Source organism: Zingiber officinale, chromosome 9A (genome assembly GCF_018446385.1).
Source record: "Zingiber officinale cultivar Zhangliang chromosome 9A, Zo_v1.1, whole genome shotgun sequence".
Lineage (NCBI taxonomy): Eukaryota > Viridiplantae > Streptophyta > Magnoliopsida > Zingiberales > Zingiberaceae > Zingiber > Zingiber officinale.
The window spans coordinates 4,050,176-4,120,511 of record NC_056002.1 but is presented as its reverse complement, the minus strand read 5'-3'; the positions used below and the strand labels follow the sequence as shown (position 1 = coordinate 4,120,511).

The 70,336-nt window shown below is 42.0% G+C and overlaps 4 protein-coding genes, 1 long non-coding RNA gene and 1 pseudogene across 9 annotated transcripts; 2 read left to right on the top strand and 4 right to left on the bottom strand.

Moving 5' to 3' along the window:
- The first annotated feature begins 19,821 nt into the window (after positions 1 to 19,821).
- Positions 19,822 to 21,964, top strand: LOC122021628 (beta-1,2-xylosyltransferase XYXT1-like). The gene is made up of 4 exons (XM_042579767.1): positions 19,822 to 20,125; positions 20,206 to 20,259; positions 20,361 to 20,618; positions 20,696 to 21,964. The coding sequence occupies exons 1-4, from the start codon at positions 19,984 to 19,986 to the stop codon at positions 21,865 to 21,867; spliced, it is 1,626 nt and encodes a 541-aa protein (XP_042435701.1). The 5' UTR covers positions 19,822 to 19,983; the 3' UTR covers positions 21,868 to 21,964.
- Positions 21,965 to 44,149: 22,185 nt separating this feature from the next.
- LOC122018838 (alpha-1,3-arabinosyltransferase XAT3-like) lies at positions 44,150 to 46,648 on the top strand. Of its 3 annotated transcripts, none has more exons than XM_042576269.1 (7): positions 44,150 to 44,300; positions 44,389 to 44,613; positions 44,719 to 44,748; positions 44,836 to 44,898; positions 45,021 to 45,071; positions 45,134 to 45,202; positions 45,304 to 46,648. In XM_042576269.1, the coding sequence occupies exons 2-7, from the start codon at positions 44,481 to 44,483 to the stop codon at positions 46,470 to 46,472; spliced, it is 1,515 nt and encodes a 504-aa protein (XP_042432203.1). In that variant the 5' UTR covers positions 44,150 to 44,300; positions 44,389 to 44,480; the 3' UTR covers positions 46,473 to 46,648. The 3 variants fall into 3 exon arrangements, with proteins under 3 accessions (XP_042432203.1, XP_042432204.1, XP_042432205.1); XM_042576270.1 differs by having other exon boundaries at positions 44,161 to 44,292; XM_042576271.1 differs by having other exon boundaries at positions 44,161 to 44,300; positions 45,307 to 46,648.
- A 1,143-nt stretch (positions 46,649 to 47,791) lies between these two features.
- Positions 47,792 to 49,849, bottom strand: LOC122018839 (alpha-1,3-arabinosyltransferase XAT3-like). The gene is made up of 3 exons (XM_042576272.1): positions 49,498 to 49,849; positions 49,331 to 49,408; positions 47,792 to 49,235 (listed from the first exon to the last, which is right to left on the bottom strand). The coding sequence occupies exons 1-3, from the start codon at positions 49,625 to 49,627 to the stop codon at positions 47,992 to 47,994; spliced, it is 1,452 nt and encodes a 483-aa protein (XP_042432206.1). The 5' UTR covers positions 49,628 to 49,849; the 3' UTR covers positions 47,792 to 47,991.
- A 1,180-nt stretch (positions 49,850 to 51,029) lies between these two features.
- On the bottom strand, positions 51,030 to 56,844 carry LOC122018840 (CDP-diacylglycerol--serine O-phosphatidyltransferase 1-like). Of its 3 annotated transcripts, none has more exons than XM_042576274.1 (12): positions 56,130 to 56,844; positions 55,544 to 55,609; positions 55,406 to 55,465; positions 55,114 to 55,204; positions 54,672 to 54,726; positions 54,498 to 54,577; positions 54,266 to 54,382; positions 54,070 to 54,154; positions 53,075 to 53,166; positions 51,632 to 51,885; positions 51,427 to 51,515; positions 51,030 to 51,322 (listed from the first exon to the last, which is right to left on the bottom strand). In XM_042576274.1, the coding sequence occupies exons 1-12, from the start codon at positions 56,291 to 56,293 to the stop codon at positions 51,195 to 51,197; spliced, it is 1,281 nt and encodes a 426-aa protein (XP_042432208.1). In that variant the 5' UTR covers positions 56,294 to 56,844; the 3' UTR covers positions 51,030 to 51,194. The 3 variants fall into 3 exon arrangements, 2 of the variants coding, with proteins under 2 accessions (XP_042432208.1, XP_042432209.1); XM_042576275.1 differs by having other exon boundaries at positions 54,266 to 54,392; positions 54,514 to 54,577; positions 56,130 to 56,835; XR_006121923.1 differs by lacking the exon at positions 51,030 to 51,322 and having other exon boundaries at positions 51,475 to 51,515; positions 53,080 to 53,166; positions 56,130 to 56,836.
- A 3,107-nt stretch (positions 56,845 to 59,951) lies between these two features.
- LOC122021635 lies at positions 59,952 to 60,623 on the bottom strand. The gene is made up of 3 exons (XR_006122592.1): positions 60,541 to 60,623; positions 60,310 to 60,432; positions 59,952 to 60,196 (listed from the first exon to the last, which is right to left on the bottom strand). It is a non-coding gene; the product is annotated as an uncharacterized LOC122021635 (long non-coding RNA).
- A 1,595-nt stretch (positions 60,624 to 62,218) lies between these two features.
- LOC122021514 lies at positions 62,219 to 62,903 on the bottom strand (annotated as a pseudogene).
- Positions 62,904 to 70,336: the final 7,433 nt, after the last annotated feature.

Genomic DNA, 70,336 nt, shown 5'->3' with positions numbered 1-70,336 from the left:
TTGTCCATTATTTTTTAATAAAAAGGTTTAATGAAATCTTAATTTTTCTAATGAAAATCTAATACACTTTGTTAGAGAAACTAAACGATTTTTTTTTTAAAAAATAACTAATTATAAAAATTAATAACTCAGATAATTTTTAATAAATTGAATCATTAATTATTTTATTCTCTTCCAACTGACTCTGTCCAATAGGAAGATAAACTGACAAAGCAAATATTGGGCAAAAAGGCGATAACGCTCGCCCCCAGCGCCTCCGTGGACCTCGCCCAAGGCAATCACGAGGGAGGTTTATCACGGTAGCCGAAGGAGGTAAGGCACAGTGGGCTGAGGGGCACAGGGATAAGGGATTTATGCCCTTGCTGCCGCTGCGATTCGAACCCACGTGCTCATTGGGCAAACTTCTACGCCTTAACCCATTCGGATAACCCCGTGGGGCAACTGACAAAGCAAATATGCTACGATATTAGGGTGTAAATAAGTTGAGTCGAGTTTTGGGATATTTAAATTTATTTGATAAGATAATTAAGTTAAGGTGAGTTGAATTTATAATGAACCAAGTTTTTAAAATGAGTGTTTAAACTTGACTTGATTTATTTTTCATGAGCTTAAGCTTGTTTGAAATTTAGTTTGAGTTTGGTTCGTTTAGATGTTATCAAGCTTTCAGTTCAAGCTTGATTCGAGCTTGGTTCATTTAGATATTATCAAACTCTCAATTCAAGCTTATTTGATTTTTTTAAACTTTTAATTATTTGATTGGTTATTGAGTTTGATAATTTAAATTTATTTATTTATTTTATTTTATTATTTATTTAGCATATTAAAAAGAGTTTTTATTAATTAATATGGTTTATGAATATTATTCACAAACGTTGTTCATGAACATTGTTCACGAACGTTGTTCACGAATGTTAACGAACTGAACACATATGTGTTCAAACTTGTTTGTTTGCTTAACGAATTGTTCAAGCTTATTTGTTTAATTAATCTTATGTATATTGAACGAGTATAAACAAGCTCTTACCAAGCGAAACATCAAACTTATTCATGAACGCTTGATTCATTTACAGTCTTATACGATATTATGGGAGGAAAGCTATCAATTCTCATAGGAAATTTATTATTAATACTCGGTTTCCTACTCAATATTTTTTTAATAAAATCTTAATTTTTCTAAAATAAATCTAACAGATAACAAAACTAAATAACTTTTTTTTAAAAAAAAATCTAATTATTTTTAAAATTTATTTTTTATAAAATAATAATTTTTTAATGAAATATTAATTTGTCTAATGAAAATATAATACACTTTGATAAAGAAACTAAACAATATTTTTGCAGTTTCAATTATTTATAAAAATTAATAACTCAGACATCTTTTAATAAACTACATTACTAACTGTGTTATTTTTTCAAAACTCGACTTATTTTATCAAAGATAACTCGGATATTGAGTAAGAAACTAAGTAATTTTTTTTTAAGTTTCAATTATTTATAAAAATTAATAACTCAGATAATTTTTAATAAATTAAATTATTTGTAAATATCCCGTGGTAGTTTTGATATGGTCAACCAAGTTAAGTTAGGTCCTGTATATTTGATTCTTATATCTAAGTGTGCAGTAACTTAGGAATACAAGAAATCGAGCGAAAGACACAACTAGCGAGAAGGATGCCACGGGAAAGGAGCCGACAAGCTAGGTGCATTCGAGAGACGAGGTGCTACGGAAGAATGCACCGGTGGATGAGAAGGGCGTGCTCGACGTTCGAGAGACGAGAAGTCGGGGAGGAAGTTTGCTCGAGGAGAAGGTCGAAGTTGACTTCAGGTGATATCAACTCTGGTTAACCGGAGCATCACCCACGTGAAGAAAATTAGCTAAGGAGCTGATCTATCTTAGAGAAGGTGCCTTCAATGGCTTGAAAGACCTCTTCCATGAATAGTGTCGAACGCACCTTCCAGCCTATTGAAGGCACCTTCCATAGCCGTTAACCGAAGATAAAACTTTATCTTCGACGGATAAACTTTAGCTTATTGAAGGTGCCTTAGACTCACTTGAAGGCGCCTTCAAACTTCGGATAGAGTTTTCTAGGTACTATAAAAAGACTCATAGAGTTAGGAAACAAAACACAACTTGAACAATAATTACTATAATCTTTTCTAGTCTTTTTCTTGAGTCGTCAACATCTACTCCGCCTTCAACGAAGGAGTATTTATAGTAGAGTTTTTCAACATTTTAGATTAACAATTATCTAAGTTGTAACCTAGTAAATCCAGTATTCTTAGTTTCTTTCTTTAGTTATTCATTTTTATGCACTTTTTTTTTTGCTTAAATTAATTGTACTTGATCCTGTCGGGAAGCTGAGAAGATGAACCTGTCGGTGTGATGTATATGGAATGTTGCTGCATCTCAATGACTCGGATGGTGGGTTGTCTTATGTGTTGACCAAGTCGTCCGAGATCCTCTGGTCAACAGTACATGTATCCAGTGACCGGGTTGCCCCGGTCCCTGGTACCCCGATGCTCGAGGCAGGTCTCTGGCCCCGGGGGGCGCCTTTGGATGAGTCGGTGAGCTGATCACGGTGCTGATCGAGTCGTCGCGGTCCTGACGAGTAGATAGATGTGAGTCAACTGAGGAGCCGGATCTGAAGGCGGTGACACAAAATCCAGTGCAGCAAGGATCCAAAAAGATGACGCGTAGGTCGGATATGATACCAGCACGCAGGCCGAACATGACAGCGGCTCGCAGGCCGAATGATACAAGTAACTCACAAGCAATACAAATAGCGACACACAACGACTCAACGACCGGAACCCCATCTCGACTCAAAGGTCGGAGCAAACAAATAGTATGAAGGCGACGTAAGGTGACGGCGTCCACTGGAGGCGGCGGTTGTGGTCGCGAGAGGAGGCGACGTCGGTTGCCGACGGCGACTGTGGGCGCGGGAGGAGGCAGCGGCGGCGACTGTGGCCGCGGGAGGAGGCAATGGCGGCTGCCGGCGGCAACTGTGGCCGCGGCAGGAGGCGACAGCGGCTGCCGGCGGCTACTGTGGCCACGGGAGGAGGCAGCGACGGCTAGTCGGTGTCGACGAGGCTCTCACAGCCAGGTGGGAAGCCACCGGCGGTGGACGGGAAGTGGATGAGGCGGAGGTCGATGGAGACGCCGTCGACGGCGGGTTGGGGGAACAAGGGAGTAGTTGGCCTCGAAGAGGTCGTCGTCGGCGGAGCTCCTTGGTGGTGTGGGTGATGGACAGAGGAAACCTTGGTTTAGACCTGACCACGATTCGAAACCGACGGTTCGACGGTTCTAGGCAGGTCGACCCTTAACCTTAATCACCCAAGACGGTTACGGTTCACGGATCGGAACCGCCGATTCACGGTTCGGTTCACGGTTCGTCACGGTTTACCACGGTTCAAGATTATTATGTTAAAAAAATTAAAAATTAAAAATTAAAAATTAAAAATTAAAATTTATTGGAAAAAGGGCTTGCACTTATTTAAGTTGCTTACGTATCCCTTTAGGGGAATCAAAGCACATGTAGTTCTTTTACATTTTTATCCTTTTACATTTTCACTCACTACCATTTCCTGTTCCTATCGTATTTGTTCCTTCAGTATCAAAATCTTCAACTTCGTCATCTGAAAGTTGCATTCCTTGGATTCTTTTCTCCGCTCTGGTCCAATCGTCCAGTAATGCTTGGGCTTCCAATGAGTCGGGAGACAAAGTTGATCGTCATTCATCTAATATATTGCTGCCGACACTAAATGTCTGCTCCACAGCAACAGTTGAAACTGGACAAGCTAAATTTCTTTTGCGATCACGGAGAGAACGGGAAAGCTTTGAGCCTTCTGTGACCACTACTTTAAGATATCGAAGTTTTCACTATCTGCTTCATTAAAATCAAAAGAAGTCGTAAAATAATTCTCAAGTTCCTGTGTGAAACTTGAGGATCCTCGTGGACGTTTTGTCCGCTCTTTTAATAAGAGTTGTACTTTTATAAGTTTTAAATTACTATTAGTAGTTTGTTGTATTTCAGAAATATTAATTTGTGCTCCATATTTTGCATAATATTGATTATAAATATCATATAAATAAATTCTAACATTATATATAATATTAACTGGATCAGGGGAAGAAGAATCTTTAATTGGAATTAAAGCGTCATATTATAAAGTTAACATTTCTTGTAAAACTTCTAATTTAAATCTAGGATCTAAAACAAATGCAATTAAACAAATTTCAGGAATTAAATAAAAATATTTTTCCCATTTAGTTTTCATAGCTAAGATGCAAGGAGATAAAGATTCATTATTAATATGTTCATTTAAAACTAATACTATATTAGAAAAATTTTCTAAAACTAATTGAGCAGTGGGATAATAAACACCGGAAAGTTATTCAGTTACATCATTAAATACTTTTAAAATTTCACAAATACTACAAATATTCCATTGTTGTGAAAATAAATATATATATATATATATTAGTATTAGTGTTTTGTACAAAAAATGAACATAATAATTCTTTATATTGAAATGAATCTTGTAATAATTGGTATGTTGAATTCAACGTGTTGGTACATCACGTGGAAATTTTTTAGGTCTTATCCCATTAATTTTACAAAACCTACCTCATTGTTTTATTATAGATGGATGAGACCATAAATAAGAAATTGCAATTCTAATTAGTTTAATATAACTTTCTAAAATTTTTAAACCATCTTGAACACATAAATTTAAAACATGGCATACACAACGAATATGAAAAAATAAACCTCCAATAATAGGTTGACAAACAAATTTTAGATCATCTATACAAGCGGTATTGGAACTAGCATTATCTAATGATATTGAAAATATTTTATGAGTTAAACCATATTCTTCTAAAATTAAACATAATAATTGTGCGATATTATGAGCATTATGTGATTCATCAAAAACTCTATAAGCTAATAATCTTTTTTTGGAGGTTCCAAGAGTTATCGATCCAATGGCAAGTCACACCCATATACGAATGTGTTTGCCAATGATCACTCAAAATATCAGAACATAAAGAAACTTTATTATCTAATTTACTAAATTCATCAATTAAATTCTTTTTTCCTTATTTTACTAATTTTTTAATTGTACGAGTAAGTGTAGTCCTAGAAACACGTTTAACACATGGATTAAGAGATTCTTTACAAAAATCTTCAAATGTGCATTTAGAATCAGAACTAAAAGAAATATGTTCTACGGAAACAAATTTAGCTAATGATTCTCTTAATTTATTATCTGAATATAAAAATAAATCGGAATCGGTACTACCGCTAGTTGAAGAAAATCTTGATAATTGTGTTTGAGAACGGTCGAGTCCATATTCTGTCGGGTGCTTCGTTTCTACATGTCGTTTCAACGACCCATAGCCGCCGCCGGCTTGGAATTTATAAGAAGCATTGCAGTGCTTACATTTTGCACGCATTTCTCCCGACGGAAGAGTGACCTTCTCAAAATGTTTAGTGAAAATAGAAGACTTTAGAGGAGGAAGTTCCCAAACCTTAGAAGTAATTGCATCGGTACTTCCTTGTGTTTCGGGTGTCGGATTCGGAAGATGCTCAATCTCATCATCAGTGGATTGAATGTTGGGGTTCTCCTCCCGCGGATTCATTATTTGCTTTCCCTTCCGAGCTCGAGATGATGCACCTCCGCGGCCTCCTTCCATTGTAATTGAAAATTGGAAACGAAAGTGTGTAGAGTCTAGAGATTAGAGAATACGAAAATGAGATTAAGAGTAGAAAGATGTGTGTGAAAAATGATGAAATGAGCTCTCTATTTATAGAGTTTTGATAGTAACGAACACTAAATCATAGCCATTGATCAAAAAACGGTCAAATGATCCTAACCGTTGAAAAAAATACCCAAAAAACCCTCCCAACGGCTACGAATCGCCGGTTAACCGGCGGTTCCAACGGCTATGAACCGCCTGCGGTTCAAGCCGTTTAAGAAAAAAAAAAATTTATCAGCTGAACCAGCGGTTCAACCCGCCAGTTAACCGGCGGTTCGCCAATTTTACAACGAATGAACTGTAACCGGCTCGACCCGGTGAACCGGGTCAACGGGCAACCGACCCGTTGACCCGGTTACAGGCCCGGGCCGGGTCCGGGCCAGACCCTGGTTCTTAGTGGCGGCGCAGGAGAAAGCACGAACCGGGGGAGGCAGCTACTCAAAGCCACTGTGCTCGAAGGCGGCGGAAACCCAGAGCTCGAAGCAAAAAAACCTCCCTGGCGACGTGAACAGTGTCACCTTTTAACACAAAGCCCTACTCATGCCAAAAGATCAAACTGCCCTCCTCCCTTCTCCAATTACTCCTATGCCATTAGTTATATCTGCATCATAAGTTTCCCCCTCAAGTCTAGTCGAAGGAGGCGCGAGTCTAACTGACTAAAAAGTTTATCACAAAGCCTGACTCACTCTCGATAATCAATACTGCCACGCGAGCGATCGCTATAGTAATGGTGTCGCATGAGATGGTAACGATGCCGAGCGGTCGAGCGACACGCAGGATGACGAGCAGACCGAGCAGACGAGCGATGTCGAGCGGGTGATCGAGAAAGTGTCGGCCAGTCGACCCGTAAGATGCTGACCAGACCATCGAAAGGATGTCGATCAAGTGGATAGACGTCGGGCGGACGATGTCGAGCGCGCGACCTCGAAGATGCTAACCGAAGGATCGGGAGAATGCCGACCGAGCCACTAAAAAATACTGGTCGGATAGCCGTAAAATGTGATCGGGCAACCTGAAAAAGATGACCAGATGTCCGTAAAATGCCGACCGGGCGAATGAGCGGGCGATGTCGAGCATGTGACCTAGTTCAAGCGTGTGGCCGAACGGACGGTTGAGTGATACCGACCGGATGACTGAGAGTGCTGAACGAGCGGCCCAAAGAATGTCGACCGGGTGATCGTAAAATACTGATCGGATTACCGTAAAATGCGACCGGGAGACCTGAAAAGGTCAACCAGGTGACCGTAAAATACCAACCTGACGATCACCAGTATGTCGAGCAAAATAATTGCGTGACTAAGCGGATGATCGGCCGTGGGGTCGAGCGATTGCCAAAGTGTCGACCGAGCGATAAAAAAATAGGGTCGAGCTGCTGCCAGGCAAACTATCGGGCGAACGCCAAGTGAGCGACTGGACAAATACCGAGCGAGAGATGAAGCAAAGCTGGGCAGGAGTGGAGCCCGAAAACTGAGCGGGAGTATAGCCCGTGAAATCGAATATGCACAGAGACGAAATTCATGAGCCGAACGGGTGTATAGCCTAGGAGATATTCTGGTCCGAAACCAGTGGAGATACTCTTGTCCGCGACCATCGAAGATAGCTCGATCTTGAATAACGAGATGAATATTCTAATATGTTGGCCTATGCCTAGTGACAATCGCTCGACCCTGAACAGGGGAGGTAGGAGAACTCGCTAAGCAGGTCCGCGACCAGTGAAAATCACTCAACCCCGAACGGGGGAGATAGAACATCTGGTAAGCTGGTGCAAGACCAGTGACAACCGCTCGACCACGAACGGGGGAGATGAAATATCTGAGAAGCTGGTCCGAGACCGGTGACGACCGCTCGACCCCGAATGGGGGAGATGAGAAATATGATGCGTTGATAAGCTGGTCTGAGACCAGTGATTATCACTCGACCTCGAACGGGGGAGATAAGAAGTACGATGCGCTGATAAGCTGGACGGTAGAGACACGGGTTTAAGGTCACCGCTCGACCGCTGGTGGAGACCTAGGTTTAACGTCGCCGCTCGACGGTCTTCAAGGCGAAGTTTTTATAGTCGCCGCTTCGACTCTGGGGTTTAACGGCGCCGCTCGACGATTTTCAAGACAGGGTTTTATAGTCGCCACTTCGACTCTGGGGTTTAACATCGTCGTCGCTCGACGGTCTTCAAGGTGGGGTTTTTATAGTCCTCGCTTCGACTTTGGGGTTTAACGTCGCCGCTCGACGGTCTTCAAGACGGGGTTTTTACAGTCGTCGCTTCGACTCTGGGGTTTAACGTCGCCGCTCGACGGTCTTCAAAGTGGGGTTTTTATAGTTGCCGCTTCAACTCTGGGGTTTAACGTCGCCGCTTGACGGTCTTCAAGGCGGGATTTTTATAATCGCCCCTCGACGGTCTTCAAGGCGAGATTTTTATAGTCGCCGCTCGACGGTCTTCAAGGCCGAATTTTTATAGTCGCCGCTTCGACTCCGAGGTCTAACGTCGTCGCTCGACGGTCTTCAAGGCGGGGTTTTTATAGTCGCCACTTCGACTCTGGGGTTTAACGTCGTCGTTCGACGGTCTTCCAATATAACTCAAACCCGGCCGATCGGCACAGGAGTCTTTGACAACGAGCTCGTGGCTCTAATAAAATATAAGCCCGGTCGATCAGCACGGGGTCTTCGACAATGAGCATGTGGCTCTGATATAATATAAACCCGGCCGATCGGCACGGGGTCTTCGACAGTGAGCCTGTGGCTCTGATATAATATAAACTCGGCCGATCGGCACGGGGTCTTCGACAGTGAGCATGCGCCTCTGATATAATATAGTCCCGGTCGATTGGCTCAGGAGTTTTCGCAAATATAATCCCGGTTGATCGGCTCGGGAGTCTTTGTAAATATAATCCCGGTCGATCGGTGTGGGAGTCTTCGAGATCGAGCCTATGGCTCTAATGTAGGACAAGCCCGGCCGATCGGCACGAGAGTATTCAATCGGAGAACTATGGCAGATCCTATGATCGAAAGAGAAAATACAACGCCGATCGGCGCAGGAGTCTTCGAGATCGAGCCTATGGCTCTAATGTAGGACAAGCCCGGCCGATCGGCACGGGAGTATTCGACCGGAGAACTATGGCAGATCCTATGATCAAAAGAGAAAATACAACGGAAAAACTAACCTGCCGTCCAGCAAAGGATCTGACTCAATTACTCGACTCCCGAATACCTGTGAAGTGAGGAGAATATGATATAATTGTCGAAATCCATCCAGGTCATGAGTGTGGCAGAATTTTCCGGCGTCGTCCATCTTCACGTTCCAGATCAGGTGCATTCCCACAGACGACGCCAATTATGATCATGTAGGGAAGCTGAGAAGACGAACCTGTCGGTGTGACGTGTCTGGAATGTTGACCGCATCTCAATGACCCGAATGGTGGGTTGTTTTCTGTGTTGACCAAGTCGTCCGAGATCCTCTGGTCAATAGTACCTATATCCAACGACCGGGTTGCCCCGGTCCCTGGTATCCCGATGCTCGAGGCAGGTCCCTGGCCCCAGGGGCGCCCTCGGATGGGTCGGTGAGCTAATCACGATGTTGATCTGAAGCCGGTGTGAGCTAAGGAGTCGGATCTGAAGGCGGTGGCATGAAATCCGGTGCAGCAAGGATCCTAAAAGATGGCGCGTAGGCCGGATATGATACCGACAAGCAGGCCCGCACACGGCACGCAGGCCGGACTTGATAGCGGCTCGCAGGTCGGATGATACAAGTAACTCACAAGCAATACAAATAGTGACACACAACGACTCGACGGTCAGAACCCCATCTCGACTCAAAGGTCGGAGCAAACAAATAGTATGAAAGCGATGTAAGGTGACGGCGTCCACTGGAGACGGCGGTTGTGGCCGCAAGAGGAGGTGACGTCGGCTGCCGACGACGACTGTGGCCGCGGGAGGAGGCAGCGGCGACTGCCGGCGGTGACTGTGGCCGCGGGAGGAGGCAATGGCAGCTGTCGGCGGTGACTGTGGCCGTGGCAGGAGGCGGCAGCGGCTGCCGGAGGCGACTATGGCCGCGGGAGGAGGCAATGGCGGCTGCCGGCAGTGACTGTGGCCACAGCAGGAGGCGGCAACAGCTGTCGGCAGCGACTGTGGCCGCTGGAGGAGGCAGCAATGGCTAGTCGGTGGCGGCGAGGCTCTCACGTCTAGGTGGGAAGCCGACGGCGGTGGACGAGAAGTGGATGAGGCGGAGGTCGATGGAGACGTCGTCGACGGCGGGTTGGGGGAGCAAGGGAGGAGTTGGCCTTGAAGAGGTCGTCGCCGGCAGAGCTCCTTGGTGGTGCCGGTGATGGACGGAGGAAACCCTGGTTCCTAGTGGCGGCGCAGGAGAAAGCTCGAACCGTGGGAGGCAACAGCTCAAAGCCACTATGCTCGGTGGCGGCGGAAACCCAGAGCTCGAAGCAAAAATAACCTCCCTGGCGGCGTGAACAGTGTCACCTTTTAACACAAAGCCCTACTCATGCCAAAAGACCAAACTGCCCCTCTCCCTTCTCCTAATTACTCCTATGCCATTAGCTATATCCGCATCAGTATTATTTAACTAAGTTGAAAGATCGAAAAAGAGATTATTTTTATGTTATAGAGAATTCATCCCTTTTTATCAGCCACACGAGACCTACATTATTAACCGTGTTATTCTCTCCAACTAAAAAAAAATCCATCAAATGAAAAATAAACTTTAAATTTTGAACGAGAGTAACTATCCAACAAATAAATAAATAATTATTCAATATTTAAGGATTTGATTTTAACTAAATGCATGGTCTTAAGCGATCCATTTTGGAATTTGAACAACATCAACTTCCCACACAAGGAGGGTGTTGATGTTTTATGTTCAATGATACGGTGATGATGAGAAGGGGTCCCATTTTACGAAGGATAGCGATCATGGTGTAAGTCAAAGTCAAAGTGGTTAATGCACAAATGGCATCGGTCGATCGAGCGAACATGCCCCGACTGGGGCAGAAGGGCCCGGTCTGATCCCGCCTTCGACACGGGGAGGTCAAATGACCAAAGCTTAATGTAGTATCGGGCGCCGGACGGAGGAAGAGACGATATGCAGAAGCCGGGCCGAGCGGCTACCCCGCTCGGTCAGGCAGCAAAGCTCGACATTGAAAAAGAGGAACTTCGGCCGAGCGACTACCCCTCTCGGCCAGGCAGCAATGTTTAACTTCGGCCGAGCGGCTACCCCGCTCGGCCTGGCAGTAGGTTTCGGCAGTGACCGAGTGGAACTTCGATCGAGTGGACACATGCACAGGAGTAGCGAGGTTCTGACCGACCGGACGGGACACCGGAGTGGCGATGCCCGACCGAGAGACCAACCTGCTCGGCCTAGCAGTACACTCCCTCTGATATCCATCGACATCCTTTTGGTAGTTGGTGCAGTCGACACCGGGCATGGACAGTCAGAAGATCGTACGACGGAAGCTTTCACTGTCACTTCAGAGATATGCTCGACCCGTTGAGGTGTCGTGTCAGGGGCACTTTACTGGCAAATCTTTTCAGAGAAAATTTTGGGAAGCGTGCTCACCTTAGGGAGTGTGCACACGTGCTATAGGAACTCTATATAAAGGGGGGTCCAAGCATTGGCGAATGTACACAATATGCGATATTCACTATTTGTGCTACAGTCTTCTTGTTGCTCCGCCTTATACTTCATCGTCGGTGACTGACTTGAGCGTCGGAGGGCCAACGCCGGAGACCCCTTCCCCGGCTCGACACCAACGTAATCTGTGTTGCAGGTCCGAGCGGAATCCACAGGAGGTCAGGGGGAGCGCCACATCCCTAGCTTTTCATCTCATCGACTTTCGAACAGGATCATATTTGACGTCGTCTGTGGAAACTTAACCTACATCTAAGCTGAGAAGATGGAGGACGCTGGACGACTCACCACCGTGATGCTCACCCAGGAAGAGCTTGACATGCTCGTGCAAGCCCGGGCGGTAAAGATGATCAAGCAGCAGCAACAGGCGTCAGCCGATCGACAAGCGTCGTAGCCTGCGACATCGACGGGCGGGAGACGAGCGGGGCAGGAAGATCAAGTGGAGAAATCTGTATACGGGGGTAGAATAGAAGGTCGGCCGACACACAGGGGGAAGAGCCGCCCACGTCGATCCCTTTTCATCGCGCCTTGTTCCAAACCCCCTCAAAAATAGCCCAGGCGAATCTAGAATGGGGATCATTTGCGGATGGTGCTCCCGTTCGGGATACACGAAAAGGTAAGGCGCCCCAAAGCAACGCGTCGCCCGAACGGATCAATCGGCAGTTCTCCGAGAAGATCTTACAAGACCCTCTGCCCAAACATTATACCCCGCTGGCAATTGGGGCATACAATGGATCGTCCGATCCGGATGATCATCTAGATAGGTTCAATAATGAAGCCACGTTGCACCGGTATATAGATGGGGTAAAGTACCACTTGTTGGACCGCGTTGACTGGCTAGAAGGGGGGTTGAATAGTCCTTAAAAAAACACAAACACAAAGTATCCTTCTCGGACTTTTAAAAGAACACTTGCATATAATTAAAGAAAGAAAGCGATAAACCAAAAGAAGAGACTCACAAACTTGACTTGGTTACAACCGGAGAGGTTGTTAATCCAAGGAATGAATCGCACACTAAAAAGGTCTCCTTCAGGAGGAGAAGCCTCTTTACAGCAGTGAAAACGCAAAAAGAAAAGCTAAACTAGAAATGAAAGCTCACAAGTGTTGTATTGCTAATTCTTGTTCTGTTGAAAAGGTTCTGGACCAAGGCTGTATTTATAGCCTTGGTCGAGGTGTCTGGGTTCGAGGTGTCTGGGTTCCAGGTGCCTGAGAGGGGATAAAATTTGATCCCCTTCGCAACGGATCATGTTTGACCGCAATCCGGTCAAAATCAAGTTCCGAGCGCCCGGAATCGCTCCGGGCGCCCGGACCACTAAAGTCAACTTGGTTGACTTTTGGTCTGGACCCTCTGCTCCGGTGCTGCTCACCTCGGTCCGGGTCTTCCGCTCCAGCTCCACTCGCTTGGGTGATTTCAGCCAACCGAAAATAAGACTCACCCGAACCCAATTTCGGCCTTCTCGATCAATCTTCCGCTCCGGCTTCTCGTCCCTCGAAAATACCGCGCGCTTCCTTCTCGCTCACCCAAGTACTCTTCCGCAGCACCTCGTCCCTCAGACGCACTGAGACCGTCGGCTCTCTCCCGTGCCGCCCTTCTTGCTAGCTGCGTCTTTTGCTCGGCTCCCTGTGCTCCTAAGCTCCTGGACACTTAGACACAATGTTAAAACACCACAGGACCTAACTTAACTTGTTGATCACATCAAAACAACCTTGGGGTTCCAACACCAGGAAGTCGTACACTCGGCGATCGGAGATCCATGCCGTGGGATGCAACAGGGAGAAAGCCGAAGGGCCCGAGATCAGCTTCGACCCTAGTGATTTGGTGGGAGTGGAGATCCCTCATGACGACACGTCGATCATCCGAGCGGTAATCGCTAACTATACTATTCACTGAATTTTTGTTGATATAAGAAGTTCGGTGAACATCATCTTCAAGAAGGCATCCGATCAGTTGCAAATAGATCCAAATGAGTTGCTTCCTATGACGACCCCTCTCTACGAATTCACAAGCAACGAGGTACTGCCACTCGGATAGGCCCGACTGGCCATCTCGCTCGGGGAAGAGCCGCTGAGGAGAACCAGGACTACAAGCTTCATCGTGGTGGACGCACCGTTGGCCTACAACGTCATCTTGGGCCGACCGACCCTCAACGAATTATGGGTGATGATGTCTACATATTTCCAAAAGATCGAGTTCTCAGTGGACGATCGGGTGGGCGAAGTCAGAGGCGATCAGCTGGCTGCTCGACGATGCTATGTTGAGATGATCAAGTCTGAAGCAAGGAGCGCTCGAAAGAATTCGCGCTTGGAGGTGAACCCCGTCACCAGGAAGCTTCATGGGTCGGTCTACGAAGAAAAGGAGGTAAGTCCAAAATTCACCCAAGTCGAACGGAGGCCACCATATTGATCACGACCGATCGGGAACCTAAGAAGAAGGCAGAGCGAGCGTAGAGCGCGACTCATCTCCAATCCTGAAGGGTCATATGAGAGGTGCGCGAGTGAATTTATGTATTTTTATATGTTTCCTAAACATAGGGTAAAATATGAATAAAAGCAAAGAATACCTCTTGAGATGCATCTACATCAACGGTCGAGCGGCGACCTTAAACCCTTGTCTTCACTAACGGTTGAGCGGCGACCTTAAACCCTTGTCGTCATCAACGGTCGAGCGATGACCTTAAACTCTTATCATCATCAATGATCAAGCAGTGACCTTAAATCCTTGTCGTCATCAACGGTTGAGCGACGACCTTAAACCCTGGTTTACATCAACTATCAAGCGGCGACCTTAAACCCTGGACTTGATCAACATTCGAGCGACGACCTTAAACCATAGTCTACATCAACGGTCGAGCGACGATCTTAAACCCTGATCTACATCAATGGTCGAGAGGCGACCTTAAACCCTGGACTTCATCAACGGTCGAGCGGCGACCTTAAACTGTAGTCTACGCCAACGGTCAAGCGACAAATTTAAACCCTAGTCTACGCCAATGGTCGAGCAGCGACCTTAAGCCGTGGTCTACATTAACGGTCGAGCGATAACCTTAAACCCTTGTCGTCATCAACGGTCGAGTGGCGACCTTAAACCCTTGTCTACGCCAACAGTTGAGCGGTGACCTTAAACTCTTGTCTACATCAACGGTCGAGCGATGACCTTAAACCCTCATCTTCCCCAACGGTTAAGCAGCAACTTTAAACTCTAGACGTTATCAACAGTCGAGCGGCGGCCTTAAACCCAGGTCTACATCAACGGTCAAGCGGCGGCCTTAAACCCAGTCTTCGCCTAATCTTCTTCAACGGCCGAGCGACGACCTTAAACCCTTGTCTCAGTGAGCGAGCAAGCGTCGATGAATAGCTGACCATGAACCTGAGCTATTCAAAAGCGCAAAGTCTTCAATATACAGTGACCGTTCGGGACTATTCTTCAAAATACTCCCAGGGTCGATCGGAAGGTCGCGGAATCATAATGAACGCTGAAGACAAAAAGGATCGATCGAATGGATAGACTAATCGTGGGCGATCGGAGGAGTCACGAGGCCACGAGTTCTTGCAGTGTTCAAAAAGAGGAGTTGAAAAAATAAATACGAGGAGATAAAGCTTGATCGGACGAACAAACATTCATTAAAACTTCAAAAATTTTATAGGGAGGAACTCTCAGCCTCACTCAAGGTAATCTAAGGCGTCATCAGGCAGCGACGCGGTAAGTTTGTCCTGGCTAATGATGTTGCTGGTCAGAGCTGCCGATAGGTAGCCTCCCTCTCTGAGCTGGTTGATTACCTCATTGATCGCTAGGTCGAACAGGCCAAGTGTCCGGTCGGTAACTTTGTCGTTGAAAGCGTCCGAGCGGATGTAGTTATTCTTCATAGTCTCGAACTAACCAACCTCGACATCTTGGTAAGTCTTCAAAGCCACTCAGGAGGCTTCCAGGTCGTCCTTCGCGGTGGCCAGTGCATTATCTTTGGCGGATAGTTGACCGCGAAGGGTAGTTTCTTCGGTCGACCGGCTGTTCCGCTCGGCGACCATAAAATCCTCAGCTTCCTTGAGTTTCTTGGCGAGAGCTCGTGCCTCCTTATTCTTCAGGTCGAGGTCTTCGATGGCCCGAAGCTTCCTCGCATTGGCCGACTCGATCTTCACGTCAAAGGTGCTGACCTACTTGTTGAGCCGAGCCAGCATAGTGGCCTGCTCTGCACTCTTTCCTCGTTCGACCTTGAGCAGCGTCATGCTCTTCGCCAGGTCGACCTTCATCTTCGCCACCTCGACATTCGTCTACTCCTGAGAGGCAGAGGATTGGCCGCTTGACGCCTTCAGTTTCTTCACTTTCTCCTCCAAAAATGCAAGCCTTTGACACATGGTCAGGCTCTCCACCCAGTACTGCAAACAACAAAGAGAATATAAGCGTCGATCAGAGATAAATTATGAAAATGCAACACTTACTCCGGTAGACATCTGGGTGTGGTTGTTTGCGAGCGCCCTCGGAGGCATCATCGCTGCGCAGGCTCGGGCGTTGGCCCATATCTGCACGAGCGGCCCTTGGATTATTATCTAGTGCTAGGGAGCTCGGGATGCAGCGCCAGCCGACTCGCGCCATTCCTCGGTCGACAGATGAAGAACCACCGCTATATGGTGTTGTCCGCTCGGGGATTACTGGGCTGAGGTCGCTTGGCCAGATGGCCGAGATGAGGACGCCGGACGGATACCAGACTTTTTAGCCTTGGATGGCAGTGGCATGAAGGCCACTGGCGGTGCGCAGAGAGTGCCTTATGGCAGACCAGATAAGGAGGGCGTCTGATCGGATGACTCAAGGGCAGCAGTCTCTTGAACTGGCGCGGGGGTCGACGTTTCCACCCGTTCGACGGACAGCACCACTGAAGAGGCGGAGCGTGATGAAGGCTCCGCCCGGTGCCTCTTGCGCCTGATCAATGGCTCCCCTGAGAAGGTCAAGCTTGATACCCCCTCAACTTGAACTACCGGATGTCGTTTAGAGGGAAGAGATGATCCACCAGCAGCTCCACCACTCACCAAGATTGGAGCCGCTTCGCTCTCGTCCTGATGATCTTCTTGAGTGTCGACCGACTGCAGGTCGTGGCTCTCCAACTCCTCCACAGCGACCGCATTGATCACGGCGTCCGCCAGTTTAGCCTTGCCGGCCAGACGTGCACGTAGCATAACTTTGGCTGCAAAAGAGAAAGAAAAATCAGTTAGAATCAAAGGAATGAGTGAAAAAGTCTCATACCTAGGCTGGATGGAAGCCAGGTGCGAATCGGACTCAAGCCGAAGATGTAGAGGATACCCTACAACAATAATTTGTAGATGTCATACTTCTGACCGCCCAGCATGGAAGCGGTGCTGAGATAGTTCGACCAGCTCTTGTGCTATTTCAAGGGAGGCTGATTCGTCACTTCGAGCTGCCAGTGGATCGGGAAGTCTGACCGCTCGGGAAGGCATACAAAAAAGAAATATTCCCTCTAGTGTTTGTTGGAGGTCGACATCTTGTCAAAGAAAATCAAGCTTACTCGGGCTTGGAATAGGAAAGTCCCTGGCTAGGACAATTTTGGATAATAAAAATAGTGGAAGATCCGGGGGTGAGAGGAATGTTGTGCAGGCGGAATAAAACAACTATCCCACATAGCAGCCGAAAGGAGTTCAACACTAATTGGTGAAGGGAGATGCGAAAGTATTTACAAACGGCGAGAAAAAGTGATGAATGGGAAACCACAGACTAGCGGTAAATTGATCTCTAAAGAAGGTAAGGCAACCGAGCGGCGGAGAATGTGGCCAATCGGAAGAAGAAGGAAGAACAACTTTATAGCCACGAGAAAATTCAAAGGCGGCGGTCAAACTCTCAGCGTCGCCGACGTCAAACCTAGACTCGGTAGAGTTGTACCAAAGCCCAGGGATGCCGGCGAGAGGCTGTGAAGAGCTTGCCATCGAAACAAAAGCCTAACAGAAAACAGGGAAGAAAGGATACGCAGAAAAAAGGACTCTACGAGCAACGAACAGCTTCAATCGAAGGAAGAGGAGGGCTTACGAGGGATCACAGAGATTGCCAGAGAAAGGACGAGGGAGCAAAGTGCGGTGAAGGCGATGAGGGGGGAGGGGCTTGTAGACGAAGACGACGACGCAGAGTAAAGAAGACGCAGGCAGGCGATGTTTATAAACCACGGGGCCGGCCGACCGGAGTCGTCCGAACTAGGTTGCAGAAACCCAGGCAGAGATCGGACCGTTGAATTTAAACCACCAAAAGTCACATCGGCAGCAGATATCGCCTGTCACGTCAAGTGTGCTGCGGGAGTGGGCAGGACATGTGGCGCATCGCCACGGGCCAACATTTAATAAGGGCAATTAAAAGGCATGGGGCGCACTCAGCCTTAATGCGAAGATATTTGCACGATTTTCTAGAAATCTAGGTGACGTAAGCCCGAATTGCTCTCGCCCAAGATAGTCCAAGAAAAGATTTTACAAGTCTAAATGTTCGTTGTGCCAATCGACTTAAGTAGCAGACCTACGACCGAACAACCAGCTTCAACAGGCCGATCGGCAGAGAGCGGACACATAGCCGACCGTTGCGCAACGTTAGTTCGATCAGAAGCCAAGGAATGTCGAAGGCCGAGTGGGTGGAAAACCTCTCAAACAATTGTCCAGTCAGTCAGACTTGTGGCCTCCTTCGACTAGACTTGAGGGGGAGACATGTGATGCGGTGATGAGGAGGGGCCCCACCCCGCGGAGGATAGCAGCCACGGTAGAGGTCAAAGTCAAGGTGGTCAACACGCAGATAGCATCGGCTAGTTGGGCTAGCATGCCCCGACCGAGGCAGAAGGGCTCGGTCTGATCCCGCCTTCGACACGGGGAGGTCAAATGACCGAAGCTTAATGGAGTATCGAACTCCAGACGGAGGAAGAGACGATGTGCAGCAGCTAGGCCGAGCGGCTACCCCACTCGGCCAGGTAGCAGAGCTCGACATTGGCAGAGCAGAACTTTAGCCGAGAGGCTACCCCACTCGGCCAGGCAGCAGAGTTTAACTTCGACCGAGCGGCTACCCCGCTCGGCCTGGCAGCAGGTCTCGGCAGTGACAGAGTGGAACTTCGGTCGAGCGGACACATGCACAGGAGTAGCGAAGACAACTAGAAGATTGTATGGCGAAAACTTCCACTGTCACTTCAGAGATATGCTCGGCCCGTTGAGGTACTGTGTTAGGGATATTTTATTGGCAAGTCTTTTCAGGGAAAACTTTGGGAAGCGTGTTTGCCTTGGGGAGCGTGCACGCACTACAGAAACTCTATATAAAGGGGGTCCAAGTATTGACGGAGGTACACAATATGTGATATTCACTATTTACACTACAGTCTTCTTGTTGCTCCGCCTTATACTTCATCGCCGGTGACTGACTTGAGCGTCGGATGGCCAACGCCGGGGACCCCTTCTCTGGCTCGACACTGACGTAATCTGTGTTGTAGGTCCGAACGGAGTCCACAGGAGGTCAGCGGGAGCGCTACATTCTCAGCTTTCTATCTTATCGACTTTCGAACAGGATCATTCAACAAGAACAGGATCATTCAACAAGTAGGAACTAGAAGGAATTAAGGTACCACAAATTTAGACTAATAGATGTTGACATAGGGTTTAGATCTAAATTTTTTTTAAGTAGAATGAGCTTTTATGCAGTAAAGATGATTTCACTTAATATCAATCTTAGAGTTGAGCCTTGATAAATTTTAAACAAGAGTTATAAAATTGCTATGAAGTTGAGCTTCCATCACATGTACAAATTCGACCATAATGAAAATTAGAAGGTTTCGATATAGTTCCTAAAATTAGGAACCCTATTTTAGGGTTTTAACACTTTTGGATATTTATTGCTTTCTCAATCAATTCAATTTTTCCACAACATGCCTAACCTTGACCATGGATGGGCAAAATTTCAATACCGGAAAAGGCTTTCCTTAGTGCAAGACGAAGCATATAGACCTAACTTGCATTGACATCGACTAAATCGATCGATTTACTTAAATAATTTGATCATGCTAAAACCATTTTAAATGGAAATCAAACGGATTGAAAAATAGAGAGAGATCAATTGCCGACAACCGTCGGTGATGGATCTTCCCAGCAACTCACCTTTGACTTTACCCACCTGCGACTGACGATCGTCGATGATCTAATCATTGGTCAACTACCACTTACCAAAAGTCTTGAAATCCCAGTATTAAAGAATTGTCTAGTTTTTTTATCTTCGATCGGTGGTGAATGTAATTAACAGGAATGAACTGAACTGAACTGAACTGCGATCTTTGGCACTCGCCACATGCCGTCACAGTCTTCCATGCGGTGGCCGCTAGCGGCCATCGGTCCCCAAGTTACGGAAGGAAACAAAACAACTTGTTTTTTTTGGAGTAATTGGTCAATATACAGCGTCGCCAAACTTAGAATTTGTTTCCCTGATCTGACCTTGCGCTCCGTTTCACACCTCGGAGCCTCGCTGGTGCGGAGAAGGAAAGCTTTTTAGAGCTGCTGGTGCTGGTGCTGTTTGATCGTCTTCCAAGTGAAGTAAGCCGGCAAAGCTTTGAGCTGCCTTGGAAGAGTGCACGCAGTGATGGGGGAGAAGCTGAAGGTAGTTTCGATCTACAGAGGATTTGATCATCTTAGTTTGGGAGTAGGTCTGCTCATGGGATGCCTTCTGGTCTCTCTCACCTATGTCACCGTGTACAAGTCTGACATGCTTGCTTTTCCTATGAGTATGTGTTCTTATTTGTGTGTTTGTGTTCGTCTTTCGTTTGCTGTTAAATGATAGATAAAAGGGTTCATGGAATTGCAGTGGCTCTTCCAATGTCGAAAGAGGAAGCGTATTCTTTGATTTCTCAACAAATAGGTGAGTGGAAACAGAATCCCGAGACCGTGCATGATCTTGGTGTAGTTTTCTTTCTCTGGCTTATTATTGTGTTTTTTTCTTTCTTTGATCTTTCGATACAGATTACCAGAGCGAGCCAAGGTGCAGCCATGGCAGCGCATCGTCACATCTCTGTGAAAATACTGAAACCATTGAGACGGCTTGGGTTTCTTCCTCTGCGGGATCTGAGATTCCCTCTCAAAGAAATGAGTTCTCTGCCGGTGAAGTTACAGCCGGTAGCAAAATCCCCAACTCGTCGAGAAACGTACAGTCATCATCTTCTCTTGAAGACCATGTCGACCGCTTGCAGGTTCCTGTCGTAAACAATGCCAGGAAATCAGGTATGCCACTCTGTTCCTAAATTGATTTCCACTTGTTGACCGAGATTTGATCTAAAAATTCTATTTTTCATCTTTAGATCCGGAGGAATCAGACTCAAAGCCAATGTGCGACACTTCGAGCCACCGGTGCGACGTTTGCGACGTCCACGGCGACATCAGAATCGTCACCGGCAAAGACTCGCCTTCCATTCTCCGCGTCACCGCCTCTCCGTTCACCGACCAACAGTCATGGCAGGTGAAGCCCTACGCCCGGAAGTGGGACCACGGCTTGACAAGAATCATCGAGCCGGTCACTGTTCGCTCGACCGCGGACCGCGCCGCCGCGCCCCGCTGCGACGTCACCCACGGCGTCCCCGCCGTCGTCTTTTCGACGGGCGGCTACGCCGGCAACCACTTCCACGACTTCGCCGACTTGATCGTCCCGCTATTCCAGACCGTGCGCCAGTTCGACGGCGAGGTCCAGTTCGTCGTCGCCCACCTCAACCGACGGTGGATGACCGGCAAGTTCGGCCACTACTTCCGCCGGCTCTCTCGGTACGACGCGATCGACCTCGACAACGACGCGCGCGTGCATTGTTTCGGGCGCGCCATCGTGGGGCTCCGCGCCGACCAGGACTTGATCATCGACCCGGCGAAGTCGCCGATGGGGTACAACACTTCGAACTTCCTCCAGTTCATGAGGAGCACGTACGGGCTGAGCAGAGACTACGCGCTGAAACTAGCAGAGCAACAGGGGAAGAAGCCGCGGCTGCTGCTGATCGCGAGATCCCGGAGCAGAAAGTTCATGAACGCCGACGACATCGCCAAGCTGGCCGAGAAACTCGGATTCGAGGTGCTCGTGTCGGAGGCCGCCAAGGACCTCGCGGAATTCTCGAAGATCGTCAATTCGTGCGACGTGATGGTGGGCGTGCACGGCGCGGGGTTGACCAACCTGGTGTTCCTGCCGACGAACGCGGTGGTGGTCCAGGTGGTGCCGTTCGGCAGCCATGAATGGATCGCGACAACCTACTTCGGGAAACCAGCCAAGGCGATGGAGCTCAAGTACCTGGAATACACCATTACCGCCAACGAGAGCACGCTGACGGAGCTGTACCCGAGGGACGATCCCGTGTTCACGGATCCGCAATCGATCCACAAGCTCGGGTGGGAAAAAATGGGGGAGATTTACTTGAAGAAGCAGAACGTCAGGTTGGATTTGGATAGATTCCGGCCTGTTCTTGAGAAGGCTCTCGAGCTTCTCAGGGAGTAGAACTACTCTCTGGAAGACGAAGCAGAGCAGGTGCATATTTTGTTGGATAATTAATTTCTCGACAGTAATTAAAAGTTTACAGATAGAAATTGATACATGTCTTGGTTCAAGTGATTTAACTAAATAATTATGGTCACAAATATTGAAGAAATCATTCTTTTTTCTCCACTCACAAATATTGATCTGGTTATGCTAGTCCATTATTGATGGCCACCTGATTGACGGTGCCAAAGCTGCAGTTCATGCGTACTTCACGGAACCAATTTTGAACAAAATATCAATATTTATTGAAGTCAGACATTTATTTAAGAGTAAATTGAATAATACTTTGAAGTTTATGTACGTACAAAATTGTTTTGCGAATGTATTTATGAGGATTCCACATAATTAATCTGTTCCAAAGTTTGACCGTGTTGTTATTATTATTGTTAAATGATAAAAATGTGTTTCTCCATAAAATCCAGTTAATTAATTGTATTAATATTAATATTATTATTAATGGTCTCTAATAATAAATTCAACTCCCTCCTTAATCTCTGCGTGAAAATTAACCTTTTTATTAAGGAGTTCTGCTGCGTAAATGTTCACGTGACACAAGGGTGAAGAGCCGTCGGGAGTAGGCAAAGGCGGTAAAGAAGACAAAGTGCACTGGACCCACACGGAAAGAGGTGTGGGTTTTGCCCATCTTTTTATTAAAAAGAAATTATTATGATTTCATTTATTCTTTTGGGCATGTTCCTTGTCAGAGACGGATGGTGCTGTGCAGTTTTTCTACCTATCAACATTATTAAATTTTCTTATCATTAAATCAAAATGTTTTTCTATTTATTATTTTTTGGGTTAAAGATTCGATTTGGACTAAGTTGGTGTAACACAAAAAGAATCATGGTTTAAATTTTTAGGCCCCAATTGGATTTGGCCCGAAAATTGGATGTCATCTGGGACCCACGCTGACGCTTAATTGTTTGAGTTCACGGCCAGCTGGCCATCACGAGACTAAGTGGCTGCTGAGAGCTTACGAGCGGACTCAAACTCTCAAAGCCAAGCGATCGCTGGAAGTTCACCAGCTGCTTTCCAACAAGTAGGATCGTAAACGATTCGGGTTTATCATTTTAATAAGCTTAAAATAAATTAAGTTTTTAAAATAATTATTCAAATTTAAGTTTTGTTTTTGAGTTTAAATTTATTTGAAATTTGACTTGAGTTTTGTTTATTTAAATATTATTGAGCTATCAATTTAAGTTTAGCTTGAGTTTGATTTGAGCTTGACTTGAGTTTGGATCAAACTTAATTTGTTTAGATATTATCGAGCTTTTAATTCAAATTTATTTGATTGTTTGAAATTTTTAATTGTTTAATTGATTATTGAACTTTATAATTTAAATTTATTTATTTATTTTATTATTTATTTAACATATTGAAAAGAATTTTATAATGAATATGATTCGTAAATATTATTTACGAATATTATTCATGAACGTTAACGAGCTGAACGCATATATGTTCAAATTTATTTGTTTAATTTAATAAGTTGTTCAAGCTTCTTTATTTAATTAATCTTATATATATTGAATAAACATAAAGAAACTCTTATTCACCAACATGCTCAAGGGTAGAATGCAATAACTGAATTTGAACCGAGGATATTTTGGTAATTTAATGAACGCTTTATCATTGTATCATGCCCGGGTCATATCACTACGTCTATCTAACTTTAGCTAGATGAATTATGAATCATACTTTGGATAAATAAAATCTAGTAAACATAAAAATTATTCCAATTTTCCTACTATTTGTTCTTTCCTAGAAGCAAACAGACCAATATAAAAATATATATATATTTTTTTAAAAATTAATTTTTAAGTGGCCATAAATTATTTTAAATTTATTGAATGAATGATTAAAATATATATATATAGCTGTAAACGAGCTGAGTTGAGCTGAGCTAAATTTTAGGATGTTTAAATTTTCCGAACCAAGAAGAGTCAAATTAAAAATGAACCAAGCTTTTGAAATAATTATTCAAACTTGGCTTGATTTACTTTTTATAATCTTGAGCTTGTTTAAAGCTTGATTTGAATTTAATACTTTTAGATGTTATCGAACTCTTAATTCAAGTTTGGCATAAGCTTGGTTCATTTAGATGTTATCGAGCTCTCAAGTCAAGCTTGTTTCATTGTTTGAAACTTTTAATTATTTGATTAACTATTGAGCTTGATAATTCAAACTTATTTGTTTATTTTATTTTACTTTATTATTTATTTAATATATTGATAAAAGTTTTATTAATGAATATGGTTAGGGAACATTATTCACGAACATTGTTCACGAATATTGTTCCCGAACGTTAACAAGCTAAACACATATGTTTTCAAGCTTGTTTGTTTAGTTTAATGGGTTATTCAAGTTTGTTTGTTTAATTGATCTTGTATATATTGAACGAATATAAACAAACTCTTACTAAGTCGAATACCAAATTTGTTCATGAATGCTTAATTCATTTACAGTCATATATATATATATATATATATATATATATATATATATATATATATATATATATATATATATATATATATATATAAAATTTTATTTTGAAATATATTATATGTATTTAGAGTTTAAAATTTTAGGATTCAAGAGTTAGGTTATAACGGGTTTAAGTCAATAAGATTTTCCCTCTTCCCTCTTAGGTTAGAGTATTTCATATTAAAAATTTTGGATACACACAGGTATATTATATGCATTTAAGGTTAAGATTTTCGAATTTAGGGGTTGTGTTATAATAAATTTTGTTAGAACTCGTGCGGCTGGCAAAAGGGGGTGAATTGTCCTTCAAAAAGAAAATGAAATCTTTCTTGATCTTTTGAAATATTAAAGTACTTGTATAAAAAAAATTGATAAACTAATTAAAAGAAAGAGACTGTCGATTTTACTTGGTTACAATCGGAAAGGTTGTTAATCCAAAACTTTGAAGCACTAATTAAATTCTCCTTTTGTTGTAGACGGAGAAGCCTCTTACAAGAATTGGAAGCACAAAATCAAAGCAGTAGAACAGTAAAGAAACTCGTGTACAAGTGATTCTGAACTACTAGGATCAAGGTTGTATTTATAGTCCTAATCTGGACGCTTGGAAGGTGTTCCGGGTGCCTTGGTGTAGATAAACTTTTATCTACGGTGCAATGGATCGTGACAGCATGCCAAATGATAAGTTTTGTGGTATGAGCGCTTGGACCAAGTCTCGGCACCCGGACCGAGCTGATCCATCCTACAACCAGGCTCGCACCTGGGGCGCCTTAGCTGCCTCTGGTGATCCAAGTGCTCAGACCTGGTCCGAGCGCCTGGACCAAAGTCAATTCCCAATTGACTTTTTGTCCGGGTCTTTTGCTCCGGTTCCGCTCGCTTGGGTGATTTTGACTATCCAGAATAAGACTCACCTGAATCCATTTTCAGGTCTTCTCGAGCAGTCTTCCGCTTCAGCTTCTCATCCCTTAGAAATGTCGTGCACCTCCTTCTTGTCCACAAGCGTACTCTTTCGCAGCGCATCGTCACTCGGACGCACCGAGCCTGTCGACTCTCTCTCGTGTCGTACTTCTCACTAGCTGTATCTTTCGTTCAACTTTTTGTACTCCTAAGTTCCTGTACACTTAGACACAAGGCATCAAATAAACATAGGACCTAATTTAACTCGGTTGACCATATCAAAACTACCTCGGGGTATTAACAATCTCTCTTTTTTCAATGTGCATCAACCCGAGTTAGAGTTAGGATAAAAAAAACATAAAGGTAATACAATAACAATTAAAACTAGAATTTTGCAATTTATAAAATTAATCTTCCCTAAACTTAAGCTCTCATCTATTATTCTCCTCCTTAGAAATAAAGTTAGAGAAAACAACGTTAGAAAAAAAATTTGTAACTTTTTCTAATGGTTAAGGAAATAGAAATCAAAGAAAAAAAACTTTTACAAAATAATTTTCTAACAAATCTGAATTTTCTAAGATTTAATAATTATATTTGCAAAATTATTTTGTATAGAATCATAGTTTTTACGAGTTAAATTTTAAAATTATATTTCTATACAAATAAATTTCTAAAATATTTCTAAGTATTGAAAATAAAATGCACAACAATTAAAAAATTAAAATTTGGAAAGATAAGTTTTCAAGATTTTTTAGGTTTAAAAATAAGTTTTTCGGTAATTAATACATAGAAAATTTATTATTTATCAAAAGTTTATAAACAAATATTTTCAAATAGAATTTCAAGGAATCTATTGTTAGGACCAAAAGTAGCTAGAGGGGGGGGGGGGGGGGGGGGGGAATAGCTCGTCGCGTTCGCTCGGTGCTTGGCGTTGCTCGGTGTTGCTTGTTTCTTCAAGAATATGCAGCGGAAATACAAAGAAACAATCACACAACGCTAACACGGTTGGTTTACTTGGTATCTACCTCACAAGAGGTGACTAATCCAAGGATCCACACCAATACACACACCCTCCACTAAATAAAACTCTCCTTTATGGTAACTACCAAGGGCGGAGAAGCCCTACAAGACTCAATACAAGAAGAGAGGGAAAGGATACAAGAAATACAAGCTTACAAGCTTACAATGAGTATAAACCCTAACCCTAGCTTCTCTTCTTGGCTTTGATCCGCCTCTCGACTTGGAAAACTTCCAAGATCCTTCAAGAACTGGCGATCTGAGCTTTGTAAGTGCTGTGGAGGAGCTGGCGAGAAATCTGGAGTGAATCAGAGAAGAGATGCTGCAGCCAACGCACGGCTATAAACGACGCCAACGGTCGGATCCGATCGATTCGAATATTCCCAATCGATCGGGAGGCTTTGGATCGATCCACGGATCGATCCGGCGCCTATCGCTCGAAAAGCGCTGGATCGATCCACGGATCGATCCGGCGCTTATCGCGCGATCCTCCCAATCGATCCAGCGATCGATTTGGACATCTGGATCGATCCACGAATCGATCCGGAGGCTCTCGCTAGCAGAAGGCTGGATCGATCCACCGATCGATCCAGGCTCTGAATCGATCCGATCGATCCGGCGCATGGTTTTGCCCAAAACCAAGTCCCAAGCCTCTCAAACCAACATCCGGTCAACCTTGACCTGTTGATACATCATGCCTAGCATCTGGTCACTCCTTTGACCTGCTAGGACTTCCCACCAAGTGTCTGGTCAATCCCTTTGACCCACTTGGACTTTACTCGTCGTACCAAGTATCCGGTCACTCTCTCGTCCTACTTGGACTTCCACCAGATGTCTGATCATCCTTGATCCATCTGGATTTTCCCTTGCCTGGCTTCACTCACCAGGACTTTCACCTGGCTTCACTCACCAGGATTTCCTTCTGCCTAGCTTCACTCACTAGGACTTTCACCTGGCTTCACTCACCAGGATTTCCAATCTGCCTAGCTTCACTCACTAGGACTTTCACCTGGCTTCACTCACCAGGACTTTCACCTGCCTAGCTTCACTCACTAGGACTTTCACCTGGCTTCACTCACCAGGACTTTCACCTGCCTATCTTCACTCACTAGGGCTTCCAATCTGCCTAGGACTTTCACCTAGCTTCACTCACTAGGGTTTTCACCTGGTTTCACTCACCAGGACTTTCACCTAGCTTCACTCACTAGGGTTTTCCTTCTGCCTGGCTTCACTCACCAGGACTTCCCTGTCAAGTATCCGGTCAACCTTGACCTACTTGACTCTTCTTCAATGAATTTCTTATTGTCAAACATCTAAACTCAAACCAAGACTCAGCTTGGTCACCCAGGTCAACCTTGACCTGAGGGATGTTGCACCAACAATCTCCCCCTTTTTGATGTTTGACAATACCACAATAACACTTACAATACCACATGTAAGTTAGGCTAATCCTATAGCCTCAATCTTCATGCCACTAGGTAATGAACATATAAATTAAGCTCTTCATTCTCCCCCTACGAGGGCACACTCCCTCTAGGTAATGAAAGTCTAACTTACACCCATTCATATGTCCTTTCATTCTCCCCCTATTGGCACACATCAACCCATCTTTGGGCACACATCAACCCATGCCCCAATTTTGGGTACACATCAACAAATCCATTTGTTGACGACTCTCCCCCTGAAGAGTTACTCATCATTGTTCACAACATCACTCGTTGTGGTCAACACGATAATGAAGGTCCCATACCCTTCATTAACCTTAACCCTACATTCTCCCCCAATGTAGGCAAATGCCCATCCTTGAGCATTATCCACTTGAAGCCACTTGAACAATGAGGATATCCACTCCCCATTAAAGTTCAAACGCTCAACCTTGAGCATGTTCTTAACGGAAGGTTGACCACCTTCCAAGGTTCATGAAAAATAATTTTAATGTCTTTAAAGAGTCCCTCCCCCTAAAGACATGGTGGTAACTTCTATCATTGCACCAACAATGACTTGGAATTCCTAAACCTTTAGGAAACCCAAATTTTAGAAGTTTTGAGGTTTAAATGTTCAATATTTGAAACAACCTCAACCTAAACTTCTACTTAGTCTTCGTTAACCAATCCATCCTTGTTTTCACATGAAAACACCCTTTGTATGTATACAAATGTATTTTAGGGGTTTGGAATGGTTACCTAGACTCAAAGAGGTTCAAAGATGCTGAAATCAAGCCTTCCCAAAATCAGCAACTTGGATCGATTGGAGTTGGGTTCAATCGATTGAACCTTTCCGAATCGATCCACCGATCGATTCGGACTACTGATTGATCGGTGATCGATCCAGCGAGCTTCTGCTCGCGGGGACTTGTCGAATCGATCCACGGATCGATTCGGCACTCAATCGATCCATGGATCGATCGAGACTCGATAGTTGCTGAAATTCCATTTCAGTCTCAGAAACCCCTAGAAAATTCTACAAAATCCAAAATCATGAAATTTCGTGTAGACATTATTTAGGGAATACTTAATCATGGAAAAATAGCTTTCTATGAAAATACATCATATTTTCAAAGATTGACACAAACTTGAAAACTTACAAAAACTTTAGTGTTTTTCTTCAAGTTTGTGTCTAACTATTCAATGGTGATTACTATCAAAAGATAGCCTTCACCAAGGTTTTCCAAAAACATTTTAAAAACATTTTCAAAACCAATATCCCATCATGTTCCTTGGGCATAATGCACATGACTTGTACATTAGCTTTTCCAATGATGGGAAAACACATAACTATGTGTTTTGATGAACCTAAAACTCAAAAGAATGCACTAAATCAACATCTTGAGTTTTGTTCATCTTCCTAACATCTCACTTGTATCTAATGTACACTAAAACACGGACAAGTCACCTTATAGTCCTTGTGAGATGTGAGATTTTAATTTTTCCCTAATCTAGGGATCATGCATATCTATCTAGGCATTCTAGAGATATTAGACATCCACATAGGATGTCACTTGTCAATAATTGTTGTTAAATGACATTCGTCCTTAATTACAAGGAATTAAACTTAATGCATGATTATGTTATGACATACATCAAAAGAAAATAATTTTCAAAAGAAAATATCCTATTACTACATGATGTATGAATGTCATGACATGATATTTTTGGAGTTTTCATAATAAAATAATGAATTCAAAAATAGACATGATGTCATGGCATATGATGGGCAAGCAATCATGGCAATGTTTAGCATAAATAAAATATACCTAGATTACCTATCTAAATATCCTTAATCACTTAGCTAAACTCAAAATATACCACTTGTTTTAACTTAAAACGATACCACTTGTTTTAATTTAAAACATTAAACCTAGATTGCCCTAACTACTTCAAAGAAATGCCAAAACCTAAATTGACATTTCTTATTTCTCTTGATTTGTTTATGCCACTTAATAATTAAACATATCCTCAAATGTTGGCATATTTCATTTTTCCACAAGAGTAGCACTAAGAAAATACCAAAGTCCCAACTTGGTATTTCTTATATTTTTCTAATTTGTGCCTTTTTAAGATAAAATCAATTTTTCCACCAATAGACACATGTTACTCTTTCAAGAAGTAATCAATAGGTCCATTTCATTTTCAAAGGTTAACTAAAACCTTGAAAATGCTCCTTGAGTGTCAATTTCCTCAAAGTTAGGTTAACTACCCTTCTAATCGGAGTTGACACTCTCTAACCCATCTATGGGGTAGAGAAGATGCTCCTAGGAACCCAACACCTATTGGTGCTCCTTGGATGCTCTAGGTACTCACTAGGGATAACTTCCCTAGATACCTTCCTAGTGACCTTGTTGGGCTTCTTAGAAGCCTTGGTCACACTTTCTAGGTCAACTCTAGGGATAGCCTCCCTTGTGACCTTGTTAGTGACTTTCTTAGACTTCTTAGAAGTCTTAGTCACTTTGGTTGCAAAGATACTTCTAGGGATATCTTCCCTTGTATCTTTGACTTGACCTCTAGACTTAGGGTTTGTTCCATAGCTATATGGAACCCTATGATAACTAGGCACATCCTTTTTAGCTTTGGGTTTGTATCCCAAACCTCTAAAGCCATTGGATGACCTTTGTGCTCCTAGCCCTAGGTATTTCTCATTTTGCCCTTTAAGGATATTCTCCATCCTTTTTAGGGTCTTTTCTAGTTTGTCAAGTCTTGACCTCAAGACTTGATTTTCTATCATTAAATCCTTAGGTTTTGGTCCATGAGCATTTTTGATCTTGGGCATGTGTCTATTTTCCTTAGTGTTCCCGCCCAAGTGTCTATCTACCTCCCTAACCTTAGGTTGGGTAGTTTTGGCATGTAGGGCCACATGTTTTTTCTTAAAGCCCTCATGCTTTCTATTCTTATGGTAAATTGCATTAAAATGATAAAAGTTAGAACTATCATGCTTTTCACCATAATGTAAGGGGGTAGGCTCAATAAAAGATACCTTATTCTTTACCTTGGAGGCTCCCCCTTGACTAGTGCCTCCTTGAGCCTTGACCACCTTCTTCCCCTTGGGGCATTGACTTCGGTAATGCCCCTTTTGATTGCAAGAGAAACATATAATATGCTCCTTGCTCTTCTTTGTGTTGGGGATGATCTCCTTGGGCTTCGCCTTGCCCTTTTGTGCCACTTTGCCCTTCTTCTTGGCCAATTTAGGACACTTGCTCTTGTAGTGTCCATTTTCCCTACACTCAAAACATATTATATGATTTTTATTTTTAATTGAAACATTTATACCTTTGTGTGTAGGGGTGACATCTTTTCCTTTGGATCCGGAGGTAGAAGCTTCCTCTTGATCGGACCTTGATTCCCCTCCATTTGATTTTTCTTGACTTGTGGAGGTAGAAGCTTCTTCCTCCCCTTCTTCTCTTGACCCGGATGTAGAAGCTTCTCCTTCTTCTTGATCCGGTGTCACCAAGAATTGCTCCCCCTCAATCCTAGAGGTGGAGGCTTCATCATCTTGAATATGAAACAAGGAGTATTCTCCCTCCTTGTTCCCTTCGTTGCATTCCCTTGAGGATGAAGCTTCTTGGATTTCTTCTTCTTCGGAGGTTGAGCATCTCTCAATCTCGGAGCCCTCCTCTTGGTCTTGCTCCAAAGAGTCACCCTCTCTGGATACTTCTTGCTCTTGTACAGTGGAGGGGATCTCTTCATGAAGCTTGGCCAATTTGCTCCATAATTCCTTTGCATCTTCAAACTCTCCAATTTGTTCCAAGATGTTGCTTGGCAATAAATTGACCAAAAGCTTGGTCACTTTGTCATTGGCCTCAAATCTTTGGATTTGGTCTTTGCTCCACTTGCTCCTTTTGAGTACTTTGCCCTTGGAATTTGTGGGAGCTTCAAAACCTTCCATGAGAGCAAACCATTGCTCTATCTCCATCATAAAAAAATTTTCGATTCTTGATTTCCAAGAATCGAAGCTTGTAGATGAATATGGTGGAGCCACCCTTGTGTCAAATCCAAGTCCATCTTAGAATTGCATCTTGAAGTTGAGCTTGATAAAATCTTGAACTTGAAGAATTTGCTCCAACTTCTTCACCCTCTAGCTTTTCTTGATATGTTTGCCCCTTCCGGCGGTGATTCCGATGAAGAGCAACCTTGCTCTGATACCACTTGTTAGGACCAAAAGTAGCTAGAGGGGGGGTGAATAGCTCGTCGCGTTCGCTCGGTGCTTGGCGTTGCTCGGCGTTGCTTGGCGTTGCTTGTTTCTTCAAGAATATGCAGCGGAAATACAAAGAAACAATCACACAACGCTAACACGGTTGGTTTACTTGGTATCCACCTCACAAGAGGTGACTAATCCAAGGATCCACACCAACACACACACCCTCCACTAAATAAAACTCTCCTTTATGGTAACTACCAAGGGCGGAGAAGCCCTACAAGACTCAATACAAGAAGAGAGGGAAAGGATACAAGAAATACAAGCTTACAAGCTTACAATGAGTATAAACCCTAACCCTAGCTTCTCTTCTTGGCTTTGATCCGCCTCTCGACTTGGAAAACTTCCAAGATCCTTCAAGAACTGGCGATCTGAGCTTTGTGAGTGCTGTGGAGGAGCTGGCAAGAAATCTGGAGTGAATCAGAGAAGAGATGCTGCAGCCAACGCACTCCTGCAGCTCAAATACGACGCAACGGTCGGATCCCGATCGATTCGAATATTCCCAATCGATCGGGGAGGCTTTGGATCGATCCACGGATCGATCCAGAGCACCTCTGTGCTCTGGAAAAGCGCCTGGATCGATCCACGGATCGATCCAGCGCTTATCGCGCAAAGCAGCCGCGTCCCAATCGATCCACTGATCGATTTGGACATCTGGATCGATCCATGAATCGATCCAGAGGTTCTCTGTTCGCTAGGAAAGGCCTGGATCGATCCACTGATCGATCCAGCACTTGGTTTTTGCCCAAAACCAAGTCCCAAGCCTCTCAAACCAACATCCGGTCAACCTTGACCTGTTGATACATCATGCCTAGCATCTGGTCACTCCTTTGACTTGCTAAGACTTTCCACCAAGTGTCTGGTCAATCCCTTTGACCCACTTGGACTTTACTCGTCGTGCCAAGTATCCGGTCACTCTCTCGTCCTACTTGGACTTCCACCAGATGTCTGATCATCCTTGATCCATCTGGATTTTCCCTTGCCTGGCTTCACTCACCAGGACTTTCACCTGGCTTCACTCACCAGGATTTCCTTCTGCCTAGCTTCACTCACTAGGACTTTCACCTGGCTTCACTCACCAGGATTTCCAATCTGCCTAGCTTCACTCACTAGGACTTTCACCTGGCTTCACTCACCAGGACTTTCACCTGCCTAGCTTCACTCACTAGGACTTTCACCTGGCTTCACTCACCAGGACTTTCACCTGCCTAGCTTCACTCACTAGGGCTTTCCAATCTGCCTAGCTTCATTCACCAGGACTTTCACCTAGCTTCACTCACTAGGGTTTTCACCTGGTTTCACTCACCAGGACTTTCACCTAGCTTCACTCACTAGGGTTTTCCTTCTGCCTGGCTTCATTCACCAGGACTTCCCTGTCAAGTATCCGGTCAACCTTGACCTACTTGACTCTTCTTCAATGAATTTCTTATTGTCAAACATCTAAACTCAAACCAAGACTCAGCTTGGTCACCCAGGTCAACCTTGACCTGAGGGATGTTGCACCAACATCTATCACTATAAAAAATTTAGATAAGAATTTCAAAAAGAAGGATTATACGAAAAATATTTAAAATAGATATGATTCTTTTCAAAAATAAATATTTACAAATAGTTTCAATCAAAAATTTATAAAATAATTTTTAATCGAAGAAAAATTCTAAAAAAAAAAATTAATACTGAGATATTTTTCATTCTAGCAATAGAAGAAAAAATTTCAATGATAAATATTAACAATAAGCATATGAACTCAATTTTGAAAATGAAATTCATATTTCTAAACATAAACCATGCATAATCATTTATTTTAGACTAAGCAAGATCGGGAGACCCAAAATAAATTTTTACCTATTGGATTAACAAGAAATTTCTTGGGTAGATATTTTTATGATACTTTTCTAATTTGACCCTTATGATATTTAAAATATCAATTTAGACTTCTATAATTTTTTTAGATATTTTGATTATCATATGCAAAGTTTCTTGATTTTTTAATTTGGTCCTTCAATTTTTCATTTTCATCTTTTAATTTATCATACATTTCTAAGAGACATGTATTTACAAAGATTGTTTTTAATTCAAAAACTTCCTTTTTCAAATTTTTTTTTTTTATTTTAGCTGACAAAATAATCTAGTCATAGATTTAATATCTGAATATAATTAGTCAGGGGTAGTAAACATACCTCACTTACCAGATATGTTCTGAAGTTTGTTTCTTCCTCCTCACTACAACTTTCTTCTGAGGAGCTTCCCCCTTTGTTTATGCTCTCCTCCTGATGACTTTTTATCAGTGCAAGTCCAGCGTACTCCTCCAAATCAGATTATGATAACGAGTCATCCCAAGTCGCCTTCAGATTTTTGTACTTTGTTGTTGTACTTGATCCTTGCTTATTGTCCTTCTTCTTCATCTTTGGACAGTCCTCCTTGATGTGTCTTTCTTCATTACAGTTATAACATCTTATATTCGCCTTGCTCTTCTTTTCTTTGCTTGCACTTGATTAAACTTATTAGTTCTAAAAAATTTCTTAAATTTTCTTACCATATATGATGTTTCATCATTGTCGAGGGAAGTGTTGGCGTCTGATTCGTCCTTCTTGACTTTTAAAGTAATATTGTTTGATTTTTCTACTTCCTGAGAATCTACACAGTGAGACTCGTGAAGTTCAAAAGTTGAAGATAAATTTTCAAGAGTACTTGCCTCGAGGTCCTTAGAGATATAGTAAGCATCTACTAAGATTGACCACCCTTGTGTTCTCGGGAAAGCATTAAGTGCATACCTTAAGGAGTCACGATTTGTTACCTTTCTCTGAGGTTGTTGAGCTGGGTGAACAGGTCTTTGATCCTTGCATGGAGTTAAGCTACCTTCTCTCCCTTGTTTATTGAGAGGTTCGTCAGTTGGTTTCGGAGGATGTCTTGCTTTGCCAGTTTAGCTTCCAAAGTATTTTCGTGAAGCTCTAGGAATTTCTCCCATAGATTTTTGGAGGAGTTGTATCTTCTGATCCGGCTGATCTCCTGGGCAGAAGAATACTAAGCAAATAGAACTCTGCTTTTCCATTAGCCACAAAGTTAGCTTGCTCCTTCTTCGTCCATGTGTACTCTCCTTTCTCGGTTTCGTACTGATCCGTAGGTGCTATAAAATTATATTTTATAATTAATAAAATTTCAAAGTCGATTTTGAAAATTACCTCCATGCGCTTCTTTCACGTTGCGAAGTCTCCCTCAAATTTCAGTGGATAGATGCTGGATCCGGTCATTTCTTTTGCTTCGGATGGCGGTTAGTTCTTCTGAAGCGAGCCTAGCTCTGATATCATTTGTTAGGACCTGTGCGACCGACAAGAGGGGGTGAATTGCTCTTCAAAAAGAAAATGAAACATTTCTCGATATTTTGAATTATGAAAGCACTTGTATAAAAAGAATTGATAAACTAATTAAAAGAAAGAGACTACTGATTTTACTTGGTTACAACTGAGAAGATTGTTAATTTAAGACTTTGAAGCACTAATCAAATTCTCCTTTCGTCGTAGGTGGAGAAGTCTCTTACAAGCATTGGAAGCACACAATCAAAACAGTAGAATACTAAAGAAACTCGTGTACAAGTGATTCTGAACTACTGGATCAGAGTTATATTTATAGTCCTAATCCAGGTACTTGGAAGGGTTCTGGGCACCTGGGTGTAGATAAACTTTTATCCATGGCGCAACGGATGGTGACAGTGTGGCAAACTATAAGTTTTGTGGTTCGAGCACCCAGATCTGACTGAACCAGCCCATGACTAGGGCTCGCACCCAAGGCGCCCTGGCTACCCCGGGTGATCCAGGCACCCAGAATAACTTCTGACACTCGGACCAAAGTCAACTCTCAATTGACTTTTTGTCCAGAACTTCTACTTCGGTTCCGCTCGCTTGGGTGATTTCGACTATCCGGAATAGGGCTCACCCGAACTTCTACTTCTCAATTGATTTCTCTTAGAGAGTTAACCAAAAATATCTGGTCAGGAGAATCTTTCGAGCCAGCGAATGACTGCCCGGATGACTTCCACAAGAGCCAAGATGTACCTCTTGGAGTATATACTTCATGTCCTCCGGGCCCACATATTTGAGCAGTGGCTTTAAGAAATATCTCTTATAGAGTTAGTCTCCAATCAGGGTGAATCATCCGACCCTCTTCTTTAAGAGTCACGCTGCTTCCTGGTCGGCCGGAGTGTTACCCGATCGGAGGAATTCAATCAGCGGCGTTCTCCAGTTGCTCGAGAAAACCACTCCCTCCATCCAATTGATGTGTGCCACCAATGAAACCTGTTCGATCGGTTGGTTGATCACGACCGGGGATAAAGAACTAGCTAACTTAGACAGTTCGTCTGCTGCTGGATTGTCCGACCGTGGGATCTTTTGCACAGTGACCTCTTGAAAATTTATCTTCAATTTCTTGAAAGCTTCTGCATATAACTTGAGTCGGGAGCTGCTAATCTCGAACATCCCTGACAATTGTTTGGCAACCAACTGAGAGTCCGAGTGAATAATAACTTTTGTGACTCTGACATATCGTGCTGCCTGTAAGTCAGCTATCAAGGCTTCATACTCGATTTCGTTGTTGGTGGCCTTATAATCCAGTCGGACGGAAAGTCGAATTCAGTCTTCCCGTGGTGAAATGAGCAAAATGTCGATCCCACTGGCTTGTCGGGTGGACGAATCGTCAACATATATTCTCCAAGTTGCTTCTGGCTCGATGTTCTAGACTTTTGTGACAAAATCAGTAGGGATGACAATTTCACCCGAACCCGATGGAGGATCCGACATCTGACCCGAATGGAGGAGGGTATAGAGGGATTATCAATACCCGATACCCGACCCGAATACCCGATTAGATAATATATATATATATTAAAGAAAATTTTCTTTTTCTAAAATTAACTTACTATTTTAATTGATATTAGGAGGAAACTATATAGATGTTTAATCTATTTTTTAATTATATATATAATTTTTAATAGGTTGTTAATTTTAATATATTTTTGTTGAATGATAATAGTTGGATAGAAAGAAGAAAATTTATAACTATAGAAGATATCCGATCATTTAATGAGTATGGGTATACCCATCGGAGATCCTATACCCGATGAGTATAGGGACGGGGGATATAGAATCCGACCCGAACCCGACCCATTGTCATTCCTAAAAATCAGCCAAGACCTGAGTTTTGATCGTCGTTCGGTATTGATATTGGATGTCAAACTCGCTTAGTTTGACTGTCCATTTGATTAGTTGTCCGGACGCCTCTGGGTTGAGGAGGACTCTTCCCAAGGTACTGTTGGTCATGACGATGATCGGATGAGCGAGGTAGTACGGGCGGAGTCTCCGAGCGGCAAGTACCAAAGCGTAAGCTAACTTTTCCAGACCAGTATAGCGGGATTCGGCGTCTTTCAATATATGGATTAAAAAGTACACGGGTTGTTGTTCATGGCCGTTTTGCTTGACTAATGCCGAGCCGACCGCATACTTTGTGGACGACAAATAGATCCAAAGCGACTCCTCGGCACTCGATTTAGCTAACACAGGCAAGGAGTTGAGATACTCCTTGAGATCCTCCAACACCAGGTCGCACTCCACGTCCCACTGGAATTTTGTTGCTCAACGCATCACCTTGAAGAACGATAGACTCCAATCGAATGACCTGGATATGAATATGGATAATGTTGTGATCCGTCCGGTCAGCAGTTGGGCCCCTTTCAAGCTATGAGGCGGGGCATGTTTTGCAGTGCCTTTACCTTACTCGGATTTGCCTCGATACTATTGGATCGTAGAGTTCGATAAAGGGAGGGGGGTGAATAGCGATCTTTAAGAATTTGAAAATCAATTCGAGTACGCAGCGGAAATAAGGAAAGTAAGGGCAACGCTAATACAACCAATTTTACTTGGTTCAGAACCTTCGTTGACTCCTACTCCAAGGCCCGCATTCGTCGAGTGCTTTCGTTGGGCAATTACTAATAATTCGTAAAAATGATTACAAAATAAGTACAGGAATTATTAAACAAATTTCGACAACAAGAAAAAGGAAATGAGTTGCAGGTTATCGGAGAAGCTTCGCAGTGTTGCAGGAGCAGAGCGCAATAGAGCAGTCGTAGAAGAAGTTGTTGTCAGTAGCTCTGGAGGAAGACTCCTTTTATAGGAGTGCTCCGAGTACCCGAAAGGCGCCCAGATCCCTTTCGAGCGCTCGGACTGTGACGTCGGTCCGACCAATCAGGGCGCTCCATGTTTGCGACGAGATAGACTTTTGCCTTCCGAGCGCCCGGACCACCATCCAGAAACTCATTTTTCTACAAGAAAATGTTAGTCCGAGATAAAATAAAAGTTATACTACCCTGCAAAATAAAGTGTTAGTACAATTATATTCAAATAGAGTATTAATTAGATTTTGTCTCACCGAGATCAGAATCTAGTCACGATCTAAACTTAGATTTCCAAAATTATTCTAAGTTAGATCAATGCCTAAGTTCCCTAACCAGGAACGCGTCCTCACCAAGTCACTCCCCTCTAGTGACTTACCTTAACTTACCTGCTAAACATCCGGTCAGCTTGTCGACCTGTCTGGACTTCGTGCCAGCTATTCGGGCAGCCCCTCGACCTAGCTGGACTTCGTGCCAGACATCCGGTCAGTCCGTCGACTTGTCTGGACTTCGTGTCAGCTATCCGGTCAACCCGTCGACCTAGCCGGACTTCGTGCCAGCTATCCGGTCGGCCCGTCGACCTAGTTGGATTTCTCCTGCACACTTAGTCAAAGTGTTAGATCACAATGAAACTAACTTAACCTACTTTGTCATTCATTAAAATCTGAGTTAGACCGTTAGTACTAACCGCACCAACAAATATCCCGTTTGGTGATGATATATCCGAGGAAGTGTCCACTCTTAGCTCCGAACAGACACTTGCTCGGGTTCAGCTTCATCCCATATGTCCTCAAGGTTCGGCATGTTCCTTCGACATCTACACATAGATCAGCAATTCGGACTGACTTTATTAATATGTCGTCGACGTATACCTCCAAGTTACAGTCGATCTACTTCCAAAACACTTTGTTCATGAGCCTTTGGTAGGTGACGTCGGCGTTCTTCAATCTGAACGGCATGACGTTGTAGTAGAATGTTCTATCGACCATGATAAAGCTCACCTTTTACTATTCTTCTTTAACGAGCGGCACTTGGTGGTAGCTCTGATATGCGTCGAGCATGCAGATCAGCTCGTAGCCCGTCGTAGAATCCACCATCTGGTCTATCTGGGGCAGTGGATAGAAATCCTTCGGGCACGCTTTATTCAAGTTGCGGAAGTCGATGTGCACCCGCCATTTGTTTCCTGGCTTGGAGACCAGCATGACATTGGCGAGCCAGCTCGGGAACTGGATTTCCCGGATGTAGCCAGCCTCCAGTAATTTCTCTATTTCTACCAGGATGATCGGGTTCTGCTTCATGCTGAAGTCCTTCTTCCGCTGCTTCACAGGGTGGGCGTCTGATCGGATATGAAGCTCATGTTGGGCGACACTCGGCGAGATTCTAGAGAGCTCGTGGGTCGACTAGGCGAATACATCATGGTTATGCCTAAGACAGGCAGACAGTTTTGCCTTTTTTTCTCATTCTCCAGATCGATGACAATGAAGGTGGTTGCTTCCGACTGGCTCGGGTGGATCTGGACCTCCTCCTTTTCTTCATAAATCAACGTAAGGGTCTTCTCAATGATGGTGTTTACCTCTAGACGTAGGTTTTTCCGAGCAGTCCTCACTTCTTATCTGACCATCTCGACGTTTCATCGCCAAACGACTAATTGATCACCTTTGACTTCTCCCACCTTGTCATCTACTGAGAACTTAATCTTCTGGTAGTAGGTGAATACTACTGCTTGGAACTCGTTGAGGGTCAGTCGGCCTAAGATAACATTATAGGCTAATGGGGCGTTTACCATAATGAAAATTGTGGTCATTGCCCTCTTCAGGGGCTCCTTGGCCGAGTGAGATGGATAGCTTGGTCTGTCCGATCGACAACACTTTGTTGCCCATGAAACCGTAAAGTGGAGTTGTCATAGGTAGTAGCTCATTCCGATCGATTTGTAACTGATTGAACACCTTTTTGAATATAATGTTGATCGAGCTCCCTGTATCAACAAAAGTTCGATGGATTGTATAATTGACGATTACCGCTGGAATAATCAGTGCGTCGTCATGAGGAGTTTCCACTCCCTCTAAATCTCTTAGGCCGAAACTGATTTCGGGTCCTTCAGCTATCTCCTTGCTGCTGCCAACAGCGTGGATCTCAAGTCAACGAGCATGCGGCTTCCTTGCTTGGTTAGAATCTCCGCTGGTCGACTCACCGACAATCACTCCTATTTCTCCCTGAGCAGTGTTACTTCGGTTCTCTTCCTCTCATGCCGACAACTTGTTCTGCTCGGTAGAGACTCAGGCAGGACTTTGATTGCTCCCACACTGAGGCTGATGATGGCATGGTTCGACTTCCCTTTGGACGGTTGATCGACGCCTTTGTCGCCGATCGGGTGATGGGGATCGGTGATGATATCCCCGTAAGGTCGACCTGCCAGCTGCCAGTTGTAGCAATCTCGGGTGTTGTGCGTCGCCGACTGGTAAAAGGAGCAGAACATAGGCGCCCACATCTTACCTTTCGCAGCCTTTGGATGAGCGGCGGCCACATGCTGCACGACATGTGTTCTGGGCTCGTGTGGTGGGGCTCCTCCTGACCGAGACCCCATGGGGGGTTGATGATTGCTCGGCTGCCGTCGTTCAGACACTCCTGTGGGCTCAGTGGGTGTCTCCTTCTTCCTTGTCGCCTGGGCTTCTTCCACGTTGATGTATTCATTAGCCTTCTTTTGTAGGTGGCTAAAGTCCCTCGATGGTCTCCAAATGAGCGACTGGAAGAACTCTCCTTCGGTGAGCCCTTGGGTGAAGGCGTTCACTAACACGCCCGAGGAGACTGTCGGGATGCCCATCGCTACCTGATTGAAGCACTGAATATATGCCCTTAATGCCTCTCGGGGCCCCTGCTTCAGTGAGAATAAATTCACATTTGTCTTTTGGTGGCGGCGATTACTAGTGAAGTGATGCAGGAAAGCCGTTTAAAAATCTTTGAAACTATGAATCGAGTTGCTCGGCAACCGCTTGAGCCAACGTTACGTCGATCCAGATAACAAGATCTCGGTATTTCACCCCATCCATGTATTGGTGAAGTGTGGTCGTGTTATCAAACTTGGCTAAGTGGTCGTCGGGGTCGGTCGCTCCATTATATTCCTCGATCGTTAGTGGGGTGTAATGCTTCTGTAGAGGGTCATTTAGAATCTCCTCCAAAAATTGTTGATTGACCCGCTCGGGCGAATCATTCTCTCTGGGTGTCTTCCTTTTCCTTATGTCTCGAGCGGGTGTCTCATCCGAGGAAGATCTCCAGTGTCTGTTCGCTCGGGCCCTCTCTTCTACTTGGTGGAATGGGACCGGCACAGGAGGGGCATCCCTATAAGTGTTGATCGGCTTCTTGTTCGGTTCCCAAATGGAAAGTCGTTCAGCTCAGTCTCCTCGCTCAGCCTGTCGACCTACTGCGGAGGCTGTAGGCTCCTGAGCTTAACGTTCAGCCAGTGCTTGTTGGCGCTTGGCCAGCTCCTGTTATTGCTGTTGTTCCACTATCTTCGCCGCTCGGGCCTGTATCAGTGTGTCGAGCTCCTCTTGCATTAACGTCACCGTTGTGAATCGTCCAGCGTCTTCCATCTTCTCGTCCGGATGCAGGTTACGTTCCCACAGATTGCGCCAAAATGATCCTATCCGAAAGCGTGAAGTTGGAAAGCTAGGGATGTGGCGATTCCGCTGACTGGATGAAGACATCGCTCCTATCTGCAAAATAAACCAAACCAGGGAAGGGGTCACAGACGTTGACCCTCCGGCGGTCAAGTCAGAAATAGAAGAAGAGGAATTGAAAATAATAGGGACAGAGATGAATCTTTCCTTTCTTCATACTTATCATACTCTTTTATACCTATCTTAATGTCCCTTCATATTCCTCTGTTTAATAATATTAATTTGCATACAGAAGACATCTTTATCTTGATTTCTCTGTATTCAATGATAGATGGAGTGTTCTCTTTTATTTTCTCTTCCCTTTATTAAATTTCCATTTTTTTCCTCTTTTATTATACCGGTTCATTATTCACTGTCAATGGCATATCCTGAGCCGAACGGATAGCCCGCTCAGCTCGCTTTCCTGCTGATTGACCTATGTATGCCCCTCTCGCTCGGGCTACATTGATTGTTTTGACTTTGACCTCTACCGTGATCGTTGACCCGTGTCAAGTGGACTATTCTTTATTTACGGTGGTATATTTTATATAATTTTTTTTAAAATTCATGGGAGATGTACTAAATGATTATAAAATGCATCATTTTTAGTTTTAGATTTTTTTTTCCCACCAATCACTTTTTTTTGGGTAATTAAAAGGAACATAATGTTAGAGGTTTAGGCAATTGACCATTAATTTTCATTGCGGAAGTAATCATTTTTGTTGTTCCTTTCCATGTAGTGGTTCAGTTTATGCTTGCTTGTAGAGAACAACAATGATACGTCTTGAAACGGTGCAGATAGTATTCTGGATTGGTAATTTTAATTGACCGAGAGATAGACTTTACTAGGAAAGCAGTTAGGGTCAAAATCAAGGAAGAGGTACCTAATATAGGCCTTCAATACTTAAGTTAGTAATTAATTAAGTGAAAAAAATAAAAAAGATGGACAATAGAACGGTAGTATAGATGCATATATTTATGTATTTTATTAACGGAGAGAATATTTTTTTATACTATCTCTCATAACCTCCGCGATAATAAGATGATAGAAAATATCTGATGTCAAAATATGTTGAATAGTATAAAATGTGTAACGGTCTTTTCTAGGTAGAAGAAGGTTCCATATGTTAGAATAAGGGAATAATTTCTAACAAATTGTTGTAATCTTCTAACAATGTCGCCTCCTAAAAGAGATCCGACTGGCGATAGGACAGATCAGGTTTATATTGAGCACTTCGCTCATGAAAATTGAAGAGTTAAGTCTCTTAAATCCGATCGATAATATAACCGATCTACTATATGCTAAGAATTACCTTGTACCCGGCCAACAAGGTTAGTTGAACCAAGTATTCAGTATGTCCTACTGGATTATATTGGATTGAAAGTCTGATCGGTTGACCACGTGGTTGAAATAGTTTGCTCATATTTTTTTTTTTTTTTAGCTCTGAATGGTGGCAAGAGCTTGGAGTTTCATGGATACTGAGAAATTTGAGATCCGATTGGATTAAGTATCTGATCGGATGATCATTTGGTTGAATTAATTTGATCATGTTAATCCTGAGTTGATTCCTTTTTAATTTTGGCAGTCATATCGATTTTTTGGACTTTGACCTTACTTTGAGTCCCATGTCATTTGCCGTATCAAACAACAACTTCCTAAAGCGTATTGGATAAGAATGAGTTTTTTTTAAAAATATTTGATTTATAAAAATATCACAACTATTATATAAGAAATATAATTTTATAATTGTGAAATATTATTGATGTAAAACATTTCACTTGCCCATCAAAAAAAATTCTTTTAAAACCTAATTTTTTTAGGTATATTAGCAAAAGCTAAAGCGGTTGGATCCTCTCACCTCGCGATCCACCAATAAACTCATGAACAAGTTGGAAGTTTGGTTCGCGAAGTTGACCGTTGTCAAGGCTCCAACACACCGATTACGATATATCCACTAACTTCCAACTTAGAAAGAAAGAAGAAGAAAACGTTTAATTTCGACATCAGTCACTTTGTTTGTGAACCACTCACTGTGCTAATCTTCTCCATCCAGAAGACCATAAATAAACAAGAGACAAAGGAAAATACGCAAGTCAAATTCAAAATGAGTTCTAACCCATAGAAAGAATTGTTAAGGGTTTGTGTTATTATATTAAAGGGCTGCTGTAGTAACTAAACAAGAGTTATTAGGAGTTGAAGCTCTCCTCTTATTTTTAAGCACGCTTCCCTAAAAACGACTAAAACATCAAGAATGAGCATTGGAAACTTCAACGGAGCAGATGAAAGATTAAAAAAAATAAATTAAAAGGACTCCCCTATTTATTAAAATCATCAATGTCAAAACAGCACCGTAGTATACTTCTCCCATTTGACGGCTTCTTGCTTAGAGAAAAAGATAAAGATACGCCTGATTACCTGCTTTCCTCCACCAACCTCTCTGCTTGCTTTACAAGTCTGCTGGCCCGGCCAGTTCATGGGACAAGGTGAGACGGTGAGATCCCCATCTCAGTCAACCACCTCAATAGCTAAGTTTCACTAACTACTACTGCATCTTTATTAAACCTATCAAGTTGCAACAGACAGCTTTCAGGTTCCTTGGGAGGTCAAAAGATAAGAAGGAAGCAAATTCCTACTGAGAGAGGGCGGCGAAGAGGAGGCGATCAAAGAAGAGATGGCGAACAAATTGAAGCTGTTCCGAAACGCCGGCCAGACGCAGCGATTCAGATTCGTTATGCTTGTAGTAGGATGCTTCGTTATTTCCATGACCTTCATACTGATCTCCAGGCCTTTTACTTTTCCCAGTCGTGAGTTCCTTTTGTTTTGCTTTTATTGTACACGAGAAATTAGATGGTTATGAAAATAAAAATGTATTTTTTTTTCCTTCTAACTAAATCTTGATATTGATCCAGTTGGCTCAAAGTTGGGAACTCAGAGATCAGGTACTTCTCATGATGTTTGTTGCTGTTTCGTGTGAATTCAATCATAGAATACTGGTTTTAAGACTCTTTTAAGTTTCTGATGCATAGATGTGGAGGGAGAGAAAGTAGCTCCTACTCTAAGAGATGATGATCAGGCTTCTAAGCAATTAGGTGAGGATCTTCACTAGATCCGACTCTACTCATGATGGATTTCAAGTATTTATCATGTTTTTCTGTGAATAAGATGAACTCCTATATCAGCAAAAGGGTCACAGATTTGCTTCCTGTTACAGAAAAGAATGAAGAGGAGAATCTCCAGGGGAAGGAGGACGATGAAGCGTTAGGTCTGTGCTTGGAATTGGTTGAAGGTTACTGAGCTTTTCAGCTAATTTTTAACTTGTTGCAGAGAGTACGAGTGAAGCAGAGGAGGGGGGAGCAAAGAACGGTGGCAACTCGGATCAAGATGAAGCACACAGTAGAATGATTTTATTGCGATTTTTGAGATTTTTTAGATCTAGTTTGGCCGCACTTTGATTCGGTAAATCTGAAGTTGGATACGCTATTCTGATCTTGAAGCAGCTCATGAAATCAAGAGTAATGTGGAGAAGAAGCTGTCGTGCGAATTCTCTGACCCTCGGGTCGACGTGTGCGAGCTGTCCGGCGACATCCGCATCCCTGGAAACTCCTCCGACGTCCTCTTCGTCGACTCCGGCGAGCGCAACGAGGCGTTCCGGTTCCGCCCCTACGCCCGCAAGGGCGACGCCGCCGCCTTCAGCCGCGTTCGCGAGCTGACAGTCAAAGCCGTCGACGTCTCGGCGCCGCAATGCACCGTCAGGCACGCTGCCCCTGCTGTCGTCTTCTCCGCCGGAGGATACACCGGCAACCTCTTCCACGACTTCACCGACGTGCTGATCCCGCTCTTCCTCGCTGCCCGGCAACTCGACGGCGAGGTTCAGTTCGTGGTCAGCGACATGAACCCCTGGTGGGTCTACCGCTACCTCCCGGTGTTCCAAAAGCTCTCCAAGTTTCCGGTGATCGACTACGACAAGAACAAGGAGGTGCACTGCTTCAGCAAGGTCGTAGTCGGCCTCCGCTCGCACAAGGAGCTTAGCATCGACCCTGCGCGCGCCCCCAACGGCTACTCCATGGTCGACTTCGCCAAGTTCCTAAGAGAAGCCTTCTCCCTGGAAAGGGACGCCATTTCAAACATCGAAGACCTTGCCGGGAAGAAACCCAGAATTCTCATCGTAGCAAGGAAGCAATCTCGAGCATTCACAAATCTACACGAAATAACTCAATTGGCGGACCAGTTGGGATTCGAAATCATCGTCAACGACGGCGATGTGGGATCCGACGTGGGCCAATTCGCGAAGCTGGTCAACTCAGTGGACGTGATGTTGGGCGTGCACGGCTCCGGGCTCACCAACTTGGTGTTCCTGCCGCCCAACGCGACGGTGATCCAGGTGGTGCCGTGGGGGGGCCTCGAGTGGATGGCGATGCTGGATTTCGGGGAGCCAGCTAAGGACATGAAGCTCAACTATGTGCAGTATAGCATTGCCATAGAGGAGAGCAGTTTGATCGAGCAGTATCCGAGGGATCACCCAGTGTTCAAGGATCCCATGTCCTTCCACCAGCGAGGGCACCCTGTGATGAGGTCCACCTTCATGGACAACCAGAACGTGAAGCTCGATATAAAGAAATTCAAGAACACGCTGTGGAAGGCACTGGAGCTCATCATCCAATAGGTAGCAGAGTCACGCCGAGGCCATTTTTTTTTTTCCCTCCCTCTTCTTGATTTCATCAGATTATATTTTCATGTCAAGTGATTTAATGATTCAGAATGGGGTTTTAAGAACTTCTGTAATTACAGTCTGTTAATTCTTCTGTCAGAATGGCATATAGATCCAGACATTTTACAAACTGATAAAGATCTCCATCATCTTCTGCAAGAATGTTACTTCGGTAGCTATCAAGAACTTTGTGCCGAAAACCATCAGAAACTGTCGCAACAACAAAAACTGAGCAATTCTACTATCTAAGTGGTTATTATAATTTGTAAAGCTAGTTAATCAGCAGCATGGGAGGATCAAGTTGAAAGGAAATAGATAAATAAAACGACAACCTAGTTTGGCTATTCAGGTTTCTGTAATTCTGTTCACCTTACCTAAAGGTTTAAACAAGTGATGGGCATCTGTGTTAATTGCTCATTCAGTTTTGAGTATATTCGAGCAGACTGCTTTAATTATGCCATTGAATAAGGAAGGGCACATACAACTCAGCGCTCTCTGCGTGCACCAGGCAGAGAATTAGAGACAAGGACGAGGAGACCGACACGGAGAGGACAATAATTTTGCTCCATGCCAAGGATCGGAGAGGAGATGCTGACCTAAAATTTATAGAGAACAATTATTAGAGAAGATGCTGCAGTGACTCTGATGATGAAGCAATAACAAATTCTGCACCATGAGAGAGACATACTATACAAAACTGCTTTAACGTGTGGCGAAGTGGAGGCATGCCCTCTCAAGACAATTTGCTTTTGCCTTCTCTTTTGTTTTTGGTTGGAACATGACAAAAGCTAATTCAAAAATGATTTGTGTTTCCCCAAATTAGCAAAGGCTCATCCACACTTTAGACTCGGATATCAACCCTGCACAGTATGTTGATATGTATCAAGGCCATATGTGTTCCTCGAAACATTCTTCTTCATCCAACTTGCTACCTTTGAATTGTTCTTTGCCCACCCAAATGTTGTTTTGAATTTTGGTAAATTGTGATGTTTTGATGGAAGATTCTTCCAATTCTTGGACAGATATTAGCCAACGAGCAAAAGAGAGGTTGGCTTGTCCGTTCTTTGACAGCTCCCGCACACCGAACCATTTGACCTTGGGAGCTCTCCCCTTCAATTGAAAGATGCAGAGGATCGAAGACAACAAAGTCAAATGAGAAGTTTATCAATCATGGGAAAATCCAAACTAGTTGAACTCTTTGTAGTTTACTTAGGCATGAATGATTATTCTCAAGTTCTGTTGATGGAGAATTGCATGCCATTTATAGAAGGTTATCATAAAGATTAACTAGGAAATTTACACTGATGGATTTGGTTTGGACTGTTATTGTGAATCTAATCGCACACTTGTATGAATTTTTCTTACAAGAACCAAAAATGAATGCAGAGATCAATGTGAAGAAAAAAGAAGGAACAAGAACAAGAATAGGAGGAGGGAGATCAATCGATCAGTTTACTGCAATCCATTGGTTTGATCATCCTCTTCCATGGCGGCCGTGAGGCAGGTGGTTAAGCGCCTCCAACAGCGTCTTCCGCAGCCGGCCGAGGTGCGGCCTCACGTTCTGGTTCTCCAGGTAGATCCGACTGATCTCATTCCACCCCCGCTTGTGCACGGCGGATGGATTCTTGATCACAGGGTCGTCCGCCGCGTACTGCTCGCCGATCGTGCTCTCGTCTGCCTTGATGTGGTAGTCCAGGTAGTTGATCCCCATCGCCGGCGACGGCTCCTTGAAGGTCTCCCTGGCGAGCCAGTCCAGCCCCCCGAACGGCACCACCTGGATCAGCACCGCGCCGTCGGGGAGGAACACCATGTTGGTGAGCCCGGCGCCGTGGACGCCGATCATCACGTCGGCGGAGTTCACCAGCCGCGCGAACTTGGACAGGTCGGTGCTCATGTCAGGCTCCGCTACGCGCACGTCGAATCCTAGACTCATCGCCATGTCCGTCATCCCCCGCTCGTTCAGGAAAACCCTAGTTTTCTTCCGCGTGATGATCAGCAGCCTCGGCTTCCGCCGGATGTCCCACTGGTCTCCCGACGGCACCGCCCTCGGGCGTTCCAGGCCGTAAGCCTTCCGAAGCATCGCCTTGAACTCCGCCATTCCATACCCCGTCGGCGTCCTGGCCGGATCCGCGCTGAGCTCCTTGTGGAAGCTTAATCCCACGATTACCCGCGGGAAGCAGTGGATAGCGCCTCGGTCGTCGTTGTCGGCGTCGATGATTTCGTAGTTGGAGAGCTGCTTAAAAATTAGGGCAAACTTGCTCACCCACCAGGACTTGTGCTCCGGGATCACGAACTGGACCTCGCCGCGGAATTGGTAAGCGGAGATAAAGAGGGGGACGAGCACGTCGGTGAAGTCGTGGAAGAGGTTGCCGGTGAATCCGGCTATGGAGAAGACCAGCGCCGGAGCGGCGTGGTTGACGGTGCACTGAGGCGGCGGCCCGCCTTCGGGGAACGGCTTCAAAGTCCACTCTTTGACCTTCCTCATCGCCGGGGGATCGTGCTTTCTGCAATAAGGCTTCGTCTTCCATTCTCGATCTGTCAAGGAAGGAGGCAGGAAGATGGTCTGCGAGCTGCTCTGCAATCTCACATCCCCTTCTACTTCGCAGACATCAGATCTCCTGCTTGTCTCGGAGCAGATTGGCTTGTTCGAGCTCAACACAGCTTTTTCTGCAGCGTGTTCTTCAGATGTTCCTATGGTTAATTCTTCATCTTCATCCTCTGCACAAAAGTACGAATTCTCTACTCTTCTCTTCTCTTCAAAAAAACAGAAGGAAAAAAAACCCAATTTTTTCTACCAAATCTTTTCAAATTACCTATTAGAGCAGCTTCCCCACTCTTCTCTACGATTACTCTCGACGCCTCTAAATCCTCTGCTAATCTCTGCGACTTTCCTGCAAGAAGAGGAACAGTAGCATTCTCTCAACAACACAAAATCCCCAACTCATCAGAGCCAAAGAAAGCACCAAACAAGAACACAAACCATACGGAGCGGAGCAGTAGCGAGCCTTGACGAGGGTGAGGATGCACAGGGAAATCAGCATGGTGGCAATGATGAGCGCATTGCCACTTCTCCTTGGCTCGAGCCTGGGAGGATTCCTCGCAGCCTTCATCCTCGTCCTCCCTCCTCTACACTAACTCACTTTTTCTCTTCTTCTTTCTTACGCTGCAAGTGCTTAATTTCCTCGTGTATTAATTTGCTCTGGCCATTCCCGTGGATTGTTTGACATGCTGACCTTCAATCAATCCTCGCTGTATCTTAACAACTCCAGCCTCTTCATATTTTTTTCTCTTTTGTTTTGTTGACTCTCTCTCGCCATGCTCGGTCAAATATGGCCAACTAAACTTCACAGTGTTTTTTACCTTCCCATTTTTTTCTGCAGTGATTAAGATTTTGACGGGACACTGTTGTTGATGGCGACGCTAGATATAACAAAATGAAATCGACAATCTATCTAAAACCGGTCCAAGGAGCTGACATTAATTGAAGTGCATAAAACTACGCCTCCTGTTAGGCAATCAAATAATTGTGATTTTTGTACGATAAACTAAATTCTAGAGTAGGTGGGCTGCTAGATTGGTGGGTGTGATTCAAGTAAACAAACCTTGTCAGAGAGTTAAAGGCAAAGATTAAAGCAAGCGTGACGTTTTTTTACGGCTCGAATTTACATGTGAGATCATGATGGAGGACGGCTGCTAGTTTAGCTGCACTGAGACTGTTAAATAAACATAAATGATTTCATGAAATGGTAAGGACCAGATGAAATTGTGAGGATCAAAATCAAATTATCTCTTGATATTATTAAATTCAGATAATTGGATCATAAGGTACGTTTAGCCAGCAAGCTGTTTAATCCTTTTCAGTCACATGATTTAGGTTCCTTTTTCTATACTTTATAGCGTGCACATTTATTGTTACTCTTGGACCACACTGGTTCGATCGATCGGTTAAATTTGCATGCATTTGAGACTATTTTTTTTTCTCTGCAGATTTTGCTGTTGAAATTGTAATATGAAAATGGGAAAGTGTGGAGCTGAGAAGGTGAGGAATGGCTTTCAAGCTCCTTTATGGTCCATGAGGCCATGAGCTACGGATGTACAAGCTATTTATTAGAATAAGTTAGGGGTGCAATTGTCATAATAGTTCACCCACCTCAGACTCAGAGCATATGCCATATTATTCGTCCTGTTCGAGGTTCGAGATTCGAGATTTAACCCTACCACGCCTCTTTTTACCTTCGTTGTTGCAGCTGGAGAACATGTCACAACCATTAACCAGGACAATCACGTCTTGAACAGAAAGAACATCAAAATTTTGATGCTTTGAGTTGGAGAAAATAATCTACAAATGGCAACTTTCTTCATTACAAAAGTAGTGCTACAAAGAGAGTGAGCTCCAGTTCAAATGTCTTTTACAATCCATTTTGTAAAAGGCATGCTCTTGTCATTGCTCAATTGAATAAATAAAAGGTTAGATCAAAGTATAAAAAATATAGGTACAGCCACAAAAAATCCTGCAGGAAGAGCATTGATACATAGTTAAAATGAAAAATCATCCTCTACTTGCCTGACTGGTTTCCAGTCTAGGCAGCAATTGATTCATTTACAGATGCAGAGTATTTACAGAGGTAAAATAATGAGTCAAAGTGGGGGAAGAAAATGAAAAATGTAGGTAGGCGATCATCGCCTCTTCTTCATCACGGATTGATGAATCTGACAAGTCCAGATGAATAGGAACACCACTAGGGCCATGCCGACAGTCGTCCAGAAAGTTATTAACCATGGGGGCATTGGGTTTGGGAAGAGACCTGGTTTGGAAGAACACCGATGAGAATGCTTGTATCAAACGTAAAGAAAATGAACTCTTCAAGCAACATAGTGACAGAACAAATTAAAGTGTTATGCTACTGACCATGGCCAAATTTGACACAAATTAGAAGCTCCACTATGCATATTGCTAGTGAAAGCCAACAGAATGCTCCAACCTTCTTGATAGGCTTTCTGAAATCATTGGTCATGTTAGTATCCCTTTTAGCTATATTGATTCCACACAACTTCAGATTCTGCAAGTGGAATATCTAGAAACTTTATGGATAGACTGAATGATACATAGATACCTGTCTTGCAAGTAGGTGTTGTATTCGCGGATTGTTGGTATAGCAATTAGCCACCACAGAACTAATCTATAAACAATCAAGGGGTTTCTAGGAGGAACCCATAGACAGAACTTGAGGAAAAAGGTGTTGAGTTCCACAATCATAAAAACAATGCAAAGGCACAGCACTTGAATGAATCTCAATGGTCCAAGCAAGGGATGCCATTCGTCTTTGTCCCATCTTGCAGGTGTAAACTGGCCCAATGTTCTTTTGACCTTCACAAACAAATTATAATCAAAGAACAGAATCGAAAAAATACCCATACCTTAGCTACACAATACATATTGGAGCAGTTTTGTGTAAGAAAATTACATCTCTTGAAAAGTTACAATGGAAGCCAAGGGATAACCAAAAAATGGTATTGTGACGATTAGAAAAAAAATGTTCTATAAAAACAAGAATTTAATCACTTTGGATGAACCACAAGCTTTTTCTGTTTTGTTGTCTGCAAGAGGTTGAATCACCACTGTGAACGTTCAATTCAATCATCAGGTTTAACTCTTGGGCAAATGTGATAGTTGGAACAAACACAGACATGATGAAATTTCGGAGGAGGAATATCTACAACTCCATTGGGTTATGCTGAGTGTACAATATACAGAACTATAGGATTTTTAAAGTTTGCTATTTGTCATAAAAAAATTGCTAAAAGTATGCCTACACCAACAATCAAAACTGTAGACCATCAATTTTCTGTCAGAACAGAGTAAAACTTGTCTATTAGAAACAGTGATATCCTTTGTGTAATGAATAAATCGTGTAGAGAAGTTAATTAGTCTGTACCATGCATGGCCTGGACCTGAGCGGCATTAAATGGAAATCTAAGTGAATGCTTAGACATTGTGTGGGCAAAATGACAAAATTGTCATGTAAGAACAAACCATTGTTGACAGTTTGACTCATTAACTCGAGAAAGAACAAAATCATGCTAATGAATGGACTGGTTGGCAGCATGGTATGATTGGTGTGCAGTGATCGTGACAATTAATCAAAATCACCAATGAGCAACGTATTGTACAGGCTTAAGTTATACTCCACTCACCCTTACAGCCACTGCAAGAGTCACATTAAAATCAAGCACCAACTCTTGGACAGATGCAATACCAATCATTTTTATCAATTGAAAATAACAAGGATAGTTCTGATAGCCTGGAAATTTTATGAAACTAAAATGTAACACCAAGGAAATGAACAACTGAATCCTCCAATTCAGCTATTTGGTTTGTGAAAAGATATTGTTGGCTCTGGTGCTGATATCAGATAGAATGCCCACTAGAACCAAAATTTCTCACAATTTCTGGGTCACATCCCGAGAACAAAGAAAAATTTCATGCCCCAAAGTCTCACAATTATTGGCAAACTTGAACATAAATAAAATTATGAAAGAAATACAACATACCGTACCTTACCAATTATATTTGGTTGGCGGCTTATGCCCACCCACTCATAGGTTTTTCCATCAAAGTACCTAACAGTATGCATTCCTGCCCAAATACCTGTATCATAAACAAAAATATGAAATGTGTTTTGGCCTAAATGGTCTATGTGTCTCCTCTTTTACTTGAATGGATCTATGTGCATGTAACAGAATAAACAAAGGTTTCAGAACCTTGTAAAAGAATTTTGTTTAAAAAAAGCTTGGAACCTAGAACATAATTTTCATTGGAGTAAGTAAAGTGATTATGGATTTAGATAAATAATCCAAACTAAACTGTGACTGGAAGTCCCTATGAAGCAAAATGATAATGATTCCAAGGCAAAGCTAATTAACTAGAGTCTTGATTCTTCAGGATTTAGCCACCTTTCCTACATGGTCATATTGGAAATGCACTTTACCTTCATGTTCTTGGAAGAACTATAGAGGAACCTGGCGTGAGTAATTTAGGAACAAAATAAGGCTATTGACATACTTTAAATCACCAAATAATATTAATCCTCAATTAATTTCAAGCTAAAATAAGAGAGATTTTGAGAAACATAAAGAAAATAATAATGCGGAACCGAGAGCCATCTAGTTACCAGTCACCAATAATGAAGGTTCAGACTATCAGGGAGACTTCTGTGACCAACCTAAAAGCGTTCACAATGATGCATTTACTCAGAAACAAAATGGACCGCTAAGGCTGCATTTCTAAAAATTTTTAGATGTCAGTTGAAGTACCTGCAAGTATTTACCAATGGGTCATATGGCTATTACTTTTTAGTGATAATGAGCATTGGACAACACAAGTCAGTACTGTCAGACATGCTAGTATGAGACCATATTTCAAAATATGCCACCAAAGCATCAGAGATAAGGCAATTTTCATACTTTATGTTCAACGCATCATTCGAACCATTACTAAAGTAATTATTTTCGCATCCATTTGCAGGTAACAAGAGAGTAACTAAGGTCTCACCAAACCAATTGCAGATCAAGATGTCCAAAATAATACTGTCCCACCAGCACTCATTGAAATTTGGCAACATGTGGCGAAAAGTAAACTGCAATTGTTAGCTAATGAACTTAAATAATGTTTTTTTAAAGAAAAAAACTTAAGTAATTTTTGCAAAAAAAGGAAAAAAGGAAAAAGAGGTAAAACAATGAAAATGAACCTCCATCAATTCGAAGCCAATCGACAACACCCACAGAAGGGGCTGGTTTCGTATCATTATTGCCTTACCCCACCATCCAAAAATATGAGCAAGAACAAACTCATCAAATAATGTATTCTGCAATAAACTAACACAAATTAGTGATGACAAGATCTAAAAAGGTTTAGGTTCCTTGAAAGATCCAAGCAATATAAACTGAATGACAAAAGGTTGATGAATGAAGGAATCATACATAAACATTGATAAACCTGTTTTTTGGATTCTCTGGGACATAAATACGGCAATCAGCTCCATATGATCTTTCAGGTAATTCTGGAATGCACAAACAAAGATTCTGTTAATTTCTTTATCTATGAATATGCTATTTTCTGGAGGAAACCATAAAGCACCTAAATCAAGTGTTTACCAACTCCCAGAGCAGGATGGAGATATTTCATAAACTGCCTAGCATCATCACGATTCTGGAAATGAGAAAAAGAAACCAGAGGAACATTTGTCAAATTCACAGCAGAATTATTAGATGAATTTATTGATTATTTGAGGTCTAGATTCTACCAAAATCACAATAACAGATGAAGCAACAAAAACCTCAGTAGCAAAAAGTTTGAAGAACGAATCTACTATATGTGAATTTTCATGAGAAATTAAAGCTGATGAAGTATCCAGCATCACATACTATTAGAATTATTACTCTTGGCTCAAATTTTATCCTATTTGAATCAATGGCAACAATTACTAAAGCACAATAAATAGGAAAATGGTTTCCAAAAACAACAAATGGAAAAGAATGAAACTGAATCAGATGCGCTTGATAATCATCCTAATTAAAAGATAGAAACACAACAAACCTGGAAAAGCAAAAATGTTAGGGCAACAAGGTACACAACAGCCATTCCATGAACTAAGCGCCAAATTGCAGGATGTGGCCTTATAAGAACCCTGAATAAAATAGAGTGTACAAACAAGTGACAATGTCCATAATTTATAGAAAAACTGCATTATTGCAATTCTTGATGGGGAAATTATTCCAGATACAAAGCAACAAATGCTCTCGAATGACCTTGTATAATGCTGAGATACATGTATCTACATCATAAAGTTATAAGTTCTGAGCTCTCAAAAATGGAAGCCATAGCTTACGTTGAAGGTGCTTGCAGCAAGGAATAGGCTAAAAAGACAGCAATCATCGCCCAGACACCTCTGCAAGAGAAAGGAATTCAAAGAATAAATTCCACATGCAAATTACAATCCTGAGGTACAATAAACTAGAAAACTTACCTCTTTACTGATGTAACAATGTCAGTTGATGCTGTGCTTTCAGGATCTAGTGCTCCACTTGCCCAACTGCAAAAAATGGTTTAGAATATGAAGCAGCCAAAAGATGATAAACCGTTAAAAGAATTCAAAAAGAACATATGTTACAAGACTATCAGATCTCTTGTTCAATCTTACTTGGTACTTAAGTAAAAGACTATCATTATGTAACATAGTAAACTTCTGGCCAACACATCATTCTTCAGATTATGCCAAAACATTCTTCACATTCGCCAAGTAAAGCATGCAATCAAAAGTAAATTGTAGAACAAATCGAGACTCATAAAATTCATCATGTATTAGTATCCTATCTACATAGCTCAGATGAAAGGCAACTGTTCAACTAATCGCTTGCCTATGTAAATTCAAGTTAGTGGATTTCATATCACTTGTCTTAACATATACAAAAATACAGAGGGAAATCAAGAAAGGAAGATGCCAGAAAGATATATAATAAAATCTCTTTATAGACATCCAAAGAAATGAAGGATCAAACAAATTATCTTGTATCAAAAGAACTGTCAAAATTGAAGGATCCAGCAGCACTCACACTAATAAACATGTTCCAACAAAAAGTAAAGTTATTGTACGTGGCTTGTATGCCCAAGCCGTCCAGGGATCAAGTTCACCAAAATCAGTTGGAAATTTTGCACCATTCTCTTCTCTAATTTTGTAGTCTCTGCTTGTTATTTTTCCTTGGCTGCTGGCCTCCATGATACTCAAACAAGCTGTGAAAACAATTATAATAAACAAAGATTTACCAATCTTAAAATCTCGGAAATAACATGGAAACAAAACTTGCAAGATTTTTTTCTGAAGAAACAAAATCTGCAGAATCCAAAACTAAACCAATAATTCAATGTTTCACGGAAGAAAATAGAAATATAAGATATATGCAGGTGGTACAAAAATCAACCCTATCCCATAAAAAGAATAATACCTAAAAGAAATCTGAAACCTTTACATTAATAAATATTAGAAATACCTGGACCCTAATACAATAAATAACCTTTCCGTTCTAAATTGCAAAGGTCAGGGAGTAGCAGTCAGTGCAGAGCCAAGATAGATTGCTTCAAATCCAACACCCATGGTCATTTTATTAAACTGATAACTACGCCAAAAAAAAAAAAAAAAAAAGACCAGGTACGAAGGTTTTGAAAGTTAATCTTATCATCAACAACGGAAGATTTAGAACTCATGATAGCCACCGAAAGTGATACCAAAGGAGAATACCCTTTTCACACTAAAAAAAAAAAGAACCAACTTTTCCAGATCACAGAGATAAAACGGCCAGACCGCCAGAGAAAGGAGAAACAACCGTGAAAGAGAGGTGAGTTTGGCGCAAAAAAAAAAAAAAAACTCAAAACACAAAAACAAAGAATGAAAAGGCAAAGTACCTTCTACAGAGAATAAAAGAAGGGAATAGTTGCACGCAACGGCTCGAAGAGGAATCCTACTGTTCTTCTCTCCCTCGTTATTCTTTTTTCCTTCGGTAAAGTAACTCAATTATACAGAACGATGACAAAGTCCACCCAGCGTTCAAATCATCGCGCGCGCTGGGAGAAGTGGAACAGGAAAAGGGAAAGCCGATTCCTTTTCCCCTTTTCCTAAGGAATTACCGACGTAGAAGCGGCGGACACGCCCGCCTCTAGCCGTACGACCAGAGCGAGATCCGAGCCGCCAAAACGAACCCGGAACAAAGGCGCAATCTTTTTGATCGTTTTCTCCTCCTTTCTGCGTCCCGATCGATTTGAGAGAGAGAGACGAAAGAAACAGGGCAAGCGAAAAAAGTATCGCTTATAAAGGGAGCAAAGGAGAGAAAAGTGAAGACCCAGTACAGGGCGGTCAAACAAGGCTTCAATATAGGAAAGAAGAAGGCCTACGTAGGTTAAATACCCATCGTACTCGGAAAATTTACGAAAATGACATTCATCTTCACTGTCAACATGTAAATGAAAACATCGAGGATGGATTATAACAAAATCTAGTTGAAAATTCTAAGTCCCTATCCTTCCTGCAGTTTAAAAAGAACATGCAGTCACGCATCCTCACTACGTAGTTTAATGAAATAATGTCAGTTATGAAAGCAAAGCATGTAACTGCTCTAAGAAATCAAAAATCCATAAGCAGAAGCAGAAGCAGAAGAGAAGATCAAAATTAAAAAGGTGTAAACTTTTTCCAGGTAGTTTAATTCATCGAGTGACTCCTCTAATCATAACTGGAGCAGTGCTACATGTACAGTGCATTCAAAACCATGATTGGGAGTGGACCAAGGAGAAGATATAAGATAGATGAGACACCAAAAGGCAAACAAAAGGAGGATGTCCTATATATCTTTCCACGCACACTGACAACAAAAGCAACAGCAACAGTGAGGTTTCCACTGCCACGATACGAGTCCTTTTGTTTTTGTTTTTTCTTAGTTTTTTTTTTCTTTAAAAAAATTGCAAATCTGTTTAGAAAAATACTGTCAGTACTGCTACTGTTCAACTGTCATCACAAGCAAATAGTCCATCCAAACCCCAACCACACTTGCTCCCCTAAGTGCCCCTAGCTAGAGCGTAACTACAAAGGAGTGAGTGACTGTGTTGGCAGGGCAGCTGGGCAGGTACGACACTTCCTGCTTCATCGGATCCTGTAATGACGAGAATCATCATTCATTCAGAGCTGAGGCTCCAAAGGAATGAGACTGTCTCTATTTTCAGACTGACTTTGACATTTTGTGTGATATTTGGAAGGGATGACGATTGGTTTAGTTGTTTTTCGTAATTTGATGAAGCAATTTGAACTATAAAGCATAACTATTGTTTTTGATTATTTTACAAGTAGATTAGATGAATTTGATCCGCATGTTCGTTCAACTAACGAGATAACAGGTAATTGAATTCAATGCTGAATTGCGATGAATTCAATCAATTTTTTAAATGGTTCGGTGTAAACAATTTAACAGATTAGGTTTTATTGTCATTGAAACATCTTTAAAAAATAATATTTTGAAGTAAAAATACCCTTAATTTAATTATTTCTTAGTCCTTGTTGTCTCATGATTTATTTATTTATTTGTTTTTAATTTATAGTTTTTAAAAAGTAAATAAATATCTAATAAATTAAAGTATATCCAATGTTTTTTTAAAAATAAATCGATGGCGATGCTGCAATAAAGGAAGAGCTCGAGGGTGTTTTGGTCCTTTCGTCAAAAGTATCTGGAATAGTTGACAACCTTTCACGTCTAACGGCGCCAAACTCGGTCGCAGTCGTGTCTCTTACTCATCGGAAGGCGCGCCACATGGCGACGCACAAAAACTGAGAGATCCTCAACTCCTCACAAAAATAAATAAACAATTAAATAATTAATTAAAAATTTGAAAATAAAATAAAATAAAATAAAATCAGCAGCAACACATACAAAAACCCGCTAGTTGTTCCCATTATTTCGACATTTTCCACCCAAAATTTCGAATTATTATTCCACTCCAGAAATCGTTTCCCACCCACGATCCAATCGCACTTCGATGCGTTTCCCACGATGGCCAACAAGGATTAGAAAAAGCTGGTAAATCTGTAAAAGAAGTCAGACAAATGAAAGGAGGACGACGCACGTGCGTGGTCCTACGTCCACCGTCCACCTCAGCTCAGCCCTAATTCTTTTATTTTTATTTTTATTTTTATTAAAAAAATGCAAAAATAGTAGGGTTATGGGTGGGGCCTTACGCGGACCTTCCTGGTTCAGTTTTTGTGGCGGAATAGAAAAAACGTATTTAGCAAATATTTTCTCGCCCTTTCATTTCCTTTTTCCTATCTATTTTTAATGAATTTTCTTTCATAGCTTTCCAACTCGATTAAATGTTTTAAAATATGAAATAATCCAAATAAGGGAAAATCTCAACCTATCTGTACCAGCAGTGCCAAAACCTAAAAACGTCAAGTCGTTTCATTATTTTCCATATAAAATTTGAACATGTGAAGGGGAAAAAAAGAACCCTACTTTGGGTCAGGAGACGACAAGATGTCCGTGCAAGTGCTGTAATATATGTGCTGGCCAGCCCAGCTCATGAAGCTCGGGGTCAAGGTCCCACAATCCGACAAAAAGTGACATGTCTTGTATACAATTTGGTAGTACTTGAAGCCCAACGGGACCCAACCATGATTCTTCTGGTACAATTATTTCCTCACCCTGGTCTCTTCGACCTCATCCCTTCACTGCCACCAGCCTTTCAGCCCAAATGGGCTTCTGTCATTTTTTTTCATGTAAAAAATTTATGAAGAACGATGTTGATGATCAGTGTGATACCCGTTTTCTTATTTTCGTGATGGCAGAGTGTTTGGCCATTGACTGCAGTGGCACAATGACTGCAAAGCTCACCCCGCGAGGGTTTCACCTTTTGCCACAATGACTGCAAAGCCCATGAGATCTGCTGAATGGAGTGTGGATGCACAAGAGGAGCAGCAGATTCTGCAGGGTGAAAACAAAAAGACAATTAACATCAGTTTTTGATAGGTGCTTCTTGAAACAGACGACGTTGGATTTGGTGCTTCCTGTAACGAGGTTCATTGATGGAGAAAGAAAGCACCAACGGCCGGGAATATTATGGTAGATGTGATGAGCTTGGAGTGGATCTGCAGAAGAAGATGAAGTAATCTTCAGCTCCAATATCCATGCATATTAGATGGACGCGAGCGCATAAGATAAAGTGCACAGGAAGAGAGGCACATGCAGGTTAATTATATACCATATGTACCGGGCTCTGGTCGCCTGTCAGATTACATTCATACACTGTTATTGTAAATGTAATCTTTCTGCTCCAAAGTAGAAGCACCTGTCTTCTAGTGTTCCACTTGAAGCTTTGAATAGGCTGTAAAAGCAGGATAACAGAGATGTGGCAATATATGAGTTTCTCGACGAGTAAAAGATCAAAGACGAGCTAAAAAAGACTGCATAAAGTTGAGATGGATAAATAAACCAGAGCGAACTGGTCCTGGTGGAAGTGTAATATGGAAGAGTTGCCAGTATTCTTTATAGTACTGATCCAGACAGCAAATTTTGTAATGCAAGGATGACATCTATACGTTTTCTAGATTGTCTCAAATGGCTCGATAGGGTGTACAATAATAAGAATATCTCGGTTTGCAAATAGCAAGGCCGAAATCTGTTGAATCAGCATAAAAAATCCTATTCTAAACACTGTATAAATGGGCTAATACTCTCGAACTAGCTATAAGTGAGCTCTTCAAACTTCACATTTCATCATTTCATTCTAACTAATAGCAGAATCTGTATAAAAAACCGTCTTCATATCTAACTATCATGACAAAAAAAATTAATACCTTTATGAATAGCCTGCACATGGCACATAGATAGTGAAGGCCCTCCATATTTATTAATCAAATAAGTTCCAGCTAAGGAAATCACGCTTGTTCCTAATTCATATCTACAGAAAGCAACATATATAGTATAAAAAGGAATTTGAAGGTTGTGGCGAAATTATAAAGACAGAGACATAAAATGGAATAAAGGTGTCAACAGTGGAGAATTATGAGCTATAAAAGAGGGTTTAAAAGATAAGATCATATGAGTGGGCTATTATTAGTTGAACAGAAATCATTGAAATTAGAGGAATAAATTATGGAAGTGATATATGGTTGATGAAGGAGCTATTCATCTTGGGCAAATGACCAGCCTGAAGTGACAATGGTGGCTTATTGGACTAAGAATTTGTAGCTTTTAGATCATCATATCTGTAGGATTGAAGGGTTCCTAAATGGCTAATAAAATAACTGCAAATGCTTATTTCTTTTAGCTTTCATGAGTGGGAATAGTGTTGAGATCATTGTTACATGGTGGGGAAGTCCCTAGATTGTTGTTTTATCACTTAGCTCGTTTACCTCTAACTACAAAACTTGTATCAATCAAAAAGTCAATTTAATGTAAATTTTAGAGTAACAAATTGTATAAATATATCATGCTTATGATTTAATGCCTTCCGAGTATCAAAATAAGTGCTGTGCATCAAGTAAGAGTATTAATTCTTATAGCATCCTACTGAGATTAATCCACAATTTTTCAAAACTCATATGACATAATGCTATTAACATTGGCATTGGTTTCTCCACATTCACTATAGCTATATCTCTATTAACCAATCAGAGTTTAATTGGAGTTCAACTTGAATTGACACAAATGGAATTAAGCAAAGGTATAGCCATAAGATATGGGTGTTCTACTCCAAGCATCTCTTCTTCGCCTCCTGTATCTTTTTAGTCAGTCATCTCTTCCCCATGAATGAGAGAATCAAAGGAACAATAAAGGTTGAACAGGGACAAGTATTTGTGCCAAACCCAATGTAACATAAATTGCTGAATGGAACAATACATTTTGGTTATGCTAATCAACACCAATCAGAATTTTAAACCATATTAAGTTTAAGAATGCTTTGAGATGACAGATAGTTGTATAGAAGATGAAGCCAATCCGGAATAGTTGGGACGTAAAGTTCTTCTTCTCCAGAAGATGAAATTGTGGAGGAGAATTCTAATTCTCTCAGACTTGGCTCTACTGAGGTCAAGAAAGGCTTGGGTGGCATCTGTAGATCATTCACGTCTCCTTCAAGCATCTCTATTACACTGCTCATGGATGGCCGGCTACTTGACTTTATTAATTTGGATGCACCAAAGTCCCACCATGGACAACTTTCTCTCCATTTCACTGATTACAATCTCTTCAATATCATGGGTGCTCTCACTTATTGCATGCAGCTGAACAAGTTTGTCGTAGACCCAAGAAGGATAATAAACTTGACTGGTGTTCTTAGCACTCACATCTATGTCTCCCGCCAACCATCTCCATTAGCAGCATTCCCAAGCTGTAGACATCCGACTTGCCTGATATGATCCCAAAATTTCTCGATATCAGTTCGGGTGCTATGTATCCTATCGTGCCTCTGGTAACGCTCATGGATATTAAGTTCTTGTCCTTTGGGTACAATTTTGCAAGCCCAAAGTCTAAAATCTTGGGAATGAAGTTGCGATCGAGGAGGATGTTGTGGGGCTTGATGTCGAAATGCAAAATTTGCATGTCGCAGCCTTGATGGAGGTAGTTGATGCCTCTAGCGATCCCCAGGGCCACCTCATGGAGTTTCTGGACAGTGAACGTGTTTCCCTTGTTGGCAGAGAAGATGTACTTGTCGAACGAGCTATTGGGCATGTACTCGTAGATATTTGGCAGTGAACGTGTTTCTGCCGTTGTACTCTTCCGCAGCACACCTCGTTCCTCAGATGCACCGAGTCCGTTAGCTCTTTCTCGTATCTTTTTTCTCGCTAGCCGCATCTTCCGCTCGACTTCCTGTGCTTTTAAGCTCCTGCACACTTAGACACAGGGTTAAACACCAACAGGACCTAACATGACTTAGTTAATCATATCAAAACTATCACAGGGTACCAACAATCTCCTCCTTTTTAATGTAATCAAATCCAAATTAAGTTAGGGTAAAAAAAATTTCTAATTTTTGGAAAAAAAATTGCAAGTCAAAGAATTTTTCTAAGTAAAATTTGCTAGAAAAAAATTTAAATTTTTTAACCTTTTTGAAAAAAAAAAATTGTAGGTATTCTCTAGACTTGCAAGTACCCTCTAGACTTGTTCTTCCCTACTCCCCTTTTGATCACATTAAAAATGTGGTTCATTTAAAAGTGTAAGAGTAAAAATAATAAAACTAGTGAAAAAAAAAATTCTAACTGTTTTTAAAAGATAAGAATTAAAAAAATATTTAATTAATTTTTAACAAAAAAATTAAGGTATTTTTATAATTTCTAAATGCTTAACAGTTAATCAATTAAATACTTATTTTAATAATTAGCTTCTAAGTTATGACGAGACATCAGATCTTCTTGGATATTAGAACAACAACCACTTTCTAGACAAAGCCTCTTAAAAAAATTTAATATTTAATTTTCTCTAAAAGTCATAATTTAAAAACATTCAATTAAAATATGATTTTGGAATCCATTATAAATTCCTTCCTATTGGGTTAATTAAAAATTTCTTAGGTATGTATTTCTGTGAAATTTTCCTAATATAAGCCTTATAATATTTAAGGTATCAATTTAATCCATTATATTTTTTAATATATTGAATATTTGAGAATGCACGATTTTTTAAATTTTCTATTTCATTTTCCAAGCTTTCATTTCATTTTTTATTTTATCAAATTCTTCTAATCGACAAGATTTAGTTAAAGTTAATTTCAATTCTATAATTTCATTTTCTAATTTAAAGTAATTTTTTGTTAATAGTTTTATAAACTGAAATAACTTGTCAGGGGGAAGATACATATCTGACTTACCTTGTCGATCCCTTAATCCAAAGCTTCCCCCTGAAGTATTGTTTTCTTTCGATGTCACTCTCCCTTCATTGATGCTTATTTCGAAAGAACTTGCTTCGTCTTCTTCTTCTTGGTGACTTGCCACTAGAGCAAGTTCGACGATTGCTTCAATTTTCAATTTGGATGACGTTTCATCCCACGTCACCTTTATATTCTTGTACTTGTTCGCTTGACTCGGCTTCTTGTTCTTGCTCTTGTCCTTATCTTTCAATTTAGGGTAGTTATTTTTCACATGCCCTTCTTCCTTGCAGTGGTAGCATTTTATTCTTCTTTTTCTACCCTGCACTTGATTAAATGTTTGGTTTTAAATAACTTTTTAAATTTACGTACCATCAGTGCTGTTTCATTATCATCGAGAGAAGATTCTGAATTTTGTTCCTCTGTCTTTTGCCTTTAAGGCAATGTTATGCTCCTTCTTCGGACCTGCACATCTCGTTTCATGGACTTTAAAAGTTGAAAATAATTCTTCTAAAGTAGTTGAATCTAGATCCTTAGATATATAATAATCATCTACTAATGATGCTCATTCAGTATTTCTAGGGAATGCGTTAAGAGCGTACCCTGGAGAATCTCAGTTACTTACCTTTTCTCTGAGATTCATGAGTCCAGTGATAAGCTCCTTGATCCTGGAGTGAAGGTGTGCAACGGTTTCGCCTTCTTCCAGTTTGATGTTGCTGATCTGGTTTCTGAGAAGATCCCATCTTGCGAGTTTCGATTCCTAGGTTCCTTTGTGTAGTTCTAGGAATTTCTCCTAGAGCTCTTTTGCAGACTCGTAGGCTCCAATCCAGTTGACTTCTTGTGGCGGTAAGAGGCTTAGCAAATGGAACTATGCTTTGTCATTTGCCACGAAATCGGCCTGCTCCTTTTTGGTCCAGTGGTATTTTTCTTTGCCTTCGGGTGCTACAAAACTAAATTTCATTATTAAAAGTAAATCAAAATCAGTTTTGAAAAATACCTCCATCTTCTTCTTCCAGTTGGTAAAACCCCCCTTGATCTTCGGTGGATAGATACTTGATTCGGTCATCTCGTATGCTTCGTTCAGCGGTTAGTCCTCCTGATCGAACCTCGGTCTGATACCACTTGTTGGTCCCGGTAGCAGCCGACTAGTGGGGGAAAAATAGCCCCGCAATAAAAAACGAACCTTCCTTGAACTTTTATAGCGTAATTAAATCTAACACTTGTATAAACGGAATTAAGAAATTAAATAAAGAAAAAGAGACATAATCGATTTACTTGGTTACAATAAGGGAGGTTGTTAATCCAAGGAAATTAAAAGCGTACTGAAACTCTCCTTCAGGCGGAGAAGCCTCTTTATAACAATTTGCACACTTAATTATAGAATAGAACTCAAGAAAATTCAATTACAAGTGTTGTGTTCTATTCCTAGGTCCAGGGGTCATTTTATAATCATTGGAAAATATTATCCTGGGCTGGAAGGCGCCTCCAGCAAGGCGCCAGTGGATAAAAGTTTATTCACTGCCAATGACGAAATCTGTCCAGTTTAAGGCGCCTTCCACAGAAGGCGCGGAGGCACCTTCAACTTCCTTTGAAGGCGCCTCTAGCAGTGCTTACAGTCACATTATGCTCTTTTACCGCTCCGATCATCTAGGTGATTTCGGTCAATCAGAATAGGGCTCACCCGAACCCTTTTTCCGACCTTCTCCTCGAGCAGGCTTCCGCTCCGGCTTCTCATCCCTTGAGCGGTCGCACGCATCCTTCTTGTCCACCGGTGTACTCTTCCGCAGCACCTTGTCCCTCAGACGCACCGAGCCCGTCGGCTCTCTCCCATACCATCCTTCTCGCTAGTCACGTCTTCTGCTCGACTTCTTGTGCTCCTAATCTTCTGCACACTTAGACACAGGGTTAAACACCAACAGGACCTAATCTGACTTGGTTGATCACATTAAAACTACCACAGGGTTCCAACACACCTCTTCGAAGTGTCTCTTCTTATTTCTTATATTAGATTTTTCAAATTGAAGTTCCATAGATTTTATATTTTGAACTACATGTAGTATTTTTTTAACTTTTGTATATTTACTTTAATATCTTTAGATTGTGACCTAATTGTTTGGGGATTTTACTAGATTGAAATGAATAAATCCTGGATATACTTGGATAGAAGGTCCAAACGATATGAGGAGGGTGTAGAACAGTTCATTATAGATTGTTTACAGAATTCCAATATTGACTCCAATAACATTCATTGTCCTTGTTGCAAATATATCAAGCTTAAACAAGGATTGGTTAAGTCCATTTTAGAGCATCTTTATTTCCATGGTTTTAGTTAAAATTATGTGAATTGGATTTGACATGGTGAGCCTGCTAAAGATGATAAAGCAAAATAGAGTATCAACCAGGAGTTAATTAATAATTATTATGACAACTTTAAAACCGCTCATATATGTGAGGCAGTGTATGATAACTATACAGAAAATCCTGAAGCGTTTATGAAGTTTTTGGAGGAATCAGAGAAACCATTGTACAAGGGATGTCAACGTTACACAAAGTTAAATGCACTTGTGAAACTATCCAATACAAAAGCAAGACATGGAATGAGTGATGCTCTATTTTCTGATCTACTATTGGATTTTGGGGATATGCTACCAAATAATCACAATCTACCGTCATCAATGTATGATGTAGAAAAGACGTTGAGTTGTTTGACGTTGACTCATAAAAAGATTTATGCTTGTTCCAATGATTGCATTCTTTATAGGAAGCAATATAAAAACTCCATAAGCTGCCCTTGATGTGGCTTGCCACGGTGGAAGCTAACCAAAACTAAGGTTGAGAAGAAAGGTTTTCCTGCTAAGATAGTTTGGTATTTCCCTCCCATACTAAGATTTAAGCACATGTTTAAATCTTTAGAGACATAAAAAAATTTAATATGGCATGCAGATTCTACAAGAGTTGTTGGTTAGTTACATCATCCAGTTGATTCACCATCGTGGAAGTTGGTGGATCATATGTGGCCCGACTTTAAAAGTAAGCCAAGAAATCTTCGCCTAGCACTTACAACTGATGGCATTAATCCTCATAGCAACCTTAGTAGTTGGTACAGCTACTGGCCAATCATGTTGGTCAACTATAATCTACCTCCAAATATGTGCATGAAGAGAAAATACATCATGCTAACTATGCTCATTTCAGGGCCTAAGTAGTTTGGACACGATATAGATATCTATCTGGAGGTGTTAGTTGAAGATTTGCAACGATTATGGGAAGGAGTTGATGGGATCTATGATGCTTATCGAAGGTAGTTCTCCACTCTTAAAGCAGTTTTATTATTAACCATCAATAACTTTCTACCTATGGTAACCTTAGTGGATGTACTATACATAATTATTATGCATGCCCAGTATGTGAAGAAGATACTTATGCAAAGCACTTGAAAAATGGGAAGAAAATGTCATTTACTGGCCATAGATGATTCCTCTCATGGTTTCATCCCTATCATAAGCAAATAAAGGAGTTTAATGGTGTGGAGGAACTTGGAGAAGCAACTAGACCATTATCTGGGATTAAGTTGTTTGACAAACTGTTAGATTTTGAGGATGTCATAAGACAATCGTCTTATGATTTTTACTAAATATAGATTCACTATTTGAGTACATATTATATGTTTTATTATCTTAAACTCATTTAATGAATTCCATAATATAATTCATAGCATGAGAGAAATTATGATTGGATCATAACTAGTGATTACCTCTACATATACAATTATGAACGTATTAGAATTTCTCTAGTCATCGAATTGATGCATTCAGACATCATTAATTTTGTAAGACTAGCATAGATTATACTCCTTGGTTCGTAAAACAACTATTTTCTCACTGGCTGGAGACATTGGAATGTCGAGAGTTAAACGTGGATACTAGTTATAGTAACTAGTTTATTAAAGTGACTCGTTGTAAGATTTTATATGGTTATTTATATATATAGATATGTTTGTGAAGCTCTTACTACAGCTCGAGTGCAAGTTTCCTTCGACTTGAGATATACAAGTCATCTTGGTCATGGAGACTTATACTTTGATATCTTAAGCAAGCACCTCATTGAGGTGTGGACTCGGGATGATTGGGTATAAGTTAAAATGCCCGGAGATGTTTGGATAGCCCATAGAGGATTCACCATTCCTTGCAAGGAGACGTATACTCTATGGTCACTCGTTAGGATTATTACTCAAAGTCTTTGGCCAAAATATCACATGTTAAGAGTGCGAGACTCTTAGGCACATGTACGAGTAATTTGAATCCATAGAACGAGAAAGTATTACTTGGTCTAGGTGTGACATAATCAGTCTAGTGGGGGCAGACACATAGACCATGTCTTGAACCAAGTGAGTATAAGATGAGTGAAAGGAACAAGGCACGACTCACTGTAGTTGCTGAAGGGTTTAGAATTAGTTCTAAAATCAACTATGATTTTCTAACTAATTGGGGATCATGATGTACTACTAGGTGCTACTCATGATAGTTTTATAATTAAGTAGTTAATTATGGACGACCAAGATAAACCCGGAATCTATTGGGTCACACACATTAACGAATCTCTAAAAGACGTAAAATAAGTTAAAGAATAGGATTTTTAGATCAAGAGATAAATATCTAGTTGAACTATATATAAGATAAATATAGAAATATTTGTCATAATGAAAGCGCGGATGAGCTACATGTCTTATGGTAGATTTGAACCATATTTGGTTTAATCATGAATTAGTCATGAATCAACTTGGTTTACTTGTGAACCAAACTAAGGGGTTAATGGATTAATTTTTGGTTAAGGGCTAATTGGTTGGATTTGATGGATTTGATCTTTCTAATTCAACTCATTAAAGAGGATTATATATAGATGTAATTGAGAGAGAATTAGATAGAAGTTTCATTATTTGGTTGATTAAGCTTTGGGAAACCAAATCTACCTCTCCTCTCCCTCTCCTCTCTTTCCCACCGCCAACAACAAGGTGGCTCCCCTCCTTGTTGTCGTGACCATCACAAGGGAGAAAATTTTTCTCCCTTCTATGCTTCTCTTCTTCTTTCTCTTGATCCTTCTTCTTCGCTCGTGGCTAGTAAATTCCAAAGGAGAGGCTTGTACTCAAGGAGTTGTCTTGAGGAGCTCGACGTGGATACGAATAGAGGCGATGTTCAACAATGTCACTATAGTTGATGTCCTTCTCATTACAAGCCATTCGTAAAGTATACTTAGCGTAAATTTACTTCCTGTAAAATTTTAATTATGCAATCATGTTTGACATGTTATATCCTTGTATGCGTATGATGTGTGTGATCTAATAATTAAAAATTATTATTATTTTATTTTTCGCTACACATATTTACGAAATGTATTCTAGCACGCACCCACATCGGGCATATCGCAACACAAACTTTCTAACATAAGGTGTGAGTTTGGAAAAAGATAAGTGTGATTGGGAAAAAATATAATGCAAAGTCTAATAAGTTGAAAGTCAATATAAATGAAAAAGATTTAGAAGCAATAAATTTCAGAAAATGTTAGAAGAAAAAGTCAATCTTTTTTAATATTTTTTACTGGAAACTGTTAGATCGTAAAGTTCTCTTTAGGGGGGGGGGGGTTGAATAGCGATTGTCGAAAATCATAAATTAAATCGAGTACGCAGTGAAAGAGAAAAATTGAAGCAACGCTAACAAACCAATTTTACTTAATTTGAAGCCTTCGTCAACTCCTACTCTAAGGCCCATACCTGAGAGTACTTTCATTGGGCAATCACTAATAATTCACAAAAAGTATTACACAATTTAGTACACGAATTATAAAAAATACCGACAACAAGGAAAATGAAACTGAGTCGCAGGTTGTCGGAGGAGCTTCGCAGCATCGCAGGAGCGTCTTTGGAGCAGTGCGCAAGAGAGCAATCGTAGAAGAAGTTGTGTTTGGCTCTTGTTGGAAGACTGCTTATATAAGCAGTTCTGGGCTCCCGGATCCCTTTCAGGCGCCTGGACCATGACGTTGGCCTACCCAATCAGCGCGCTCCAAGCTGGCAATGAGATAAGTTTTGGGCACAACAAAGTTAGCACAATATAATAAATAGAGTAGTAATTAAATTTTGTCTTCTCGAGACCAGAATCTAGTCAAGATCTCAACTTAGATTTTTCAAATTGATCTAAATTGGATTGACACCTACTGTTCCCTCAAACAGGGAACACGTCTTCACAAAGTCACTTTCCTCCAGTGACTTACCTCAACTTACCATCTTGCCAGACATCCAGTCAGCCCATTGACCTTGTCTAGACTTCATGCTAGCTATATGATCGACCCGTTGACCTAGCTGGACTTCCCTGCAACACTGAGTTAGCACAATAGATAAAGCAAGAAAGTAAGATAGTGTTAATAGATTTCA

Excerpts from the sequence above, each read along its gene's own strand:
- LOC122021628 (XM_042579767.1), top strand. The coding sequence starts at position 19,984 with ATGGGGGAGAAGCTGAAGGTAGTTTCGATCTACAGAGGATTTGATCAT. Across the intron at positions 20,126-20,205 it reads CATGCTTGCTTTTCCTATGA|TGGCTCTTCCAATGTCGAAA; the intron begins GTATGTGTTCTT and ends ATGGAATTGCAG. Across the intron at positions 20,260-20,360 it reads TTTGATTTCTCAACAAATAG|ATTACCAGAGCGAGCCAAGG; the intron begins GTGAGTGGAAAC and ends CTTTCGATACAG.
- LOC122018838 (XM_042576269.1), top strand. The coding sequence starts at position 44,481 with ATGGCGAACAAATTGAAGCTGTTCCGAAACGCCGGCCAGACGCAGCGA. Across the intron at positions 44,899-45,020 it reads TCAGGCTTCTAAGCAATTAG|AAAAGAATGAAGAGGAGAAT; the intron begins GTGAGGATCTTC and ends TTCCTGTTACAG. Across the intron at positions 45,072-45,133 it reads GGAGGACGATGAAGCGTTAG|AGAGTACGAGTGAAGCAGAG; the intron begins GTCTGTGCTTGG and ends AACTTGTTGCAG.
- LOC122018839 (XM_042576272.1), bottom strand. The coding sequence starts at position 49,627 with ATGAAGGCTGCGAGGAATCCTCCCAGGCTCGAGCCAAGGAGAAGTGGC. Across the intron at positions 49,409-49,497 it reads CTACTGCTCCGCTCCGTATG|GAAAGTCGCAGAGATTAGCA; the intron begins GTTTGTGTTCTT and ends CTCTTCTTGCAG. Across the intron at positions 49,236-49,330 it reads TGGGGAAGCTGCTCTAATAG|AGGATGAAGATGAAGAATTA; the intron begins GTAATTTGAAAA and ends ACTTTTGTGCAG.
- LOC122018840 (XM_042576274.1), bottom strand. The coding sequence starts at position 56,293 with ATGGAGGCCAGCAGCCAAGGAAAAATAACAAGCAGAGACTACAAAATT. Across the intron at positions 51,886-53,074 it reads AACCAAATATAATTGGTAAG|GTCAAAAGAACATTGGGCCA; the intron begins GTACGGTATGTT and ends TTGTTTGTGAAG. Across the intron at positions 51,323-51,426 it reads TTGTGTCAAATTTGGCCATG|GTCTCTTCCCAAACCCAATG; the intron begins GTCAGTAGCATA and ends CTTCCAAACCAG.